This window comes from Centroberyx affinis, unplaced genomic scaffold (assembly GCF_046629955.1).
Source record: "Centroberyx affinis isolate AG114_WGS23_722 - 3 ecotype Tasmania unplaced genomic scaffold, CSIRO-AGI_Caff_v1 ptg000719l_1, whole genome shotgun sequence".
Taxonomy (NCBI): domain Eukaryota; kingdom Metazoa; phylum Chordata; class Actinopteri; order Beryciformes; family Berycidae; genus Centroberyx; species Centroberyx affinis.
The window spans coordinates 160,806-221,753 of record NW_027279336.1 but is presented as its reverse complement, the minus strand read 5'-3'; the positions used below and the strand labels follow the sequence as shown (position 1 = coordinate 221,753).

The 60,948-nt window shown below is 42.0% G+C and overlaps 1 protein-coding gene across 1 annotated transcript; it reads left to right on the top strand.

The window, feature by feature from the left end:
* The first annotated feature begins 22,031 nt into the window (after nucleotides 1-22,031).
* atad1a (ATPase family AAA domain containing 1a) lies at nucleotides 22,032-31,601 on the top strand. The gene is made up of 10 exons (XM_071519661.1): nucleotides 22,032-22,081; nucleotides 23,003-23,208; nucleotides 23,425-23,523; nucleotides 23,667-23,787; nucleotides 24,590-24,790; nucleotides 25,375-25,481; nucleotides 25,630-25,719; nucleotides 26,644-26,694; nucleotides 27,213-27,385; nucleotides 28,516-31,601. The coding sequence occupies exons 2-10, from the start codon at nucleotides 23,035-23,037 to the stop codon at nucleotides 28,643-28,645; spliced, it is 1,146 nt and encodes a 381-aa protein (XP_071375762.1). The 5' UTR covers nucleotides 22,032-22,081; nucleotides 23,003-23,034; the 3' UTR covers nucleotides 28,646-31,601.
* Nucleotides 31,602-60,948: the final 29,347 nt, after the last annotated feature.

The window sequence follows — 60,948 nt, the reverse complement described above, 5'->3', positions numbered from 1 at the left end:
CAACACCACTGTGATAGAGTCTCAACATAAACTGATTATCTGGAGCTTTCACAAAGCAGCACTACTACTCAGAAACAGTTTGCATCCAAGGTGAACACTTTGTAAGATCGAGCACAAAACCTGATCCCTAACCCCGATGGAATGCAATGGAAGAAAGAATTATGCTCTGACAAGTCAGCTTTCAGCCTTTTTTCCTCCACCCAGACAGGTTTACATTTGGAGAAAACCAAAGGAAGCCTTCAGCACACGGTGTTTGTTGCCAACTATTAAACACGGTGCTGGATCTGTACTGGTATGGCAGCCATCGACTGGGAATCATTAGGTTTCATGATTGCTCTACATTGTGTAACGGCCAAGGAGTAAGAGGCCATTTTACAAGACCAAGTGCACCCTAGGGTGCATGCACTGTTCTCTCATAATGTTCCCCTAGGATGATACACACTCCATACACACTGCTAAACAAATTGAAGAGTGGTTTCATGAACACCAGGATGAAGTCAAACCAATTCCATGCTCTCCCCAACCGCCAGATCTAAACATTATTCAATCTTTATAGATAAGTAGATATTCACTCCTTCATCCCTCAGAGGATTGGAGGCTTTTCTTCTTGAAGAAAGGTCCAATATCCACTACATGCTGTTCAGGATGCAGCGTGACAGCAGTACAAGGTGGACCGAAGCTCTTCTGAAGGCAAAGGGTGGCCTGACTCCTTATTAACTACTTGATATTCACATATTGCAAGATGTTTCTGTTTTGTCCATCCCCTGTAGGATCGGATGCAACTATCTCCTGAGCTACTAAAACTGTGTGAATGCCTGAGTGGAAACCTGGCTTGAATGTCAAAAATAAAAGGATGAGTGAGAGTGGGTATTGAGATTATTAAGTCGGCACCTCCCATCACAGATGTTTGCTTGAATTTGGACCTCAACACCTCCAAAGGGCTCAACGGTAAGTTCTGGCACCATGCCACTGAATCTCTACTGTCAGCACTGCGGACACTCACCCACATTAAACTTAAACTATGGCATCTATAGGGGCGGTCACATCTGAATTCACCCAACGATCTCTCTTCACTCATCGTGCTGAAAAAGGATGTGACTTTATGCTTTGTGTAGGTCGGGCATTTCAAACTCCTGGCAGAGGAGACCGCTAGAAGATAGCTGCCATGGCTTCTACAATAAATTACACTTTGTGAACAACCTCACATTAATCTGTATTCATTGTTTAGTAGCTGGTTAAGTAGCTAAGTAGCTATCAATCGACTCCAATTCTATGCTATTTTGTTAGCAAGTTAACATAGCGAAATAGCAGTGAATCGACTCTGATGCTATGCTATGTGGTTAGCAAGCTAACGTTAACTGTACATTACAAACAGGAAAACCGTGAATGTACCATCTATATTATATAATATTATGGATTCCTCCCTGTTGTGTTTCTATTGGCTGGCTGCATGAATTCGCAGGTCAAAGTTAACCAAATTTGCTCTGTTCGAAGGCGAAGGCTGAAATCAATTCACAACCGGAAGCGATTGTTTTTATTAATTCTTCACGTGATTTTCAATTGACATCATATTAAGCGAAATGAATTTCCACGTAGGTTTGTGCTACTGTGACGACGCCTTTAGGCTTAGATTAAGCCCATAAGATTTTACCTCTATGATGTCAAATCTCACCATTAAAGCAGCACTGGGCAACTTCACACACTGTCAGCTCCGAATGGCAGTGAAAGGTAACTGTTTGCCAGATTTGACCTTCAATAGCCAGAAATCATGTAAGTTGACGTCAGTAAACTGCTCACAGCACGCTCATGTTTACCAACCCGGCCGCTCTGTGATGCCTTATACCAAAGATACCAAAGAGACGAGAGAGGAAAAGGTCTAACGCTGGTGAGTCCAGCTTCACCTGCTCACTGCTGTTTAGGAGACAGTTTGGATTTCAGTTTGGATTTTCATACTGTTTGTATTTCAGTCTTAGTTTTGATTTGCTGGCAGTGTGTGTCCCTACCAGACACCAGAATTTCACTTAGGCAAATAGGAAGAATCTACTCAGTTAGTGGGGATGAGACGCTCTCTAGGCCCCCGCCGCGGCCCCACTTTGTGATTTACGCTGACAGGACAGGTGTATTTTTACACAAAATCCCAGTGCGGCTTAAGACCAAAAAAAAAAAAAAAACGCATCTGAAATCTAGTGGTGCCTTGATCTCAGTCTAAATCTCGGCCTAAGCTTATGCCTTCCCCTGTCCCGTTCGCCACAGACCCCTCAATGTTATTTGCCATCCTGTATCGACAGGCCCTAGATTGTTTTCTGTGCTTGATTGATGAGGAGGTGAAACAAGCACAGTCTATCCACTCTCTCTCTCTCTCCATGGTAGCAAGCTCTATCTCTTGCGTGAGATACTCCATAATTTATTAAGGCTGGTCCCGAGATACTGTGCCGTTCCATAAGTCCCCGTGACTTAAATAGCAGCGGTACTGTCCTTGTTGCATACTTGGCTTGAGTGTATTTTCTCCCTCTAGGTGCTGTTCTCCCACTTAAAAAAAAAACGGGATCACAAGTCCCATTTTCGACGTTCTAGTTTGAAGAGCAAGTAACTGAGCCAGCAGTTCTGCGAATGCCCAGTTCTGCTCTCCCGACCCGCTGGCACCCCACCAACAGCGCTGTCCATCAGAAAAACTGTGAAATTCATAAATCAAAAAATATGTTTGTGCGTGTGTAGTAAACACAATGTTTTTGAAACCAATTGTATGCGGGGCGGTAATTAATTATCCCCTGTCAAGATGATATGCACAGCGATGCTATTTTAATTTGGGGTCCTCAGGAACGCTCATTAATCTTTCCAAGATACTGCACAGTGCCCTAGGCCATGACATTTTATGTTTACTCTTTCCTGAATCGCTATATGTTGTTTTCATGCTTTGTCTCTTTTCTTTTTTTCCATTTCCATATAGTTGGGGTTTTTTCTCTCCTCCAGAAAATATTTACAGGCCACACGCTCCCAAGCGTGTTGGAGGACATGAAATGTTGCTCCTCTAATAAGCCTCCCGATGCTCTCATCATGCTCTCTTAAGGCTCGCTCACATATGGTCCGTAACTAGGACGCGTCTATAAACGTGCCGAGACGAGGAAAAAGCTGAATAGACACATCGGGCTGTAAAAAGTCGACGCCAAAGTGCTTTTTGTCTCCCGTTTCGCGCCGGTAAACCGTACCACAGCGTCTCAGTCTGCTCTGCGCTCCGTGACGAGATGGGTTTTGACAGTCCTGCGCAGAGTGTTTGATCCGCGGGCTCCGGGAGACGAAGCGAGGGGGCCCCGGGGTTCGACAGCGACGGCGCCGCGGAGCCCGAGGGACCGGGCGTCAGCCGGCGCTCTCGAGATGCGAGCCGAGCGCTCTCTCCTTCCCGAAAACGTCGGCCCGAACGTTCCCCCAGACCTCGGCGGGCGGGCGAACGCGACGCACAGAGCTATACGCGCCGTCGGGGGGGAAGGAGAGCGTTTCGCCGCGCCTCCCGCGTGGCCCCGGTTCATTCTGACCGTCGGAGACATGGCGGAGGCGCTTCTGTTTCAGTGGAAATGGAGATTCGCGAGGCTCCTTTTGAGTGTAATTTCATTACTGTGTTTGTTGTTTGCCAAGGTCGGCTCGGGAGAATTATTTCCATAAAATCCGAAAATCCACACCACATCCTGCGAGCACAAAATATTTTATTGATGGTGCTCCGAAGGGTGTCTTTTGACTGCAAAAAAAGATAAACCTTTTCAAAAATTCAGAATTCTGATTCATGTCTTGTTATATATTTCAATGATTGGGGTTTTTATACTCAGAGAAATTGTAAAATGTTAATATAAAGAAAAAATCCACCCTGGAATATTCTTACACTTTTAGATATGATCAATCTGTGATGTTCAATGCATTTCAGGAGTTAATTTGTGATGATATAATTTACTCTTTTGGTGTACACACTTTCCCTCAATCTGCCTCGTCTCCTTCTGTTTCATTAAGTGATTTCCTATGATTCCCAGAATGCCTTTCAACAACCCCAGAGAAGGGGCGTGAACTTGTTGCTGTCAATCAACAGTGGGTGTATGGGCATATAAATATATCTTGGTCACCAACTAGTTTGAGAACAGTGGAGCAGGATCGTGGTCTATGATCGTGGCTGCATCCCTTACTCAAACAACATGTCTTGTGGCTGCATTGCATTCTCTCAGTCTATTGGAGAAATTTGTTGTTGTTGAGTCCAAAACGGTGAGTGTAGAAAGAAGCTCTTGCTCTCTGATTCTGAGGGACTGACACCAAAACTTAGGTTGGATGTTTTTTTTCCTGTGGCTAGAAAGTATCATCACAGTATTCTATTTGTTTACTATGTCATTAACTATTCAACATCACTGATATGTCTTTGGCAGATAGAGAGAGTAAAAACAGCAAAAAGCATTCACACTGGAACTGGATGAGGTAAACAGTCAGGTAATGTTGCAAATGTTTCGTTTTCAATACTAGCTCTGATACTTTAAATTAAATTACAGTTTTAATGCAATAACCTTTTGATATCATTGCTGTCCAGTGAAAACCTGAAGAACTAAGAAGAACAGCCTGGTCTTTGCTTTGACCAATCTGACTTTTAGAGTATATCCAGTGGGGTTTGAAATGGTTTCATGAGACCAAGCGTGGCAGGATTTTCTACTCTAACCCATAAAGGAACATGTAATCCTTCAATTTGAGATTGGAGCTGCGAGGTTTTCACTGGACAACAGCGTTATGTTTCTTTGGAAAATGGCAGCGCATTTTATTCTGTGATAGAGTAAATTATTATTTCCATATTCCATTCCATTTACATTGTTTTCCATAGCACTAGACATAATTGCCTATTCGTAACTGGTTTTCTTGATAGAAATGCCCATAGTCGTAGAATCCAGTATTTTAAAGCTTTTGATGCCTTAAAATTTATACTAATGCCAAGAATCAGTAGAGTACCTGTAGGTATTTCTTTTCAGTAGAAGCTCTAGTGAAGAGGGTTGGGGAGCAACATATTCCATACAGTATATAGGGGATTACTGTAATTTTATTAGTCAAATGATTACTGTAATCCATTACAGTAACTGAACAACACAGTATTTAGATTACAGACACTTTTTAAAAAAGGATTACATGTTTGAAGGGAAAAGGACATTTGGATCAGATTGTGGACACAACTATTATTCTGCACATGTTGATATAATTGATGATGATGGTGATGGAAAAACTATAGAAACCACATGCTATACACTGGAATACATGCGCTTTCTATGTTAAAGTTTTATATTGTATATTTTGAAAGCAAAATATCCAAAGGTAAGAAATACATTTACTGAATAGAGAATTCTGCAGGGAATAAAAAAAAGAAATAGAGGAAGAGGCCTTGGCCAGCGATGCAAGGAGAGCAGTCATTAAAGTGCACATCGCAGTGTATTCTCCATCCGCAGCTCGGGATCACAGGTCAAACCTAGTTGGCATGAAACAAGCCATCTCCACTGGCAGAGTGTGAAATTAATTCAGTTATTGGCTAATATCTATAGGGACGAGTACATCAAAGACCTCTAGGTTGGGATTGTCGAAGTGTGAAAATTAGAATTAGCACTTTCTTGGCCAAGATATCCAAAAAGAGACACTGCAGATCTACTTAATGATTGAATACATCTTTTGTCATTTTATCATTGATTATTTCCCAAGGGTTAGGGTTAGGGTTAGGGTTAGAATAGATCATGACATAAATCAGCAAGGCTTGAATAGTCATAGATGATCCCACGCAATACAAATTGATTAGATGCTCCCTCTTCAACAGGGTACACAGCTAGTTTTCACAATAAGTGTTGATTTGTCAGTGATAATTATTGGGATTTGACAAGTGTTGATTGGAGTGCTGTTTGTTTGTCCGCTCATATGCTGAAATGGCTCAGGGGCGGCTGCTCAAAACTATCTAAAGTGTTAAATTAACATTGATGGCTGATGACTTGAATGCCAGTGTAAGTGTTGATTTTTACACTGTCAGTGTTAAAAGGAAATATCCAGCCTAAAACACTTAACACTTAACGAAAACAGCTATTGGTGATGTATCTTGCATTTGATGATGTGACATGATATTCAATATTTCAAGCACAGCTACAATGGAGTTTGATAGCAGAAACTGTTTCAGCAATCTAAAAGACCACCTTCAAAACTTCAGGTTTTGATGTCAGTTCCTTACAATCAAAGAGCAAGGGCTTCTTTCTAGACTCACTATTTTGCACCGATGTTCAACAATCATACAGGGAGAAATTCATTGTAGAAGAGGAGAGATACCAATTTCTCCACTGACAGTAGCCTCAATAGACCACAATGCAATGCAAACACAAGAAAATGTTGTGTTTTGAGTAAGGGGCGCCACTCACATGTTCGAGACTTGAAAAACTCTCTCCTGCTCATACTATGCTCTTGCTATTTCTTCACGCATGTTCTTCAAGCCCATTACTAACTGGAGTAGAAGTAGATGAGGCAGGTTGGGGGAAAGTGGGTACACTAAGAAAGTAAAATACAATACTTTATCACAAATGATCACTTCATTACAAATTGATGCTATACTATACACAAGTGGATTTTTCCTGAAATATAAAAGCCATGAATCAGAATTAAGAATTTTTGAAAAGTTTTTCTTTGTGAAAGGTAAAAAAATTTGTGATCATCAGTCAGTTTTCTGTTCTCTGTCACTGCTACATTATCAAAAGGATGCAGATTTCTCCCTCAAAATCTACTCAGCACTCTAAAGTATGCAGTATGTGGTGATGGATACTTCCTTTAGGGATGTTAAGTCCACTTCTGCCCAGCTGTGTATCTATCTTGGCTGGAACATGTTTGGCTCTAAAAATGTACGGTTGATGGGTAGAGTGCACACCACTCTAAAGGAGAAAGAGTAACATACAGCAGCCTGGAAAATATCTAACGGAGGAGAGGGATGTGTGTGCCATTTTAAGCGAGACTCCCATCTCAGTACTCAAATCCATTAAACCAGGTGCATCGTCTGACTTGGGTGATAGGAGCAACATGGCATACAACTAAGAACAGTGCTTTCTGGCCATGCTTTTATAGAATCAAAGGTTTGCAGCACGCACTTTGGACCACTAACAACTATTAAGGGAGTTGGAGACGAAAATGTAGCACTCCTTAACAAAGTGACGATGTGTTGGGTTTCCAATATATCAGGCCGATATTACCCTTTTATTAAAAATTAAATATGCTCCAGTCAGTGTCGTCCACCTCCAATATGATGGATATGATACAGTTTGATTGATTACATATTTATTGTATAATTGATCAATACTACACTGGTTGTCTATAGGAAGCCCTTGACCTGATTTGATTCCAATGCAACATTTTGACTGGATTCCACACAAGTACATAAGTATTATCCTAAGTTTCAATGGAGAGTGTTAGTGTCCCATGGTCTGAATGCTTTTTCAGAGGTTTTTCCAGCCTGGCAAGTATATAATTCTAAAGGAAACAATGAATACTTGTCTCTCTTTTTTTTTTAGGGTTTTTTGCATGAAAATGGTCAAATTTAAAGATGCTGAATATTGGAGACTTCAATGCCAACATATTGGTATCAGCAGCTGCCTTGAAAAACCCATATCGGTCAAAATGTTGAATTTCCATCTTTGACAGTGTTGACATGCACTGATTAGGGCTGATTCAGCTGAAATGCTGAAAAACATGTGTCTTAACATTAGGAAGGCCAAACTGTGGTCAGTGGAGGTCAACTGTTTTGAATTTTAGAATCAAAATATATCAGCTTTCAAAATGTCCCTTCATGAATTTTCCTAAACCCAATTTCTGTATAAAGCAGTGTTGTAAGATTTTCAAAATACTACAAGGAAATAGCTTGATGGACTTCTCTTAGACTCCCAATATCCATTGGTCTTAGTGTTAAATAAAATGGTGCAAAGTTTCCAATTTGTTAATTTGGGATGTGCTACTCTTGAAGACAACACAACCTTCCTCCCCAACTATTAAGGGACCGTGTGCAGCTTAAGGGGAGATGCAGCCATTTAGGAGAGAGTTATGCTATCGTTTAATTTCAGCCCAGGGGAGAGTTTGGTATTACCCAGCGAAGAACCATTTAGTTCCTTACTTATGGAATTTTAAAATCTCTTATGAATTTAATGACACACTATAGCCCATCAGTGTTTATTGTAATGACTAAAGAGCTTGTTTGCCACAAAGTTGGTGCCTTCATTTAACAAGCGATACAGGGAGTTTTGAAATTCTGCAATGGTCAACATTTTTGCTGAAAATGTATGTAAAAAAGTGTATGATGTCACTCAAGGAAGTAACAAACTTCCTTGAGTGAATTCCTTGAAGAGTCTCCAAAGCATGGCCAATAGCATTCCAGCTGAAAAAAAAGTGGCGGTTTTACTGTGTTGTTGTTACCAAGAATACATGTTTCATTTATTAAATAAGTTTTGGTTAAGCATATCTTTTTAACATTTTACACCAACGGAAATACTGTTAAATAAGACCCATAGGGGTTTAGTTTTGAAGATCTGCTCCAGACAGCTGGGTAGCAAGGCAGCCTACGGCAACTCACGCATCCTTGTAATTCTAATACTGATCCCAAATGGCATCTGTTTGTATGTGAAATTATTCAGCTGGCCTCCTGTTCAATTCATTCATTTTTTTTCACGCATTGTGATCCATTTCCTCTAAATTCTGCTACACAACTTGGAAATCTTTAGTCATGTATCCAAAGTTATGCGCCCTCAGGGACTGAGCAGCTTGTGGGTTTGTGGAAATGAACAAACTGCATTAATTTTGTGTTTATTGTAGCAACAAACTAAGTCATCTTCAATTCTGGCCAAACTGAGAGCATAGAGTAGAATATAATCTCACATCTATGGCAAACACACAACAGAGTATAATCTATAACTCTCTGGTCTCAGTGAACGATTTCTCAAAAGCACTGGGAGGTTCACAAAAAATCAAAACATAAATATGAGAGGATTTGGCCTGAAGGAAGTCAAAATCCCGAGAGAACAAAAATCCTCCAAATACCACTCACAATAAATAATACCAGTCCCTAATCAACAAGAAAATGAAAGAAAGCTGGCAGGGCTCCAAAAAATAGTCCTGATCCAGTTCTCGCTGATTTTAGACTACATACATTATGAAAAGCACTTTTAACTGTGTTGAGCTTTACAGAATATAATGACACTCTTTGTGAATGTGTTTTCTGCAAAGCTCAAGAGGTAGACAAAGATCATCTATCTCTCAAAAGATGAATCGCACAGTAAAAAAAAAAACTGGTCCATCTTCCATTCTGCAAAAGACAGCATCAGTTCTTTTTCTCAGAAACTACACACTGCAAAAATATACATATTTAACTCTGTGGATGTTAACAATACTGTCGTCTTGGGTGTAATTTGGTCCAAATAAACTTAAGACAATTTTAACATAAGATATCTGCAGTAAGATATCTCTTAACTTTTCCATTTATTCCCTCTGGGGCCACACACACTATGAATGCATCCATTCATACTATTTTAAGGTGTTTTGAATAAGAAAAAAAAAAAATAGCACAGAACGCTTTGTCATGTCTTGCCATGTCATGTAATGTAATGTTATGGTAGCGTTTGTATCTTGTTAGCATGAAAGGGCTCGACAGGGTGACAAGGTGACGGCTGTAGCTGTACATCACAGCTCTCTCCAGTGCCCTTCACAGCCCTATAAACTGTAGCTCAGAGGTGGGCACAGTATTTTAATGAGGGATGATATAAAGTGTCACCATCTTTTTACAACCCCGACTTACACTTCATGATCAGCTGAGACTCTGACAGGAAGGACTCGAACCCAGCCAGGCCTTTTAAACCGATATTTAGACCTGAACTTTACAGATCTGCTGGCAGTAATTCTTCTAACTCACAAGTATTTTTTATGAGCATTACTACATTAAAAACCTGCTTGGTTGATGTTAATGTTGCACTGGGCAAAATTTTGCTGTAAAAATGCACCCATCTTATCAGCTTAAATCACAAAGTGGGGCTGCAACAGAGAAGAGCGCCCCATCCCCACTAACTGAGACGCTGTAGATTCACCCTATATTCCCAAATTCAATGCTGGTGTCAGGTATGGACACTTCTCTGCCCACACAAAGTGACAAACTTAAGGAATAGTCAACAAACTGTCTCCTCAACAGCAGTGAGCAGCGCTCCGTTCAGAGAAAGCTCGACTCACCAACATTAGATCTTTTCCTCTCTTTGGTATCTCAACTGCTGTGTGCAGTTTACTGACATTACCTTACAGGATTTGAAGCTATTGAACTTTTAATTTTTCAGTTACCTCTCACTGCCATGAGCCAATGTGCGAAGTTACCTAGTGCAGCTTTTTAGGTTCAACTGTTTATTGGAGAGCAGCACTCCCGGCCAACTGGAGGCACCTAAAGCTCTGCAGTGAAGTAAGTGATGACATTATGAACACAGTCAATCAGTCAGGATGGCAAAGGCTAGGAAAATAAGGCCCGGGTTGAAAATAACCGGAATTATCCTTGAAAGCATCAATGTCATGCAACAGTGCAAACAGAACTCAAATGGAGGTGTTTTACACTTACTCCACCTGAAATCCAGCCCCACTTACTGCATCTACTCCATTTCTACAGGGACAGGAAATGGTGCATGATACAGATGGTGTATCAGTACTAGTTTTCTTTCCTCGAGGAGATCTGACGGCGTCGAACATCCCCATGAAAAAACATCCCGCAGTCTACCCGAGGAGAGAAATCCATACCCGGTGAACACCAGCAGGCCTCGCTAGCTCCGGCAGTCTGCGCGGGGAGGGGGAGGAAACGGTAGGAGGAGGAGGAAGAGGAGGAGGAAGAGCGAGCTCATTTGGGCTGCCAGCCAGAGTCCCACAGGCTACATGAAACACTGATGGACTTGATAGATTGGCGAGAGCGCCAGGGGGCCCGGGCTGAGGCGGAGCGCTGACCGAGCTCCAACGCTGGGAGGAAAAATAAATCTGGCTGACACCGGGCTGAGTGAGACGCGCTCCGCACCGGGCCCCCGTGCAACAACTCCGCCTTATCCGGGGACAATCAAAGGTACGATTGTGCCTGAGAGCGACGCCGTGCCCGCGGGTGGCCGCCGTCACGGTGAGGAATGTCTCCCGAGCGCGGGGAGGGGGGGCATGATACGGCTTCCGAGTTAATTTCCTGCCAAACATAAATAAAGAAATGTGGAGAGACTTTCATTATTTTGGGGGGCTTTGATTGACATGCAAAATGTTTCATCATTTCAAGCCTGCCTCAGGAAAGACTTGATGCATTGAATAGGAAAGACACACTGAAGCGTGGATACCAGATATTTCATTTGCGGTTCACACAGAGACAAGAACTTCCAATTTGAATTTTTTTTTCCATGTATATTCTACATGTAGAATGTAGAATATACATCGTTTTATATATATATATACTGTATATAGACGTAACATGTACCACCAATGTCACAGAAGGTGTCTAGTCTCAACCAAAGGTGAGGGCAGTAGTTTTAATCAGCCAAAGTAAATGTTGTCTCTGGATCCCTGGGGGGCGGGGGGGGCGGGCGGGGGCGGGCGGGTGCAGCCAGCGACAGTGATGTGCCTCCTTCCATTAGCCGATCCCGGTGTGATGGAGACAACGCTAAAGCTCCTGATGGAATCTCTGCCGTGCCACAGATAGGCCCCGTACACTCAGCCATCTCCATCATCTGTCTTCCCAAATGAAATATAATGGAGAAAATGGCCAATGGGTGATGGAGATTGATTCAAAAGAAACATGAGTGGTAATCAATATGGTTCCCTGTGCAGCCGAGCGGCGTAAGGCTCCCCACGCAGCCATTCCACCCACCGGTTGCCCCCGGGCTAAAGTTGGGTGCCATCACGCAGCCTGTGTGTAATTTATGATGAAGGTGTCACTCTCAGAATGATACTCCACGGATGAGAGAGCCCAGCCCATCAGGAAAATAACGGCTTTTTGTCCTCCCCAAGAAAAAAAAAGTTGCTAGCTCCATTCAATCCTGTTTCGCTCCTACAATGATGGATTGATCCAGGGTATCCCATAAAAAGTTAGAATTGAGTGATGAATCTAAAGTGGCTTTGAAGGACAGGAATATAAATGAAATGTTCTAGTGCTTCTGATGCAAACCATAGGTTATCATACAAAACGTACAGTATTTACAGGGAAGGAGACTGGATCAGACTACAATTAATGCCTTTTGTAAGGCCTATGGATTTCACTTGTTTTTTACCAACAGCCTCTACGCCAGATAATACGGGGTAACAATGCACTCACACTTGGATTGTTCTGCTGTTTGCTTAGGTTACTCACGGTTTGATGAGATTGGTTGATGATTTTCTAATGATGGAGTCCAAGCGGAGATTTTATGCCGGGAGTGTGTGTGTGGTAAAAACGATCGATGTATCAAAAATAAAAAGGCAAATCAACCCAAACAGAGCAGGGATCCAAGTTCAAATCAACAAATAAACAAAAAAAATAAATATTCGAAACAAACTCTTTCTATCATGTTTGTTGATCTGTATTCTTGTATGTGTGCGTGCGTGCGGTTGAAAACTTTTTCTCTTTCTGGCATTCTGCCTCCATGCACACCTGATGCTTAATTAAACTATGCTGCTATTCACCTATGCCAACAGTAGGGGCGGCATTAATGTGAAATGGCTCCAACATAAGTAGGGGCAGCATTAATGTAAAATAGCTCCAACAATAGGCAACTCATCACAGTTGAATTATGAATTAATTGATTCAATTCATGTTTTTACCATGCAGGCACTGACACAGAAATATCCAATTATGATATGACTTACCATGCACAATGACTTTACCAGAACTATTCATTTTTCTAATAATTTCAAACGTTAATAGCTCAGTATTGCAGTATTAATAGTAGCCACTACCTATAGTAATAGCATTTTCGGTGCACGTTCTCCTCTCCACAGGTCAAAGAGATGATGGATCCAGTGTGATGATCACACTGTGTCTACAGCCTCAGTGGCACGAACTGCCCAGCCATGAAAGCCTTTCATGTGTGTTGCCAATTCCACATGGAAGGAGACGTGTAGCCCAGCATGGATTTTTCTATAGGTAACCAAGGCAACTAAAACGTTGCTACTCAGCAGCAACAGGTCATAGCTCAAGAGCAGGGTAGTGAGGGGTGAAACTTTCTGTATCCACCCATGTTGCATACAAATACTCTTCTGTTCACGGTCAAAGTCGAGGAAGGAATGTTGATATCTTTGAATCGGGCGTTGCTGTTTTTTCAGAGGAGAGGAGACAACAGGCCGGCAATGACAGCAACCGGTGGGAGCTGTTGGTAGAGGAGAGGTGAGAGGGGGGGGGGGTGGTAAGGCTGAAATTGTACCTTCGCTCTCCGGAATCATTGGCGCGTGACGTATAATGCTGCAGAGAAGAGAGAACCATATGCAAGGAGCGTTCTAGACACGGGGGGAGGATGTCATTTACCAACACGGGCCGAATGGTATACACGCTGACGGTCCTCGCCGACAACGTCTACCCAGCAGGCTCCGCTTCATCTGCACGCCGAATACGTTCTCCTTTATTTATTCATTCATTTCCACGTGGCCAAGCGCTGTCACTTTGATGAATGGGAGCTGGAACTGGCCAATTGTTTTCACTCGACGGGACAAGTCTCGCACGCTTTGAACTTAAACGTCCTTCTTGTCAAGAGGAGCGCCGCCATTCCCCTGCTCTCGCAAGCCCACGCACCCCCCCCCCGCCACCATTCACACACATACAGACCCCCACCCACCCCCACCTGACATCCCCGTGGCTTCTCTTATTAGAATCCACCTGAGGAATCAGGGCTGTTAGCTTCCATTTCGGCTCCATGGCCCAGAATGTCTCATGCCAGGTGGTGATTACGGAGTCAGCTCCAGCTTTTCAGGTGAGCGGTGAGGATGTAACCGCGGTGGATGTGTGGAGGCGGCGTGACGAGGCCTCGGAGCTGTTGCCGCCGTCTCGGTTGCCCTTTGACAGCTGCCAACGAGCCCGCTAGTTAGCCGAAGGTGGTTTGAATCAGTGCAGCCCACTTGGTCTACAAGACAAGTCAGTAACATTTCACTGGAGGTGGTGCTCATTTGGTGTTATGCAGCATCAACATCTCATCATAAACATCTTGTTTGGGCATTATAATTCTTATAGGTATAATATTATAGCATGATATACTAAACACAGTGTGCAAAAAAATAAGGGGGTGAATACTCTATGGGGCAACTGTATAGTTAATGACATAATTAAATTGAATGTAAATTACTGATGTTTGCCTGGTTATCTTTGTCTGATGATTATATAATAATCAAAATCATAATAAGTAAAATGTATCTGTGCTTCTCATGGGCTTATAATCTGCTTGTAATGCACAATCAGGAATAGAAACAATACTAACAGTACAACTAGAAGTAAATTGCTGGTGTTTAAATCTACTTAAGTAAAAGTAAAAAGTACCTTATTTAAAATGTACTCAAGAATAAATGTTACTGGATTTTGACCAAAAAGAGAACATTGTTAATGTGATCTTTGTCATACAACGCTAAAAAGACGAGAGGACAGAGAATTTGACCTAGCTTCCTCCAGTCAGAAAATGTAACAAAATAAAGTACATGAACAGAGTAAAGTCAGATTACTCTTCTGTTTTCGGCTGACTGACTGGTCACTGCTAACATTGCCACATTTAGCCAATTTACGACAGGTCAGTTTTTGCTGCAATGCTTATAGAGAGCCTATCACATTTGTCCTCTGTGATGGGTGTGATTTGAAATGTAACAAAGTAAAATACTTCAGTCAAAACATACTCAAGTAAGTAAGTAAGTAAGTAACATTATAGACTTCCAAAAGTACACAAAAAAGCTGCTCAATTGTTACCACTTATTACAATGCACTTCAAGTAAAGAGGTACCGACATGTGACCAAATTTTTCTGGTTGACCTACGGGTGCTCTCAATGTCAAATTCCTATCTGGACATCACTTTGAAACATGGGACTAGTCATATCAGCCCAGTCTGTTGAAATACATGGGCTGCCTTATTAGAAATCATAGAAATTCCCATAACTAAACATTTAATATGTTTTAATACTATCCTCTCACCTTGACTTCTGGTCAGCTGGTTTTCCAGCCTGATCCTGATTGAATAGTCTGAGATGACTGTTAAAGACAGAGGGTTCATGTGCAGAGCCCCTTGATAACTACAGCTCTATAACTACAACTGACGTCAGGCTATATAGGAGACCTGGAGCCATTCAGATGCATATATTCCAACTGTCAGAGGTGAAATAGGGAGCAGAGATTGAAGCTGAATTGAAATGGAACTGAAGTTGATGAATATCACATTTCATCTCGGCATGAACTTAGCTCATCTCGACCTGTCAATTCGCTTCTGCCTCTCCATTTGACGACCATGGATGACGTTATCACATACTCTGCCATGGCGCTGTATATTATTCATGTGCGGAGAGGAACCGTGCGTGTTCGGGAACTGATGACCTTTGACCCCCGTTAGTGCCTCTGTAAATGGGGCTAATCAACGCCTTAGAAAACACACGGGACAATAAAATGCCAGTAAAGTGGTTTAGTCAACCCGGCACTAATTGTAAAATGAGCCATCAAATGTCAAAAGACATGTTGCATGAGCATTAACCTTTTGATTCACGAGTGATCATCAGACTGAACTGGGGAGTGCCCCGTTTCCACAGTGACACTTGGAGCAGACGCAGGAGGTGATGTGATGAAGCACAAACATGCGGAGCCGAAGATGCCATTTTGAAGGAAGATGAGGTGGGCCAACAGCCTGTGAGTTATGACAAACGATAACAGTTTTTCATGCTACATTTTGCGAAGGGAAGATAGAACTGTTTACAATCCATCCAGAGGCTGACAATGTTCACTTCCACAATCGACGTCTACAAGGTGAAGAATTATTTTTTATTCCAAGATGATATCCACTATTTAAAAACTTGCCCTTACAAAAATGACAACATGGTTATTTAGGTTTAGTTGTTTGATTACATATTTATTGTATAATTGATCAATATTGCACTAGTTGTCTATGGGAAGCAATTGATTCTAATGCAACATTTGATCAGATTCCTCACAAATATGCATGAACATTATTATCATGATCCTGGGTTTCAATGGAGAGTTTTGGTGTCCTATAATGGTCTAAATGCCATTTCAGAGGCTTTTCCACCCTGACAAGATTAATATTATGGGGGAAACAATAAATGGAATTTGGAATTGGATTTTTTTTGGCATGAAAAAGGTCAAATTTAAACATATTGACCATTGGCAGCTTCCATTGATATATACCGGTATTGTCATTTGCCTTCAAAAACATATCACAAATATTCACAAACATACTGGTCAAACCTTTCTTGACAAATTAAAAAAAAAAAAAAAAACTGCCAAAACGTAAAAACATGTTAACATTTTAACTGGATCCTCTATAAGTTAGAGATATCGAATGATGAAAACGATGAAATATTCCTGAACACATCAAATCTGCACAAGCTAACCTGCAGAATATTCACTATCAAATTTCCACCCCGGTGACTCACCAAACAAGTTGATTCCCTTCTCGGGCTAAGAAGTCTGAAGTCTGCCTCATCTATATGCGTGAACGGACGAGACGCCCGGACCGCAGAGCCATTACGGCCCTCTCACCTGTCTCAGGTGATGGAGGGGAAGGAGAAACCCAATGATCACTCTTTGTTTTAACCGGTTGTTTCTGATGTTGTCAGGGTCTCGGTAACCATGGCGACGAGTGAAGGGGAGCCGGGGGGGGGGGGGGGGGGGGGGGGGAACTGTCAGTCTAAAACTACAGTTGTAATCTTCTTTCCCTGGTGATGTCGGTGGGTCGTCTGCCTGCCTGAGTTACCTTGGCAGAATGAACAAAGAGCGCAGGTTGCCTGAGGAAGCCTCAGCACCATGTGAAATCCCTTTGTTGAGCACTATCGTGTCTCGCCCAGACATCGCCTCTTTCATGCATCTCTTGTCGGCTCATCCCTCTTTCTTTTCATCTCCCTATGCCAGATGAGAGTGATAGGCTTTTTTTTTGTCATATAATGGACATAAATCATTTATATATTACGTCCATGAACAGTCAAGCAGTTGAACGGTGCCAAAAAGCACAGCCAGGACCCGGAGAGGCATGCCACTGATAAAGAGAAGAAATGCAATGATTGAATGGAGTACATTGTGATTTTTATGTCTACTGTTACTGTTTCTTTATGCATATGACTGAAGAATCTGATCCAGTGCAGAATGGAGTACAGAACAAACTCATCATGCAGGTAACCATTATACATGCACACACAGCTTGTTTTATAAGATACTTCCAGTCAAATCCTTTATGTGAACTCAAGGGGGCTAGCAGTCCAGTTCCAGCGCTTGGTTTTGCCAGTGTTTTCACAAATAAATCTTTTTGGTTCCTCTGGGTAACAAGCAAATAAATAATCCACTCTCAAATGATTCCTCAGCTTGCTAGGGGTAATATCTCTTCCTGGGAGATTGAAAGGGTAATTAACTGCTGTATGTGACCAACATGCACTCAAGTGTTGAACAGTTTAACTGGCACAGTTATAAAGCCGTTTATAGATAGAACCACTTTCCTGCAGTCTCTCGCATGAAAAAAACTTGCCGTATTCTAACCTGGCTCAGAGGCAGCACAATAAGAAAAAGCCAAAATAGCACAAGCATTACTCATTGACAGGGATTTGTATCTTTTGCTCCAAAACAATCCGTTGCCACCCTGTTTTCTCAAAAGAGAAAGGATTTGGCATGTGAAAGCTCAAAGCGGAGTAGCAGAGCTGAGAGTTTTATTTCAGCCACGGCATGATGGAGGTTGACAGTCATGAGAGCTGAATGTGTTTTTTTGCTCCACCCGCTTGAGAGTGGCTGTTTGGGTGAGGTGCTAGGTGTTGTGGGAATGCGGAGCCCCGGCTGCACTTTGCAGATACACAAGCCTGCGCTTTCATGCCCAGACCCATCAAAATGGCCCTGTCAGCCTGCTATCTCCAGGGACTCGCTGCTGCAGTACAGGGGGATTAAAGCTTTTTATGAAGCATTTTCATGGCCAAAGGTGTCTGCAATAGCAGTCTGTGTGCCATTTTCCACAACAAGGGTGGACTTAACTTTGTTGGATGCTTGAAGCTGGAACTGTGCAGGATGGAATTTTGCATCCAAATTGGACAACTAATTGGCCTACAAAGGAGCGAAAGGCTTTGGAGCTTTCTTCTCAACACTTGTGCACAGCAAAAAAAGAAAAAAGAAAAGCACAGACAATCCCCTTTTTTCTAGCACATTGTTCAAAATCCAGATAATTATCCTCCAGGAGAAGTGTGGTAAACTGGGCCAGAGTGTGGACTGGGGGGTGAAGTGTTACAATGAGAGCTCCATTTCAGTTGAGGTCCTGAAGGATGGCATACAGTATTCCGAGTGTTGTTTACTTCTGCTGCAGGTGCTGCATTCAGGATGATGCAAGAGCTGTGAGTCTCGCAGAAATAAAACATGAAATCAAGAGGAACTGGTGTATTCATAAAATCACAAACAATTAAAAGCTTTAAAGTTATGGAGCTGCACTCCTTGCACTGTGGCTTATTTTGATGTTAGCCATCCACAAATGTGAACTTTTTTTTTTTTTTTTAAGTTATTCATATTTTCTTAATTTTTGCTTGTTGCAGTACAGTTTTCACTCTACACAGAAAACACTTTCCAACCAACTGGCACATGATATATTCACCACATCCTGCGATCAGGAATTTGAATTTGGGACTCTACTTTGGGCCACTGAGATGGGGAATACAAGCCAGAATCCCCAACTGGCCCAGTGGAGCTGCTCAGTGGCTGGCAATAGAAGACTGTGGCTGTAGGCCTACTGATCATCTCCCAGGTGTGAATGTGTCTAACTGCATGAATGTGAAGCAGGGACAGGCTGAAAAAGTATACACTTTCTCAGCAAAAACATTCTCTGGATAAATAGCAGTTAAAAAACAAAAACAAACTTAGATTAGCGGCTGAGAGAAGTTTAACAGCAGGCATTACTATAGATTGACCACCTGTAATAAAAGGGAGCTGACAGACTTTTTCATGCAACAGTAATTTTAATCACTACAGAAGCGTTGTTTGGATGCCTACCACTGGGAGAGGAGTTTCATCAAAATGTCATCATAAAAACTGTAGAACAACAACAAACTGAAAAATAGATGTGAAATGTGTGCAATTTCAGAACTTTCATAATGAATCAGACAAAGTCCAGTGAAATCAGTAAATAAATTATCATCAGAGTAGACAACGACCGCACAGTTAGTCTATTCATTGTGCACATGTTAGTGTTAGAGGGGTAACTTCATCTCTTACTATAACATGCGTCTGTTTTGTCGTCTCATACCTTACTTGGAAGCATTGGGACCATGGGAGAAGCTCACATTTTGAATTATCTATCTGTGACATTGCTGATCAATACAGAAATAATATACATTTTCTGATGAGAAAAGGCAGGTTAACAGGGTCTAACTGTCTTTCCAAATTGCCTACATGCATATTGGATGTTCATCAGACTTCCAAAACGGGAAATAATGCGATTGGTTTAGGCACTGTCACCTTTCACTGGATGAATAAAGGTTAAAAAATAAAAGATGTTATTGCCAACCCCATTGGTTATCATCTGAAAGTTCACTGCATTCTCACTACTTATAGCTGCTCCAGGGCAAAAAAACACCCTAAATATAGCATCTCCTACATTAAGCAGGGATGGGAACGCTGCTTGGTCCAAAGGGCAATGGCACTCATGTCCCTGCACATGCAACAATGGTTAGTATATTAAACTGAGCATAACAATATTTGTTTTCCTTGTGGCTCAGTGGGTAAAGGTGTGTTTTTACAACATCGTGGATGGGTTTCTGGCCTTTGTCGCATGTCATCCCTCCTCTCTTCCTCCCATCACTTTACAGTGTATACTAACTATCTAATGAAGAGGACATGCTTTAAAACAATATAATTTCAAAGAGACACAATAACCACATGTATATTTCAATCTGCACAATTTATTTTCTTCTACTGCTGCTATTTTGTACATCCTCTTAACATATTTTCATTCATACATTTCTGTATATTGCCCAAATTAAATTCTGGTGTCAGTATGGAGACTGGTAGGAAATCTTCTCATTGTCAGTTGTGTGTGTTTACATGACCCTTGTTTCCTATGTTCTTATTTATATTCTATTTTTTCATAGCTGTATCATATTTGCTTCTTCACAACCCAATTTCCCCACGGAGATCATTAACGTTTCACCATATCTTATCTTTCTCTTATTGTACTGTATCAAGATGCATCAGCCGGCATAACACCCCCCATAAAATAATAATATATTATAATATAATATATATAAATAATAACAGTGCAACTCTGCATTTAAGTGCTGAAATCCTGAAGCAGATAGGAGTCTGAATAAAAGCTGTGACAGCAATTTCAAATTTAGCTCACAATCTGTGACAATTAACAATCCCTTTGGCCCATGTGTGATAAATTGCCTGCTGGAGAACCCATTTGTTACAGCCTTATCTATCAGGCCGATGTTAAGAAGACTGAATTATCCATTATCAGACAGCATTGGAAATGAGTGAAAATCAAACACAGATTAGGGCTGGAGATTCCAGCTATCTAACAGGGTGGACTACATTTGCATCTAGCTACCCCAGGACATGCTGGGGTGTTTGGTGTCCAATCACAGAGCCTCATCGACAGATCCACCGTCTGCTCTGACAGATACTGTACTGGCTAATTCTCTAGTCTACAGGATGATAGGTGCCAATTTGGACAATTATTGGATATGACTGAAAGTAGCTCTGGGGTTAAACAGAGCCTAGTTGGATTAGGACATTTTGACACATGAGTATAGACTATCGGTAGCGTTTTGGCTCTCAGGCTGTGTATTGGGACGGGCCTACCTTAGCTTCTGGTCCTGGTCCGACCTCCAACGGTAAGTGCAGTAGACTGGCGTCACGTGGTCCCGACTCAACTGGACAGCTCAAGCCTGGATGATGGCCGAGGTTGTTTGTGGACATTCCGCTGTTCATTTAATTGCCATGAAATAGACGTGGACACTACTCTGAACTAAAACTAAACAAACGGGTACAGGAGGGACTATAGTCTCTTCAAAAGCAAACGACATTCTGTCTAAAACATTACAGCAGGACTCAAAGCCTCAAGACCATCCTGAGCCCCGTTTTCAAGATGGCCGCCAAAATTTAATTTTACTATAAGCCCATCCCACAAAGTCCGATCAGCCAATCAAGATAGCCATTACGAGATGACGAGACCGTGACACAGGGTTAAAAAAAAAAAAAAAAAAAAAAAACACATTTGAAACAGCTTTCAATATATTTTGATACATGCATATCTAGATTTTTTTTTTTAATCAAAAATATGAATGAAGCAGCTTCCTGGTGTCTCAGTTAGCTACTAGATAGATAGATAGATAGATAGATAGATAGATAGATAGATAGATAGATAGATAGATATGAATTAATTTAGGGCCTACAGGTAGGACTCATGCTAGGCTACCTACCAATTTAAATCTTCTACCCTCTTAAAATGATGTGTAATTTCAAACACATCTCTCCATCACCTTTTCAACAAAACGTGGTGAAGAAGGGTGTTGATAATGTTATGCCTATTAATTGTCAAAAAGTAACACCAGACATCCTTCCCTACTGTAATAACACATGCATCTAACGGTAAATCTATTCACCATGAGGCGCATTATTACTGGACGTACCTTATTTACCTTGTAAGATGTGATGTGGTATCTTGGGTGCTTGCTGTAGTAATGCAGATGCTGTCCGTGGTGCTGATCTGTGTGGTTAACCGTGTGCCAGCTCTGCCATCCAGTGGTTTCATGCTGAAAGAGTGGTGGGAACGAAATCAGTCCCGGAACTTTGGTGTTTGTTTCAACTCGAGTTACAATGCCGAGCGCACCTTTCATGATGGAATTTTGGTGAAAGTGCTGTTGATCCCTGTTTAAGTAAGTCAATCGTAATATTACATAAATACGCGACAGTATACTGAGTAGATGTAGTGAATGTTTTAACTATTGGTTTTAAATGGACATTTTCACGACTGGTCAACTGACAGTTACGTCAGAGCTGTTTTGTCCTGCAAGGCGATGCTAGCTAGCTTACAGCGTTGCTGCTAGTCAGCTTTCGGTTTGGCCTCATATGTCACGACAGGTCAAATGTCTAAGATAGCATCCTTACGCTAGCGTTGTTGAGCTGATTAGCCAGCTAACTTCTTGTCGTTTGCTACCTCAGACAGAAGCAGACAATGAGCAAACTGAATGACCAGCACAACCACCGGCGTGTTAGCTGCCGTTCTCTCTTGTATTGGGAGAACGTCACGCCTAACTCTATACCAAAATGCTGGCAAATAAATTCCGCCTCACTCATCTTCCAAGGTACATAACTTATAAACAACGTTAGACTTTTTACTAATCGTCTGGAGCCATTCTTCAATTCGGCATTCGTCTGATCCAACAAGCAGTACTTTATTTCAATGAAACTGCAACTTTTAGAACTGGTTCACACGGTTTGCTAGCACTGTCTACCGCCCTCCACGGTGTATTTTGGTGAAAGGAGATTGTGGGAGTAACAGGCGAACCAATTCTAAGTGGTGAATTCTAGGTGAAATTTCATTTAAATACGCACTGTTTGGTGTGTTGGATGTATGCCGAATTGAAGACTGGATCCTACCAAATCACTAAACGTGTTAAGTCATGTTCTACCAGATATATACCTTCGCCAATAAACAATTCACATTTTTTAAAAGGAGTTCGGCGTGCCGTTTGTCGCAGCCAGTATAGCCAACTTAATGGCCAACTCTGCTCTGCTCCTTGCCAGCTAGCGTTACTTCGGTCTCTCTCATCCCTCTACTCTACCTCTTTATCCAGCCAATGGACTGACACCAGCCAGCTAAGCCAAGATGCTGCTGAAAGACATTCCCCGAGAGGCCCTGATGCGCCCATTGTCCAGGAATGAAGTGGTGGGCATGCTGGTGAGGTTGACCATCTTTGGTGCAGCCACCTACTACAGCATCAAATGGGTTGTGGAAGCGATGGATCCTACCTACAAGCAGAAAAACCAAGCCAAGAAAAAGGTATACAGGGTTTTATCATATGTCTGGTATGGCATCAATAATATGAATCATAGTAGTATTCTTAGTAGTTACATAAGCTGTAGGTTCTCTGCAGTTAGTATGACATAAATGGAATGATTATAGCAGATTTTTGCTTTCACAGTAGGGTTAGTTAGACTTTGGGTTTGTCTTCAGCTGAAGTAAGTGTGTGTGTGTGTGTGTGTGTGATCTCCCCAGGCCGAACAGCTAATGAAGAGGATTGGCGTTGAGGGGGTCAAACTCACAGAGTATGAGATGAACATTGCATCTCACCTTGTTGATCCACGAGCTATGAAGGTAACTGTTGAAATCAGAGTCCATGACATAAAATGTATCAAAAAGGTGGTATGATAATTTTTCACTTTTAGTCTAAAGGCACCTTCCCATACTTGGTTGGAACTTCAACCTTAAGTGTTTAACAGGACACTTCCTTCCTGCAGGTGTCCTGGAGAGATATAGCAGGTCTGGATGAGGTCATCTATGAGCTGCAAGACACAGTCATCCTGCCCTTCCAGAAGAGACACCTTTTGGCCGGATCCAAACTCTTTCAGCCTCCTAAAGGTACCACAGCATGTCATCTTCATACAGTCATAATGGTCAAATCTATATACGCACTTATTTTAAGGTAGTAGCTAACATTAGGGAACAATACAAGATAAACTCAACATAGCAGATTTCACTGATGTGTGAATGGAGTAGATACATACCGTATACATGTCTGGCATTCATTGAAAATATGTCACAAATACCAACAATTTAAGTGAAGTGTATCAAAAACTAGAGCAAAAAAGGTGGAACTCAGTTCTTTTAAGATTGTTGGCTTTGATAAATTATACCAGAACTTGTCATGAGCCTTCTTGGCTCGTGTGTTAGCCACTTTCTTCCTCATTATTGTTGTAAAGCCATCCGATGCATTGTGGTTCCATCTAGGACTGTGTGCCAAAAAACCAGGCATCTGACAAGATTTATACACTTGGCTGCAAGACAGCAGAGAATCACTTAAAGGAGTTCTTCACTTTTCATAGAACTTTTTCACTGTTTGGCACAGAGCGCTCTACAGTGGTTCAGAATGAGTCAACCTCCAAAATTAGCTGCCTTGGGAATCCACTCTCAGCCCTGGCCTTTAAGCTTTTATCCCCTGGTCTTACACTATATAACTTTTTGAAAAGTGTGACTCAGACTCACACCCACAGATTGGGTTAGCTAGGTCATATGTGTACATACACGCATACCACATTCATATACAATAAAGTCAGTTTTATATAATATCAACCCATGGTATGTTTTTTTTTTCTATACCAAAACTAAAGAAATGAAGAAAAGCCACAAAGACTGTAATATCTGTCATATTCTGTCTTCCCAGGTGTTTTATTGTTTGGTCCTCCTGGTTGTGGTAAGACTTTGATCGCCAAGGCAACAGCCAAAGCCTCGGGCTGCCAGTTCATCAACCTGCAGGCCTCCACGCTGACAGACAAGTGGTACGGCGAATCACAGAAGCTGACCGCCGCCGTTTTCTCATTGGCTGTCAAAATCCAGCCCTGTATCATCTTCATCGATGAGATCGGTGAGTGTATCTAACAAGAAGCCTGTCAAGAGCGTTTAGGTTGTTAATGTGAGTCTGTTACTGCTTTCAAGCTAGGGTCGATACAGGCGGATATAGATATTTTGAGATTGAAGCTGCTATGTTTTGACCATTTTCATGCCAGAAATATTAAAAGGATTCCGTGTCTTCCCTCAAAGTTTAGTCTTGCCAGGGTGGGAAAACCTCTTAAACAGCATTTAGATCATCATGGGACACTAAAACTCAATTGAAATCCATACTAATGAAATTCTTGTAGGTGGGTTAGCAGATCCTTAAGGCAGAGTGAGGCAGGTTTCATTGCAGGTTTTACAGACTGACACCCTTGAAGGTATTGAGTAAAATCATATCCTCACCTCCATCATATGCCAGGATGATATGCTATTTAAGAAAACCAATACATTGGTGTACCCCCATTTCAACCCCATATGGTTAACAACCCAAAATGATTTCAGCTTAATGATTTTGGCTTGTGTGTGCAGGTGAGCCTTGCATACATGTCATCTTCTTTGTCTTTTCTCCTTGTGTCTCTTTCGACTGTTTGACTTGCCTCTCTCTCCATGTGTTAGATTCATTCCTGAGGAACCGCTCCAGCCTGGACCACGAGGCCACAGCCATGATGAAGGCCCAGTTCATGAGCCTATGGGACGGCCTAGAAACTTCCACCTCCAGCCAGGTAACATAACACGAGTTCATCATCCCACACAGACCTTTCCTGATACTGTGTATGTTTAACTCGCCTGAAGAAGTCAGTTACGCCTGAGCTACACAGGTTGTTGTATCAGTGCAGTGTATCCACGTTGTTGTGGTTGTTATCACGGTAGGTGATGGTGATGGGAGCTACAAACCGGCCCCAGGATTTGGACCCAGCCATTCTGCGCAGGATGCCCACCACATTTCACGTCGGCCTGCCAGTAAGACGTGCACACATACACCAGCAGAAACAGTTTAGATGCATATCTGTCATGCATGTGCACACATAACATACACATACACCAGAAGCATCACCTCATTTCAGGGTTCCCCTTGGGTATGTATGACATGTTTACTGTCACCTTGTTTCAAATCATTTCATGAGGGGTGCACCCCTATTCAAAATGAAATCAAATTTGAAACTGTGATCGGCTGATCTGCGATCGATGATTGAAATGCTTTCTGCTTCCACCGTACATCATGTAAAAGTGCACAGCCAGTATAAACAGTAGAATTTCAATATAGTACTGTTTAACAGATTGTTCTTTTGGCTTCATGACATTGCTGGCCAAACCACAGGGAAATAAATGATAGTTTTTACCCAAACATAGTTGCTACTTGAAAAGGTTTTCATTGAGCCAGCATTGGCTATGCTGTCTATCCAATGCACTAAACTGTTTAGTAAATTAATAACTCAATGCCAGAAATTAATGTATGTAAGCTGTGAATTTTTATTAACAGTTTATTAACAGGGAATGAATACAATTATCAAACACCCCCAAAACACTCTGTACAGAAAGTGAAATGAAATGACCAAGTCTCGCACAGAGAGACTTGGTCATTTCATTTCACTCCATGCTCCCGGCAATTCTGAAATGAAAAAGGGCACCATTCTCTAATAAGCAATAAAATACCCTGTTCAAATACTGTCAGATGGCAGTAACTGTATTCATTCACTGTCAAATAACTATGGTAGACCCATAATGTGATGGGGCAGTTGAAACAGTGCTCAGATGATCTCTGAACACCTGTCAGAATGTCTAGCAGCTGATGATTGGTGGCTGATTGATCGGTGCATCCCTAAATTTGATATGACATTTTTATACTCCATTTTCCATATAACTGCCTGTTACCTGTCTTTGCAGAACACAAGACAGAGACAGGAGATCCTGAAGCTGATCTTGGCAGGAGAAAATGTAAGACATGTTTTCTCTTTTCATCGCGGACCACAATGGAAATAATTGTTTTCTTGAATGTCTCCTGCTGCAATTCTCAGGGGCCCAAAATGTTTTTGTCATCTGTATCAAATGAAATTCGGTCACCCATGAACAGTTGTATACAGCAGTGAGTGTGCATCCCACACATGAGGCCCTGCTTGCTGTCGTCATGATACCCAGTGTTCACATTTTCAAGTCAGTCTATTTAATTTTAGTCTATTATTCAGCAGGTGCTTGTCATAATGTGGGGAAAAGGTTTTCATATTAGCACTTGAATAGGCATTGATGGCTTTCCTCATTCTTCAGCTGTTCACCAGCTTGCTGAAGGACAAATGTAGAAATTCAAAATTAAATTCAAAATGTCCCAAATATCACTTTAAATGGTAAACTCAAGTCTGTTGACAGCCAAACAAACGGAAGACTACTGACACTGACTGAACAAATCCATTCTATACATAATCGGCTCATGTTTCCATCCTCCTCTCTCCCACGCTCAGCTGAGCAACGCCATTAATCTGAAGGAGATTGCGGAGAAGACGGACGGCTACTCTGGCAGTGACCTCCGGGAGCTTTGCCGCGATGCCGCCATGTACCGAGTGCGGGACTACGTCCGCAAGGAGCAGATGAGGCAGATCGCCCAGCAGCTGCAGGACAGCCAGGAGGAGGAAAAGTACGATTCATACTGAAACACACACACAATATCATATATCCCCTGTGTCCACTGGGCCCCTATTTTTGTAGCTGCTAGTACTAAACGGATTAAGGTTGGACCAATATGAGTTTTTGAAGGCCATTATTGATATTTTTGGATTGATATTTGTGCCCATACTCAATATCTTTTGACCATTTTCATGCCAGAACATTGCAGAAAATTGGAAGCAATGAATTATTAAGTATTTTTGGTAAGGCAGTAAAGCTTCTGAAACTAAAACTCCCCACTGAAACCCTGATAATTATAATAAGTCATATTCATGCATATTTGTGTGAAGTCTGATCAAAATCCCTCATTAGAATTGGGTTAAGAGACAACCAATGTAGTATTCATTAATTATACAATAAATATGTAATCAAACAAACATCATATCCATCATATTAGTGGTGGACGACACTGACAAAATCTACATTTTATATTGTATAAAAGGCCAACCTCAGTCTAACCCTAAAACAGTTGCATATAGGAAGTGCCGGTCATGGCTTCTGCTGTTGCTAAGCGACTGCTGAAACCCCTTTTGAAGCACAGCACTCCTGCTAAAAGAAGAAATATTTTTACCTCCTAGTGTTCAGCGCTGAGCACTAAAATCATTACTAAGCCCTCAGTACTGGCAGTACCATGCAACATGAAAATATGAAGAAATTATGAAATATGACATATATACCCACCAGATTTTTCTTTATTTTTACTATTTTCCACATTTTAAAATAGTACTAAAGACATCAAAACTGTGAAACAACACAAATGGAATTATGCAAAGACCAAAAAAGTGTCAAAACTGTCTTATATTTTAGATTCTTTAAAGTAGCCGCCCTTTGCCTTGATGGAAAGGCAAAGGCTTTGGTAAGAAATTCATACATAGAATCAACTTCACTATTTATATTTGTCTAAGGAACAAACTTCAAGCATTTAAGCATAAGCCTTTAGATCAAAATGGGTGTGTCGAAACTGTATATATGAAATATGAAAGAATATGACTTACAGCACCGTGTGTAAAATAACACCAGTAGAACTTACAGAGACAAAGACATAAATCTGAGAATATAAACAATTTGACAATATACCAAAAATGCCCCCACCTCCTCCAGGCCCATGGATGAGGAGCGCTTGCGGCCGGTCACCCAGCTGGACCTGCTCTTTGGCCTGGACAAGATGAGGGAGTCCAAGCAGGCCACGGCCTCCATGGTGCCCAGCTTGTCGGAGGTCCCCCTGGACTAAACGGCCACCGGGAAGCCATTCCTCCTCCCGGACCTCCACGGTAACTTCCAGCTCGCCCTTCTTCCTCTGCGTTTGAAGCGGAGGCTCCTCCAACATGTCAGCAGTGCCCTTGGACAAACCCACAGCCGGCCATACATTATGCATTTATACAGTCACACACATTCACAACCCGAGAGCTGCCCAGTACATCTGCACTCTCCTCCTGTTGGCCACTGACCAGTTGACAGTTCAGTGCCTTGCTCAAGGGCACCGTGACGGTACTTGGAGAAAACGTTTCTCACTCACTTTCCCCGTCCAGGGATTCAAAGTACTGCAGTTACCCCACTGTATGATTACATACACCCTCCCTCCTCCACTCACACACACACACACACACATGACCCAGGACCAGAGGGGAGGAGTCAGTGCTTCATGTCCGACTCCTCTGTGTCATTGCTTTCATCTCAGAACACTGTAATCCTTTGAGTTTGGCTGCTGCGTTCCCAAATCAAGGATCATGCCTGTAATTTAGCCACTCATGAAGACTGAACTGATCCAACATGTTGTGTGGACATGGGTGTACACCACAAGCACATCCACTCACACAAACTCTTTATTAAATTTTGCTTGTTATCGCTTTAGAGGTTTTGGTCTTCCTCTGTGCTTAAGGCGTCTTGTGTTTGTCCCAGATGGTCGAACAGCAAAGGCCTCAGTTACATTTGTCTTTTCAATGTGATTTTAGTACATTGAAGTTGAATCATTCAAAAACTATATTTCCCCTCCATCTCTTAGTCGTTGTCTCACGCTGAACTAGCTCAGATGAAAAATGGCAGTAAAATTTACTTTCTCCAGGTGGATGTATTCTCAGTACTTTGATTTTATTGAGCAAACGGATGGCAAGAACATTGGATGTCAACACTGTTTGGTCACCGTGATGATTCACACAGAAGCTCACAGGCAAGACCACTGACTTATCCTGATTGTTTTGGGGGGTTTTTTTAAGGGAAGAGAGGATGCAGTCGCCAATTGTGAGGGCGTAACAGAAAACTGCAATAATGTAACAAGTACTGTAATGAATTATTGTTCCCAGGGAGTACAATGTAAGATCATATTACGTAGCACTAAATTAAATGTATGAATAAAGGGTAATATATTACTTTTTTGAGTAACTAGCTCAACACTGGTGTGGACGCAGTGAAGTCACAAAGTGCATATGAGTAGTATTAAGACGTGGAGAGGAAGAGAAGGAAAAAGTCACATGTGAAGCATTGCTGCCATTGCCCAACACCTCAGTTACACTTGTTATTTCAATACGGTTTTGTGATCAGTTCATACAAATCTAATGTTCATCATCTCTTTTCAGTGCTTGTACTGTATGTACATTATGGCAGGATTGTGTCAGTGTTAGGTAGACGACTTATCACAGTGCAAGCTTGAGCACCTCCAAATGGGGCCTTGAAGGTCCAATAGCAACGCAGCCAATATCCAGTTATTGTTCAGAACTGTCAGTTATTGCGTCAAGATATAAGCAGATGAAAAAGCAAACATTCAAGTGTTGAGAGGAAATAGGAACCACGGCTTTTATGACCTGGAACACTGAGTTTTAATGTTCATTTTAGTATGTATGCCTAAGCTAGGGGCAACAATAAAGAATGTTACTCTATAATGTTATCATTTGCCATATCATATCAATTTCTCACCACAAAAAGAATTGTTACTGTTGTATTTGCACTGTCAATCTTCTCAGCTGTGAGAAGCTGTATCATAGGTGTCTAGCTGTATGCATGTCTGTGATTGTGAAAGCAAAATGTGTGTTTTAATGTTGTGACAATAAGGCCAAGACTTGGGATTGCGGTGGGGGGTTGTCAAATGTGTCGGTCATCAGTGCATTTAATGCTGCTTTCTAACACAGTCGAGTGGCTCTGCACTTGTGTCTGAGCAGTTTTTTCCACAAATGAGTTTGTATATAGTGTAAACGTTATTGTGCCATTACCATTACTGGTGAATCCCCTTTGTTTTACTTTGAATGTTTTCATGATAAACCTTTCACATGATGCTCCATGCATCAACCAACTTAAATGGCCAGGGGCGGTCATTGCTGCAACACGTATTGGCTTTCTGTGCCACTTTGGTCTGTCTCTATGGAAACTAAGGCTACATTTTCCGAATCCTATCAAGCAACAGTCTGTGAGATCGGGGCTGTTTTAACACACTTTCTGCCCTTCCTTCTGTATAGAAAGCCTCTTATTATTTGCCATATGGCCACAACATGTTTGTGGATCTGTCACTGGGTCCCGTACAGACCACACTCCCACACAGATTGAGCAAGCCGGGGCGACTTTGTCTGCTTGTAATGACTAATTATCAAGAGTGACCACAAGGTGGCACTGTAGCTCCACGGCACTGTTATTGAGGCAGATGTTATTGGCTCAGATATGGACTTCTCAAATCTAGATCAGTGTTATAGCAGCAGGAACGTGGTTTATGCACATCCAGAATTCTGAACTGTTTAATACAAAAAAGAGACAATGAAATAGAAAATAGATTCCTGCATACTGGATTGTTGCCTCCTTATTGGTTTAGTCAGCAACGGTTAAGTCGTCATTGGTATTCACTAGAATACCTCAGGTGATGGTGAGGTCAAATAAATAAACCAATAATGATGCATCATCGCAGTTTGCAGGTGTCTGTTCTCTTTCATTGAGTCAAATAACAGCCCTGTAAACGCTCTCCTGCAGTGCAGTGACAACATCATCAAGCTCATTCATCAGCTATGTGGCAGAGGTCGTGTAAAGGCTCGGGCACACACACACACACACACACACAGGTGCAGTTGGGTTATTCAATGAGAAGTGTTCAAGTTCTTGGCTGTCACCGCATCTTTCTTCAGCTGTGTCTATGTATTGAATATGGAATGTTGAATATGTAAAGTATATTTATTTGAGGTTACACAGAAGAAAAATAAAGATTTTTTTTTTCTGCCAGCAAAAATTGCATCTCATGCGCATTTCAGCACGTTTTTCAATGTGTGTCTCTGTCATTCTCAATTTAGATTTTTATTTCCTTCATATTAACTGTATAAAACACAGATTAATCTTATCTTCTGTTTAACAATATACTAATTTTACCTATTGCTATATGTACCAGAGTGGTAATTTTACCAATACCAACTTTCTAACCTGAATGAGGCTAATAATATGTTACTTGTGATTTTCTTTTTTTGTGTTCTATATGTGGATCTCAGAAAGAGTAGCTGTGGGAGTCAGCTAGTGGAATGGGAGTGTGAAGTCCCTGGCTGTTGCAGGCAGATCCTGCACCCTTTAGGCATGCATTAATAAGCCACTGTTGGCCACAATCAAACTCTTCCTCTTTCTACTCTGTTGCTATTTGTAGCTCTTGCATTTTGCTGCTATCTGCCAAAAGCTTTGCATCTCCAAAAAAAAAAAAAAAGAAAACTATTTTGAAATTATATCCAGAGTTTTCGCATGGACTTTTGCCCATGTGCTCTAAGGTCATGTAATCTGAATCACCCACTCATAAGAACTATGTTAAAAAAAAACACCTTACAGGAATTACAAGGGTCTCATGTGACAGCAGCAATTTGATAATGGCAATGGCTCCTCCTCTGGTTTAAGCCTCCTGTGGCCACCATCCAAAATCAGACTATATTGCTCACCAGGGCCTAATCTCTGCTGCATTAGTTATCAGTCTGCAGCAAATCCATATCCGACTGCTCTGACCCCGTCCAGCATCTCATTCATCCCCACGGGTTTTATTTCATTATTTTATTTTACTATATTTATTCAGGGAGGGGTTTTATGGAACACACATGCTCTTGTGTATTTTTTGATAGCACCGCCCCGCTGCAGAGCCATTACGATTACGCACATTCACAGGAGGGGACTATCCTGTCTGACCACAGCCTTGTGTCACAGAGCAGCTCCACTGTAATAACTGGGTGAGAAGCGAAGTGGCGTGATGGCAGCTGCAGAGGGAGGAGAGAGAAGCAGTCATTTGTTCCCAAGGATAGGCCCGCTTCTCCAAACATTAGGCTTGACCTTTGTCCATGCTAACTCCATGCAAGGAGAAACATCTCTCTCTTATATACTAATGATGTAATGCTGTAGTGTTTACCCATAGGTCATTCCAAGCTCTGTTCCCATCCATCTCATAGAAGTCCCGAAGAAGACTTTCTCTGAATTCCATATGGGGTTTGATTTGGGATTTCCCCCCTGATGTCAGATGTGTGTGGGGAAAGACGGCGTGCAACCCGGAGTGTGTTTGCTCTGCCTTGAGAGACGCCAGTAAATGCAGATAAATGTTGTTGCCTGCAGCGTGGACAGATGGCAAGGTGATATTTACAACGCCGACTTTAATGAGGCGAGTCTGGAGTGTTTTCCTCCCGACACGCGGTCCTGCCGGGGGGCCGCGTGTCTGATCTTTGACTCGGACTCATTGATTAGTTATGCATAAAGCCATTGATGAGTTATTCATGGAGAGGGAGTCAAGGCGAAAGTCTCCATCCCGGCTCTTTTCAATTAGAGGACTTCTCTCGGTCGATAAACATGATGGAAAAGTCATCCGGCGCGGCGCTTTCGACTTCGACTTGGACCCCCCCCCCCTCCGTACCCCCCACCCCCCCTGCAGCACAGCTGGCTGGAGATGTCAAAGACATCCTGTGGAGAGAGGAGCAGATAGATTCACTTTTGTCTGGCCATGGTCTGTCAGTGCAGCAGCTCTCAGCACTGGTCTGGCGGTCTCAGCCTTTTCTTGTATCAGATTTGAGTGGTGGAGAGAATCTATAATGGCCCTCGCTCCACTCTGTGACAGTCCTCTGAAGGCTTCGGTGCCATCAGACATGATCGACCGAACCCAGAGAAATCAACAGCAGCTGTTATCCCTGCCACTCTCCTCAGCAGGATATCCTGTTGGTTTAACCACCCGTCGAAGCGCAGGGTTTTATGGCTGCAGCAGATAACTCACAAAGCCATATTGCATAACCATATGAACCGCTGAGCAGCTCCGCTGGAGCAAATAGGATTCAAGGAGTCTTAGAAAGTAGTTGTTGAGGGAGGGGAGAGCCTTAATCGTTTTTCCTGAGCAGATTTTCCTAGCTGGGATGTTTTTTTTAGATTGTTGCTTTGTTGGATAGTCACAGTGAAGAGAGACAGGAAAGATATGGGAGAGAGAGAGAGAGAGAGAGAGAAGACATGCAACAAGGGTCCTGGGCCAGATTTGATTCCAGGACATCACGGGTACATGAGCCACCAGGACGCCTCAAGATGGGGTTTTGAACTGGCAACATCTTAGTCACAAACCAACTTGTTTAACTTTTAAGCTCTTGTTATCCTCATGAAAAATCAGCTTTTTTAAATGTATATTTTGATATACATCCTACTGGAGGCTCACAATGCATCTTCTGCTTCAACCATTCTGTATGCCATGGACCCCACATACAATGTCAATGAATGAATACACTACTCATACCGCTCTTTTGAAAGGTTTAACATCTTATATATCAATTTTTAGAAAAAATCATTACTTAGACTTCATCATTCAACAGTGCAAAATACAGGTGATTCCATCTCCAATAGTGCCAGCATTTATTTGCTTGACAAAGGTCTTAAAATCACTCAGAACCTAAATGTTTTTTTTACTTTCATGTCAGAAATAAGTTTGTTAAAGTCTGTTATGTTTTTCGAATGACAGGTACCTGATTTGGGGGTGAAACACAGTATGTATTCATTCATTTACATTCAATTATATGGTAGCATGGCCAGTATACAGTATGGTTGCAGCTGTAGAGAGAGTTTTTTTAGCGTGACCACCATGCACTTTGAAGTTTAGACCATGTAATGCTGTAAAACAACATGAGAGGAGACCATGTAATCATGTAAAAAAACATGAAAATCAAAGCTGGAGTATGAGTGTATGAGAGCAGTTATGTTTCCCACCCACATGTAGAGATCCTGCCTCCACAGGGAGTCTAGGGGTTCAAATCTGGGATGTTGACTACGAGGCAGCCTGTCTCTGCTGGATGTAGAGGTCTTGCCATTGCTGTTTAACTGGTTGCTAATTGCAGCTTTACTTGCTCAGTCTCCTGCACAGCTGGCTCTGCAAGGAACACTGATGATGCGTGTGTTGCCTTTTTTCCTATTGGTTTGAGCGCTGCTATCATGGCCAGGGTCAAGCCACGGTGACGATGAGGAGTCTCATCACTCACCCCTGACTGGAAGTTATAAAGCGGTCACAGCGGAAGGTGCAAACATTGTAAATTACATATACATGGTAAAAATGCCATCACAAATCAACTGCTTTGTGTAATCATTGGAGATTTTATGATCCGTGGGGGTTTGGTTGAAGCTCTACAAAAATGCCTTGTGTTTTTTTAAATGATTTAAATGAAGATGGGTAGACACTTGTACACAGTCATGTAGTGGAAAATAAACTTTGAACTCCAGTTGGTGATCATGATAAGGCCAAAGAACATCCAATATAAATAAAGGCCAATACATTTTTCAATATTTTTCAATATTTTTTCTAGTTAAAAGACCATATCTTCCTGTAATCGTCAGTTGGATGCTACTCACTTTGATGTATATTATGAATTTATATATTAAAGATTCATGTCAGCCTAAAAAAAGTGGGCAAACTGAGTTTGGGTGTACGCTCCATCCCCACTTGTAAATGAAAAGCAGGCTTTTTAACAACTTTCAAATAACACTAAAAAACAACTAAAAAATGGACCTCTACAGTATTTTACTGCAATGTTTACCAGCAATACAAGTGAAACATTCAGAATCAAGTCAAAATAGTAACATTCTCAGTTCAACATGATGAATATCAGTTGAAAGTCAAGTCAAAATATTAAAAAAATTATATTCAGTGAGAGTTATAGGAATTTCAGAAAGTTTTCCTGTCTCTGCCTCAAGCAAACAGTCCACCCCCATTAGTGGGCTGCATGGCTCAGTCCACAATATGGGAATTGTAACTATCTTTCTGTAACTTCCATCAGTTTGCTACTACTTGCATAGATATATAATATGAACTTCATATATTTAAAGGTCCCATATTCTACATTTTCCAGTGTTTTATTTCATGTCTTGAGGTCCATTAAAAGCTGTGTGTGTGGTGTCATGTACCAAAAACACTCAATCCATTTTTACACGTTCATTTTCCAGCATCTCTCTGAGCCTTACCAAGAACATGCTGTTTCTGTTGCTGTGTCTTTAAGGCTCATTAATATTAACGACCCCTCTGTTCTGATTGGCTAACCGTTTCGAGAGTGAAACGTGCAAAACAGGCAGCGACAGGTAGGGAAAACTCTCTGGTAAAATACGATGACAACCGCTCAACCGCTTTGAAAAAAACACTTTGTTAGTCTATTTTTTCTTACAAAAATGATAATGAGCGAACCTTTGTGATGCCACAAAGTTACGGAAGTCCAAACGACTCGTTTAGTTGGCGACCGTGCGTTTTGATACTTTCACCATGTTTAGATAGACCATCCAACTCCTTTATAATCAAAGAGGCAAGGGGAATCCTGTTTTCCACGTGGGACCTTTAAGATTTTTGTTAGCTTTAAAAGGTAAACCTTCAGGCAACACTGAAACTAAAAATGGACGTCTACAGGAATACAGGTGTAAGTTCAAAATCATTTCAAAACAGTAATGCTCTCAGTTGAATATAATGAATGTCAACTGAAAGTAAAGTCAGCAAAGTATTAAAACTTGGTAATCACACTATGTATTGCACCTGAGTCATGGGATCGAATCCTGCGTAGGAAATGCACGTCATCCCCATCTTTCCTCTCTCTTTCAGCTGTGAACTATCAAATAAAGTAAGTCTTTGAAAAAAACAGTGTTCAATACCACATTCTCCTCTGCCTCAAGCAAGAGGTCCAACCTCCTTTGTGGACTGTTTGTGTCATCTCCGAATCTAATGGAACGGGTTCAGTTCTGGGAATTAGACTGTGGCTTTGCACAAGTAAAGCCACTGTTGCTCGAGGTACACCGGGTTACCGATTTGTTTGAATATTTCCATTTTTTTCCCCCGCTTTTGTCATACAAGAGTTACAATGTAACAAGTGCTATTTAGACTATTTTGAGTTTTTACAACCCAGCTTTTTCCATCTGGCTTTTCTTCGGAAGGCCGGGGGTTGCAGGAGAGGCTGCTCCATTAGCGGAAGTAATTGGGAGAGTGCCATGGCCGCGGCGCAGCAGATAAAAGGTGATCAGAAGGTGTGCGGCTGTCGGCGGAGGTGTTAAGAGACGGGTCGGCTGTGGGGTCAAAGGTCGGCTGTTACTGAGCAGCCCTCCTTTTGGGCTGAGAGCTCTCCTAAAAATCAGAGGCACAGCTCGCATTTTGCATGAGCGAGTCGAGTGAGATTGTTCGGGGAGTGGAGGGGGGGGTATTCTGTGTGTGTATGTGTGTGTGTGTGTGTGTGTGTGTGTGTGCGCGCATACACCCAAACAAAAGAGTGTATCTGTGTTTTTTTACAGAGCACAGTTGGGTAACCTTCTCTATCTCCCTCCGAGAATATTTCCTTCCTTCCTTCCGTGCTTCCTTCCTCCCTGCTTCCTCTTTCTGATGCAGAAGAAAAGAAACGTCAGAATGGCACCCGCCGCCTCCGATCAGAATGTCTGGCGGGCTCGGCGCATCTTGGCCGATTCCCGTGCTCCTGAGTCACGGCGAAAAAGGCGGGCGGGGAGCGGCGCTAGCTACGCTAACAAAAAGGGAGGACAAAAGCACAGCACCCACCGAGGAGAGCGGAGATGGGATAATGATCGCTAATTAATCATGCACCGGGGTCACGCGGCTCATCTCTCCGCCGCCGACACTGGAACAGGAGGGGATGACTCACTTCCCGCTGAAGGCTGCAGATAGGAGGCAGCTGAATGCCCTGAGACACGGGCGATCTCAGCGAGGCGCCTTTTATTAGCCCGAGCCGATGATGCAAATGCGTGAGCTGCCGTGAGGGGGAAAGAGGTTAGTTATGCCTGTCCAATTAGAGATGGGTCAGCTAATGTACATGTAGGGCCTATACTTGACGTAGTGTCTCTTCTTCAATTACCTGTTTATCTATCACAGACGTCCTCTGTAAGCAGTAAAGACATCAACCACAAAGCGAAGTAACTCAGTCCCACGTGATCAAGGGTGGAACTAACAAATTACTTTCATTACTGCAATTGAGTATCTTTTTTGTTCACTTGAGTATTTTTTGAAGTCAGTGGTTTTACCTTTACTTAAGTATGTTTGACCGAAGCATTTTCAGTCGCATCCCTTACAGAGGACAAATTTTGTAGGCTGTCCATTAGCATTTTAACAGAAACTGGCTAATTGTAAATTACAACTGCATTAAACCTGCACAAGCATATGGAGTAAATGTTTAGTCAGCTTACAGGAACATTAAATGCTCAAATCCATGATAGTAGCTTAGCTAACATTAGCAAAAAAGCTACCTATCTAGCTGTTAGCCTGGTCGTTGTCTAGTTTGCTAGCCTTGCTAGCTAGTTAGATAGCAAAAGAAACATCATTGTAGATCATGGGGATAGACATTTAAATTTTTGGTAAACATTTAAATTACAGGCAATTAATTATGCATTAATGACTGGAAATAACTAAGTAGGCTAGTATCCAAGTAAAATGGATGTAATAACTACATAGCTTCAGAATAACTGGTTACTGAGTAATACACAAGTAAAACAAAAAGATGTTTTCACCAGTAATTGTATTAGATAAGTGGAACTACTGCACACTTTTGAAAACTAAGAAATGTTCTGGAGACAAAGGATAAACTAGTTGAAAAGGAAGAAAGATTTTGCACTGTCTTCCACAGAGGAGAGGTCATTACAGAAAGTGACTGCACCTGTGCAGATTAGATTTTCATTAGGTTTTCATTTGTTATGTAGAATACAATACATACAACAATACATTAGGCTACATATTTTAGAAGCCATGCCAATGCTAACAATGTACAATATTCACATGTGTATACATAGTTAAACATACTGCATGGCGATTCCTTATGAATCGCCATGCAAATTTGAAGAGTGCTGAAAACTGCAATTCATAGGGGCTGGATACCAGGCTAGGGTTTCTGTTGTTTTCTGTTGTTAACTGTGTAGAGTTAGCATGGAGTATGTTTGTATTCATATGTGAATACTGTGTATTGTCAGTATCGGCATGTCTTTTCTTAAATATATAATGTATTATTGTATGTATTCTACGTTGCAAACAAAAACCTAACGAAAAACATTGTTTCTGCACAGGTGCAGTCACTTGCTGTAATGAATGTCCCTTCCCTCTGTGGAAGAGAACTCTGTCTTGTAGCAATTTTGTCAATAAGTGTGAAATTTGCAATGGAGACAGTGTGCAGAATCTGTCTTCCTTTTTGAAACTAGTTCATCCTTCACCTCCAGCACCTTTCTTTCAAAAATGTTTCAGTTTCAAAAGTGTCTAGCAGTACCACTTATCTAATACAATTACTAGTAAAAGTAAAAAAAAATCTCTTTTTTACTTGTGTATTACTTAATTACCAGTCATTCTAACTGGTTATTACATCTATTTTCCTTGGATATTACTTAGTTATTTCCAGTCATTATTGCGTAATTAATGGCCTGTAATTTAATGAGTCTTTTTTTTTATCACTGATTGAATAAGGACATGAATTTTAGAATCTTATTTTTATAAAGCTCAACATAGTCGATAACATGTCAATATTACATATTGAACTCTTGTTTTTAAATCACTGAATAACTTACTGAATAAATCTTAAATTAGGCACTTTTATTTAAAAAGATTTTACATATTTAAGTTTCATTTTGAATTTCTTAACCTTGAACTTAACATGAGAAAGTTCTCATCTCTAAACAGGTGTCGACTTACCGTGTGCGTGTCACAGAGCTTTGACTTCAATGCACAGTATTGAAATGTATAAACTGGCAGAAAAGCTTTGAGTAATGACAAGAAGTTGGAATCGACCTTCACCCGCTTCAGGCTGGAGTCCAAGCACATTTTTCTCAATGAGGCCCTCAGTCCATGGCATGAGGATAAGCTGCCTGGGGGGAAGCACTGTCACACATCATGCATATCAAAACTGTTTTCCATTCAAAGGTGCAGTTGATTACATTCTCGTGCTGATGTTTAATCGGATGAGAGCTAATGTGCTCAATAAGGGGATTTCTAGAATGACTTCAAGTGGGCCGGCTCGCTGATGAATATTCACACAGGCACTTGAAAGGGATTTCAGAGGAAGGGGCCGTGAACGCAGCTCCAGTTGTTTATGACATCGGTTGTTGAATATGTATTCTCCGTCATTAGCAAATGTTTGCAATTATAGAGCTGTGATGTAAATTGTGGAAAATTTTCATATCATTTTCATTTTTTTTTTTATATATGCATTATTCATACTCACTGTATTATTAGTTGCCAGGTGCACTTCAGGTCATTGCTGGAAATTTGAAGATTGAGTAAATAAAACTTACTTGACTAAGTTAAAAATGATTAAAATTATACAGTAATTATACAATAATTATACAATAATTAACATTATTATTATTATTCATTTATTATTATTATTATTTATTTATTTTATACCTACTTTTGAAACACTCTGTACACTGCATCTTAAACTCAAGGTATATCCTTACTGTATGTTTGCATTAATACTATTTCTATTTTTTCTTGTTTGCAATTGCTATATATTTATTTGAGTGCTATCTGCCATATCTTCTGAAAGAACTAGAATTTTTCTCACTCATTCCCTCAAGCCATTCACATACATCCTCCTCTTAGGTCTGTAGCCTATTAGCCTAATGTTAGGGTCAATCAGTGTTAATTAGTAGAGACAAACATTTTTGATGAATTACACATGAAATTGCCACAATGGACAGACTATCCAACAACAGATTTACAATGTCATGTCTAGGCTTCTTGGACAGTTCAGTCAGGATATGTGAACATGAACAAGTCTCTCCCAAGGCTAGCAGCAGGAGAGGAGAGGTTTTGTGGATGATGTAATCAGGAAACAACTCCTAGAGCTGCTTTGTTGAAAGTAAAAGCCAGCTGTAGCAGTCTTATCACTGTTAAATTCATGTACTATCAAAACAGAGGTTTGTGGTTACTGAAAAATAACTCTGCTTTGCATTGGGGCATTCTTATTTGTATTTGTATTCATATTTGTATTCAGATAAATCCGGAGGTGGGCAGAGTTTAAACTGTGGGTGGGAATTAGACTAGACTATTAGCTCAGAAGCGTTAAAAATACCCCAAATTCTTGTTGTCATTGCTATTGTTGAGATATTAAACCATTAAAGTTATGGTTTTACAGTGACCTCAATAATAATGAAGTATGAAAGCAGCAATCTGGATGTTATGTATGTTTTATGCAAGCATGTGTGCTCCTGTTTCTGATCTAAATTGTGACCTTTTTTTATGGTACGTTTTAGTATTTTTCTTTTTCTGTGCTGTTTTTGTATGTTTTATTGTGTAACCCCTGCTGCCATTTCTTGGCCAGGTCTCCCTTGGAAAAGAGATTTTGAATCTCACTCGGACTTCCTGGTAAAATAAAGGCTAAATAAATAAATGTATCCATAAACATAGGCTTTTCTAAGCACAGCCATAAACCATAGTCATAAACAATTAGAAACAGGGACAAATTCTCCACCCTGAATTGACTGTATGCTATTAAGAACTGCAAGAACACTGAGGGAGACTAAACAGTCAATTATCAACACCTTCATTATGAACTGCCTCATGCTATGAACTGAACACCCTCCCCACCCTCCTGTGCTCCCACTCAGATTTCTCTAAGTTGTGTTTTGTGAAGATCTGTAGTGTGGAGCGATGGCAAGACACAACCCACAACCCAACTTCCCCTCACAAAGTCTATCAGCAGAAGCAAACAGAAAGTCTCTCTCTCTCTCTCTCTCTCTCCCTCCTCTGTGTGTGTAGCAGGCACTTGCAGATTGACCGGAGAAAAGGAACAAACTCTGCTTCTTTCTCTTCTGAGTTCAATGAGAGAAACCATTCGAGTTACATTCACTTGAATGAATATGTTTTCTTTGCGATTATAGGCATACTGAATAACACTGAAAAGATTCAGAAGGGAAAAAAATATTAGGGTCAAACGCATTATTTGTGCTTTGCCGAATATGGTATTCAGATTCAGGAACCTCCCTACTAACTACCCAGTTCTTCTTCAATTTATTCCAAATAAATCGCTGTTGCTGCTGCCAGAAATGTAAAACGCATCACTTCCTGCAGAGGATTCTTCCCAGAAAAGACCGCTCAGCCACCAGGTGTTTAGGACAGAAAATTGGAAAAGCTTTCATTAACTGGCTATAGGTTGGATCATTATTGTGTTATATCTATAGTATTCTGTTACATCACCACATGGCCATCTTGGTAGGAAAATAACAGGTGATTGTAATAAATCAACAGGTGATTATAATCAAATGACAGCCACAGCCAGTGAGCTGTGTGCATTGTAAAGCACACAGTACTTTAAACTCCATGCCCTGAAATGTTTTGAAGACAGAAGACTGTCAGATGTAAACCAGGGTAACATATAGGTGTCCCACAAAATTCTGCATCCCATAAGAATGTTCCCCCCTGGCGCTGCTGCACTTTTTTCCCCAACACCACTGACAAACACACATCAAGACGATTTCTTATGTAAGTAGTCTACATTAGAGTGCATTAACATTTCGATTTTTTTTTATGTTATTAGGTTGCCTAGGCACAAAAAGGTATTTAATAGGTGAGAAATATGCACAGTTGCCTATGTTGTGAAAAGGTCCATGCTTTGCCTCTCCAACGGGAACCTGTCCTTTGAAGTAACTTAATCACTTTGCGGGCGAAAACGTCTTCTCGCCACATTAGAATTAATCATGCTCTTTGCTGAAGTGGCACTTTGTGGAAAGCTGAGCTGAGGGCCGCAAAGCAAATGAAAACCAAAGCTCTCCTCAACGAGATTTGGGCCAAGCAGTCACATTTTGGATTCCCATGTAGGCGACGAGCGGAGAGCACAAGGCACTGACAATTAATTTCCCGTCTGTACTTCAGCGCCTGTGAAATTATAGTATCCTGATCCTTTTAACCCCTTGTATGAGGATTAAGGAAGCAAATCAGTGATATATTTTAGAGATGTTATGGCTGTTGAGCAGCAGAAATGACTGCGGTTTTCCCTACGATTTCATTTCCTGCATTAAGTCTATTTTGGTTTATTTTATTCATTTATGCATTTTGGTCTTGGTATTCAATTTTCCTCCTTGTTGAGTTCCGAGTTTCAGTTTTTCTATATCTTTCCATCACAATCTGTATTATTTCGCTCCTTTGCCCGTGTTTAATTATTTTCATAGCCAGGTGCACATAAATAAACTGATGTGAAAAGTGAAAATCGAGCTGCCATAGATCTCCGAGATGCTTCCCCTGGGGCGGAGTGTCAGGGGAGAGGTACTGATTTAGCCTCTCATTGATCTGTCCCTGTGGGAGCCAGCCGCAACATCCTGACATTGTGCTCAGATCTCGACTCCGGTGACAACAGGTTCAGACGCTCGCACCATGTCGCCCGCTACACCGCTCGGTCTTTTTGTGAGCTACGGTGCAACAGCGGGATCGATAAAGGGAGAGATTGATTGATGAGGCCGCCGTGACCGAAAAAGCGGTCGCAGAAGAATGCTCCAGGACTAGCTGAAGAGAAACCGCCTACAGCCACATCGCTGCAGACTGTTCGGTGGCTCAACCTCGGGGTCAGGATCCCCCCGGGAGGTCGCAAAATATTTTTTCTATTATAGAAATTCGTTATTGTCTATTTTTTTTCTGTTTTTTCTCTAAGTTTTGCTTTTTCTTGTGGAATACTGAATCGTTTTAAGCCTCTATAGGCCTCCTCTGATAAGTAATCACGAGAAAAAATGTGAAAAGGGAAAATCATTCTTTGGTTCAACTGTTCACCATTCCTCACATGCAGCCTGTGATGGGGGTATCGCTTCATTTTAAGGGGTCACAAGCCAAAAAGAACCACTGAGCTAGCCGACCGCCAGCTGTGCCAATGGTATTGCAGTGATATGTAACAAACACAAGTACGTGATTTTCCGGTGATGGTTTTTTGACTGAAAAACTCAGTTTCGCAACTTTCCCACGCTGACAAACGTAGAATTGAGGCGCCCGAGACACAACAGCCAACCTCTCTCTGCTCTCTGTCGTAGAAAAATTAATGACTTCTGGCAACCGGCTTCTCCAGTGGCTCGCAGTGTGGAGGCACAGCCGGGCCTCATGACAACCTTCTGCTCTCAGCCTAATTCGCTATACACACCGCCAAGCAAACACTCGCACATCTCAAGGCGGAAAGGAAATAGCGTTCACTAGAGGTGAATTTCAAACCGAATGCTAAGCAAAGCGTGTCTCCTGGAGGAGGGAGCGCAGGCCTGTCCTCTGCGACTGTGCGGCGAGGGTGGTGTTCAACCTTGTCTGAACCGCTTTCGTGTTGCGGGTGGCGTTTGGGTCCTGGGAGTCTGGTGACTCGCCTTCTCCAAAGCCTGACATTATTTTCACCTCTGTGACTCATTGCCGGCTGCTGCTGCGCTGCTTGACATTCTGATGTGGAACAAACAGCCGGCGGCCCACTGCCTCACCCTCCTCAGAAAAGGCTGTTTGTATCTATATTTCTCTCCCTCCCTCTTTCTTCCTCCCTTTCTTTTTCTTCCGTGTTATTACTTTGATTGGCTTTGTGTGTTAGCTGCCCTGCAGCTCGGCGAGGCTGACAAAGGAGAGCCGCTCAACTCGCATATAGCCTACTGTACACAGCCGGTCCCTAGAGAATCTATAAAGAAGGAGAAGTCAGATAAGAGCCATGTGCCTGACTGCTCAGTGGAGACAAACTCTGAAGCCTACAGCACAGTTTGTATTGTAGCAGATGGGAAGTCCTTACTTTAGTTTTTGAAGTTTCAAACACTAGCTAATGTTTTGGGTGTTGTCACATTAGATTTTGATTGATAAATGTGTCAACTCTTAAACTTATTTTTAAGATGTGACCAGAACAGACTAGACACTGTATTCAAACACTAGTAGGGTGAGGAACTAATGTTAACTTCACTAGAGCTTATTCTGTTGTTAAATAAATATCTGCATGCCCAGTCATCTTTATGCTATCAACTACCGCTAGCTGCTAAAAGATATTGTCAGTGCAATTTCAGAGCATTAACGCTAATTAGCAAACAGCAAGCTAACCATGTGGCTGGCAAAAACAGGCCGGTTACAGATTACCTTTAATTTGTTCAACATTAACCAACAGAATAAGCTTGAATGAAGTTAATGTTATTAAGTTAACTTCACAGCAGTGGTTAAAGTGTGTCTGGTCCGCTCCTGTCACAGCCCAAAAACAAGTTTAGAAGTTATCAGTCAAAATTTACTATGAAAACACCCAACACATTAGCAGTTAAAGCAAATAAATAACAGCTGGAGTCACTGCTAAGGTGTTTTAAACATAGGCTTCAAAAATATATGGACTTTCCATCCGCTACAAATTGTGCTGGAGGCTTTAGAGTTTGTCTCCAATTAACGCTCACACGCATGGCTCTGATGTGCTTGACTTTTCCCTCCTTATAGATTCCTTGTTAGTCCAAAGGAATCAATTGCCTTTCTCTGTCTTCAGACCGCAGGCCACACTGCCATGTTACTGTCCAGTGGATGATTTCAGTTAGCTGATTGCCAGTTGTAGCGCCAATAATGTCACAGCAATAGGCCGGACATATATCAACGCCAGCACATGATTGACTGCCAATGGACAACGTTGGCCAACAGTCGAGCCAGGTTTTCTGCTCCGACAAATGAGGAAACAAAGCGACCATAGCGAACACTGGCTGGCTTTCTCTCATCGTAGGAAAGGAATGGACTTTTGGCGACTGGTTGCTTAAGTTCCTTGCAGCGCAAACAGCACAATCACCCACACACAGAGAGAGAGAGAGAGAGAGAGAAGAGAGAGAGAGAGAGTGTTTCATATGCTACATATGCCAGGCTTCATCTAGTAACTGTTAGCAACTGTTTAAGGCCATAGAGGAGCACTGCAAACATACCCTTTCATTCTCAACTCTCAGTTCTTCGGTGTCGCGGTGAAAATGAATGGCAGCCTGATTACCGCAGCGGTCGGAGATGTGATAATGATATGGCCGCGTCGCAAACAACAGCTGTTAATAATAGAGCACAAAACGGCACAAATACGTGGAGGGGCATTAGCGTCATAACAGGTCGCTCTGCAATAATCCCCCCTAGCCTCTCTGTGAAAGCAGTCAGGCTCCTGTTGTTCTGAAAATAATCAGAATAAAGTGAATCTACGTGGACGGCGAGCCAGCTGGAAGGACTTCAGCACAACTTGGCTGCGGCCCCGTTCTCCGCGCAGCCCGCATTGACCGTAATTACAGCTCCGAGTGTGTGTGTGTGTGTGTGTGTACACACGCGTGCTCGCTCATGAGCACGTGTCCATGCGCGCTCGCTCGTGTGTGTGTGTGTGTGTGTATGTGTGTGTGTCTTTGTGTCAGAGCGGGGCTGGCAGCACAGATAAAGCCCGAGGCGAGGCCCCTCGGAGAGAAGTGTGGGTGTAGGGTCCTGCCACTGCGGAGAAGACCTTTCGAATAAAAGCCACTTCCCGGTGAGGAGTCCAGGTGAGCGCACAATTAAATTCTCATAAAAAGAGACTCGAAATGGAAATGCCTTCCTCTCCTCCCAAGTAGCCTGCCTGTATTTTTTTTTTTTTTCTCCTTTCCTCTCTTTAATGGAGACGGACTGCGTGGGGTGTTGCTTTAAAGCTCCCTTTGTGTTTCCTCTGGCTTTGTTCGGCGCTATTTAGAAAAGCAACGTCACGGCCAAAAATGAGCAAAATCAGACTTTTTAGCCTGGTTGATGTCCAACAACAGAGTGATGTGATAAGTCTTCTTCAGTGAACTGTGTGCCAGCAGTGGTTAGTCATCTACATTGTCTTGCCAGCCCTACCTGCCTCAATTATGTACTTATATTGAGGGGAGGGGGGGTGACATTAATGCTAAAACTAATGCTATAATATATGGATATACTTTTTTCAACTATTTCCTCGATATGATTTTGGAATTTTTCATTTTTCTCAGTCGTTCATAAATGGAGCCTTTGTTATGTGTTGCTCTTCTTCTCATCTTTTTAGTGCCATGGTCGTCAAGAGCCACATTCAGCCAGGAAAAGGGAAGAAGAGACACTTCACTGCTCTACACCTGCGTGCTGTGAAACTTAAAGATGTGGCAGAAGTCAACAACTCTATTTTCTTGAGCAGCATGTAATGAATAACATGAAATTCAACATATATTATTGTGAAAACCTATAAATCTTGACACCTGCACCTTGCAATTTCAATCTCTCATAATTCTCATCGTATGCAAATTAGTTTGTCAGACATTCTTTGTCTATTAGTTGCTGCTATACACTGATATGGTAACACTTTACAATTAATGTATACATTATTTAATAGTTTATAAAGATGACTATTAAATAATGTATAAATTAATGCCTTAGTTAACATGAACACCATTAGTAAATGATTACCAGACACACTAGTTAACTGTTAATTAATTAATGTACCCTTATTGTAAAGTGTTACTGATGTTATGTATCACTATATACAGAGAGCTAAATCTTTTTATAATCATAAGACGGCACATATTCTAGCATTTTGTAATAAAGCACATCGTAATATAAGCAGTGCTTCTATGTAAGTATGTTACATGCCAAGCCGAGCCTAACATTACTGTATTCTCATACAACAGATGCTAATTAATTAATAATTGATCATTAATTAGGTCTATATCTCATTGTCACAAATGCGGTGTGGGACTGTACAGATTTTACTTGTGCTGCTGCTTTTTATGGAGTTGAGTTAATTCCTAGACTGAGAAAATCTTGTGTGTGTGAGTGACCCCCCCCTCCCCACCCCACCCACCCACCCACTCCCCTCAACAACTACCATTGCGGCTGCTCAGTAGCCACCAGTAGTAGCAGCTCCCAGCTATGAATGTGTTTAACTGTAAGAATGCAAAGACGTATACATAGCGGTAAATCTGTAGTAAAACACCAGTATGATTTCCCCTGAGTCTGAGACGTCATTCAATCGGACTTATTCAGCTGTGATTGTAACGCAGCAGTTTACGGCGGCAGGGAAAAGAATCAGTGGGCTGCAATGTGAAATCATCTGTCTTTTTTGCAAGTGGATCATATTGTGAGCTCTTGACCCGCCGAAACAGTTTGGTGAAGTTTTCAGGCTCTGCATCTCCACTGTGGTTCAGTCAAAGCTCTTTTGTTTTCAAGTAACCTCCGACTACTTAAACAAGACCAACTGTAGCATATAAGAGGGTTGATTTGTATGCCCACTCACCCTTACTGCTGTCTTTTTTTTTTTTTTGGATATGATTCATTTTCCCACATGGTCAGCCAGAGCAGGTGATCAGCATGTAGCCATAAATCCTTCTCCTCCCTGCATGCTAACCCTCTGCGCTCTGCCGCAGCACTCCTCCACTCAGTTCTCCTTGAGGATAGCGAGGAGGACGGAGAGGGGGAGGTGGGATGGGGGTGGGGGGGGGGCAGCGGTGTACAAATCAAACACTCATCCGCCTCCGAGACATTTGTTCAGATAGGGTCTCCAGGGTGGGAGTACTTCTGCTAGGATGATTTTTAATCTGCTCTCTCACAGCCCCGCTCAACCATATCTTACAACTGTATTCGGAGGATCCTCCACGGCCGCGTTTATTCATGCACTTTTAATTAATTCATGTATGAGGTGCGGGGCGTGTGTTTTCGGTAGCGTATGGAGTGTGTTTAAGCGTCACCCTCTTGGGGAATAACCAGATGTTGATTGCCTATACGTCTTCTACGCCTCGGCTGATCTACAGCAGATGCAGTGTTGTGCACAGACAAGGGCAGAGGCGTGAGTTTGAGGTGTGGGACGGGAGGGTGAATTCAACTCCCCCCTTTTTTTTTTTTTTTTTTTTTTTGCCAATTTCTTATTCAAGTGAATGCAGTAGATGTGTAATAAATGGGCTGTTTGGTGTGCCGGTGAACCCAGAGGTATTAGATGTTCTGTATTGTGTACTGCCTTAAAAATCATTAAGTATTGTAGTGAAAAACAAAATGTTCTTGTGTGTGTTCATTTCAGGTCTGAAAACACTAAAAGTCAAACTGAAAGCTCTGGCCCTGGAGCTCTGCTGTGTTGTCTTTTATAGTGCCGTGGTGCATTTCAAAGCTACGATATGCAACTTTCCACCTCGAGGCAGGCAGTGTACTGTTAGTCCCGCCCTCCTCCCCCTCAGTTGGTCAAGTTCCCACCCCAACACTTGTCACTCATCTTGATGAGCTGTCATCTAGCCTGAGGCGTCCTAAAGTCTCCACAGGCCGATGCTGAACAATAATTGCATTCAATCTGCAATTACAAAGCAATGCTGATGTTCACTTTTTCACTTCAGGGTCTTGTCTGCTGCACGTTTAGCTTTGCTGTACTTTCATTTCTGACCACACCCACAGCAAATGGTAAAAGCCAATTTAAGGCAAACAGGGAGGTTTAGGCATGAACACACAGGGCCACAAATAGACACGGACTGATAATGTATAGTATGTCCAATTCATTTGTTGTTATTTGAATGAGTAAAAAGTTGCATATTGCAGCTTTAACAGCCATATTTACTCTGTGAGCCAAGCTGACTTGTCCCCGCTTCTACAAATCCAACAATATTTTATACTGAATGAAATAAAAGCTAATCCGTGAGCAGAGTGAGCTCACACCCTTTGACATTCTCCGTCTACAGCGAGCGACCGACATGAATTACAGCCGTTACCTGGAGCACCGAAACGCTGCATCTCCCGGTGATTAGAGAGACGGAATTGGCGACAGGAAACCTATTCCTCTAGTCACTCGTGTCGCCTGGCCCGGGCATCTCAATCATGTTTTGTTATTTTTGCTTCGGGACCGCAGTGGAATATTCATGTGTGACTTGAATATCACCGTGCTCGGAAAATGAATGGGACAATTGGGAGGAGGATTTGCATATCTTGCCGCTCAGACGTTAACCCTTATCAAGTCAGGAAATTACAAGAATTATTTCAAAACAGACGCACGGACCCAAAAGGGCTTCAGTTTGATACTTGATCCTACTTTGCATTTTTCGACACGCGTGCTCTGTCAGCCATTGACGCCATTCGAGCGGCATAAAACCCCAAACCACGCTGTTAGTTTGCTATTATTTTCTGGCCCTGTCATTTAATGGAGGCTTTACTTGCGGTGATTGTGATTACTGCTGCTCTCCTCCTTGAGTAGCGCTGATTATAAGTCGCTTTGCATAAGAGCATTTGCAAAATGACTAAGATGTAAATGTGAATTAACATCGGCGGTGAGGACCCAGACAAGAGGGCCAGAGCTGCTGAGAGATGTTCTCTGGAAACTGAAGACTGAGGACTGAAGTTCAACGTTCAATATCTCTAATATAAAGAGGATACTGTCTGTGAAAGTCTTTAAAATGTGTCATCATTTAAAAAGCATCATAGCTTGCTTTAATTTTGTGTTCTGACTGGTTTCGTAATAGTAGATGTCACTTTTTTTCATGTAGTAGGTATGGAAACTCGCCTGCTCAGTGGTGTGCAGAGAATTACATTAAATCTGTTTTAGTGTGAAGTGTGTGAAATGGCTAGAGTGGACCTCTCACACTTATAGCACCAACACTCAACAAGTGTTTTAGATCTCACACTGAGTGTCAACAATGCCACATAAATGATGGGCTTTTTTTTCCAGCTTTATATATCTAGGGAAGGTTTGTCGAAGCTCTTTTTCAGTATCGGAATTGGGGGTTAAAGGATAATATGTGTTTTATATGCGCTTTCCTTTCTATTATTCCTGCTTTTTCTGCACACAGTCAGCGTAGTTGGAGATATCGGGAATCGTTTTCCTCCCTCCATAAGAAACCATTTGCCGCCATTCAATCTTTTACACTCTTGGTGGTAGATGCGATCTCTTTCCCTGCCCAGACCCTCTCATCTGCCTGGAGATTCTTTATTTGTCCGTCTATTTTTGACTCAGGCGTCCAACAGTATAGCAGCATTTCCATGCACATACCGAATAGCGAACTGCGAGGGGTTTGCGGTACTTTAAAATCTTGCAGCAGCAAAGTGTGAAAATTGAGGGTGTCAAACAGAGAGGTGTTATGTTTCTTCATGCGATTGTGTGATTCATCCTTTTTAGCAATTCAACACTCTCATCCATATCAGTGCAAGGCAGAATGAGCCAGTCGGTAGTTAGGGATCAAAGTTTGTAGCACCTGTTATTAAGCTAATCGCCATTCTGTTCATTGATTTGGCTGATTCACTCTGAAAGATCTGTTACGTTTCAAATATAATAATATACGCAGCAAGAATCTCTAACCAGTAAGCTGCCCTGCTGTCCCATGTAATCCGTGACTCATGTCAGTTTAATGAGCTCATTTGGAGGGTTTTGTTCTGTGTTTGTGGCAATCAAAACGCCGTTTACATCTCCCACGCGCTGTTATGTGAAGTGGATGCGAAATACGTTGCAGGTATTGTCAGCCATGGCGGTGTGAGAGGACAGGACAACCTTATCTCCAGTGCCACTCTCATGTAACAGCGTGGTAGAAGGAGGTTAAACTCACTCGAAACTCACTCCAAATCAATGGGTGTTTATCATGCCACGAAGCACAGGATCCACGGTGTCCATAAGGCTTAAAATATCTACATTTAACATGCTAAAATGTCTGAAAACCAGTTATTAGATGTCCTGTGTTTTCACCATGCAGTGACAGGTTTCCCCCGCAGCGCACATCCACACTTAGATTAATACAGAATACAGTATGAGTCATATCTGCCATAATAAACACAATTAGACTTCATGTCCCTTAGCAATTAATTTCCTGGTGTCCTTTTTCTTCTACGGCCCTTTTATCGTTTCAGAACTTTCTTTAGCTGTGACTAATCAGAAATAGTCGGGTGGTGCCAGTTTTGTTTCTTTTCAGTTTTTATTTTTAATTGGTCTTTAACTCATTTCCAAGTTGGATGAAAAACACCTTTAAAAGTCATGCGTTTGGCTTTCTGAAACCCGCCATTACCCTGAGGACTTCTCTCCATCTGCAGCTCCACTGTGATTCGGCCAACGCAAACGCTAACGCTGATCAACGTAAATGTACTAATATGGGTTCTTTGTGGTTTTAAAAGCTCAGCCGGATCCGTCCATCTCTTCATGACATAACACAGACATGTTCAACCTCTTTAGCGCTGTTGTGTTGCTCCACCAGGAGATGAAGGGCTCTCCAGTCCCAACCGAGCCGCTGCCAGTGTGGGTTTCATTACTGCACTGTAGTCAAGTGTCTCCGGGGGGGAGTTCAAAGCAAAAGAGCGTACATCGAGGCACAGCCGTCTCCGTTCTAATCATACAGTCAATACAGGCATGCATTCTGTTATTTTGTATGTTCAATCTGCCATTTAGTGTTGCGGTACAGCGCTGTATGTGATGTGTGTGTCGTGTGAGAGGGCATTCCTCTTAAACCTTTTCATTTTGGTGGGGGTTGCATTCATTCTATTTTGCATCCCCATTTGACATAAACTAAGCTTTCCCAGTGTTTTGGACAGAAGCAACTCACAACAGACAGTTATGTTATTAATGACTTCCACCTCCACCTTTTCAACTGAACAAAAGACACCGTATGTATGGATTTATACAATCTGTCTAGATACAGCTATGATTGACCAGCTACACCGACTCTTTGGGAGTTTGGCCAGTTGGCCACAAAAATCATCTCTGTGTCTCTGGTAGATAGCTGTACGGTGTGCATGCTAACACTTAAGCATAGGCTAAGGTAGTCTATGTTAAGTAATCGTAGGCGAATAGCATTATCCAACGTTTTAAGATAAACCTTTTCATAATCCACAGTTGGTATTGATTTTTATCATATTGGCCTGTAGATTCATAACTTCTGAAAACAAAATCTCAATCTTCATCATTAGTTATGAATCAACAGCGCAAAAACTTATGGTGCATTCCATTGGAAGTCGGAGGTCGATAGTTCAGAGTTGGAACTACCGACTTCCGGTCGAAATGCGCTCCAGTGCGTCTTCTCAGGAAAACATGGAATCAACAGCATTTATCCATTAACGTTAACGGTAGCTATTAATGCTCTAGTAATACTAGCAAAGACTTCTATCTACTAACGAAACACAAGTCAACTGAATGATGTTACAAATGGAAACTGCAAAGTTACAATACGTTTTCATAACACAAAAACTACATATTAAGTAAAATCAAGTTTTATTAAGTACAAATTGATGCACAGCTGACATGACGTCAGCTGTGTTTATGTTGGAGAACTCGGGTGGAATGAATCTTGCCCGAATTTCCGACTGGGAATTGAACGACCGTTCTGTTGCACTTTTCCGTGTTGGAAGTTGTTTTTCTCTGAGTTCCGAGTGCAATGGAATGCACCATTAAGCTAGCTTCGCTCACTTCCTTTGTAAACAAAACAAGTTATGCTCAAAGTCTTGCAGGAAGAGAGATCTTCTGCCATTGAAAGTGCTTCTTTTTGTTGATTTATATTCCCAAGGCACAGACACAGGCGGTGGCACAAGCTCACTTGGGTGTGACCAACAGATATTTGGCCATTTCATGACCAGAAGCGCTGGTGAAATTGAAAGCCCAGTCACTATGTGTTCCAGGCGTAATGATACGCACTGACAGTTTGATTTGGGAGACAATGATTCACAAAATCACAACATGTGCAGTTACAACTTGTTGTAGGCCTACAATAAAACCTGTTTCCATTATTTTGTCGGTTGCCTGTAGTTTGATTTACTTAAGTGATTAAAAAGGTTACATCATAACATGTGCACAACAATGCCAATATTGCCAATACTGTGAGTAAAGAAATAGTCTGTTTAAGCCGTTTACATGATGCATAAACTGGCAACTAATAATATTGTTGTGGAAGAGACTTTAAAATGGAGCTGTGTGATCTACTTCACCAGTGCGTCCTGGTTTACTTTACAATGACTTAACTTTACGACTTCACAGAACTTTAACTTTACAGTCAATGGCGCCAAGGGGGGGCCACGGCCACCCTGATACAATCGCTGGCCCCCCCTCGCTACTATTCATTTAAATCAATAATGTATATTTTTCATAATAGTTCATGTGAAAGAAAATAACAAATGCATAGCCAGCCAGCCGCTTTTGACCGTCCGTCACTGTGTCACACTCCGACCCCTCCCCCGGCCTGCTGCTGCACAGTGCGCTGCCAGATGACAGTCTGCCTCATGGACAGCAGCAGCTGAGCTTCAGACCTGTCAACTCTCCCATTTCTCCCGGGTTTCTCCTGTATTTTCACCCCCTCTGTAAATCTCCCCTATTTTCCCTTTTTTTATTTTTACAGTTATACAGAGAGAGAGAGAGAGAGAGAGAGCGGTGAGCAAGAGAGAGTGAAAGAACGAGAGAGATAGCGAGAGAGAGAGCGGTGAGTGAGTGAGAGAGAGAGACAGGTGAGTGAGAGAGAGAGAGAGAGAGAGAGAGAGAGAGCGGTGAATGAGCTATGCCTCCACCCCTCCCGGACGGAGCATCAGATGAGCCAATCAGCGCGATCAGACAGCAGTAAATCTTAACAAAAGGGAAAGGAATCCAAAAAACAAAAAGGGACAAAAAATAAAGGCCCGTGAAGCTGAGGCATCAAAATGTGCAAAAAATTACTGACCTTCTCAGTAACAATCAACAACAGTGCCTCTCTCTACATGCCCATCCCTTTACTCCACCTTTTTGTTTATAGTTTGTTATAAGACAACCTTATAGTTTATTAGAATTTGTTGTTACCTGGTGTTGGTTAATTTAAATATTTACTGTTGAAAGTTACCAAATTAAAGTGCTAAAAATGGCAATGGCAATCCCTGACTGATTTCATCTGTATTGATATAGATTATATCGCCTTTTCAAATATAGCCCTTTATCATGATGTATTAAATGTTCAGTGTTGTGGTCTCCTCACAGTGGTGGTCTGCTGGCGACAAACCGTATGCAGTACTAATTATTACTAATACTACTATACTTACTATACTTACTAATACTAATACGATGCACTGATGTGCATATAGTCTATGCACATCAGATAATTAGTAACATTAGCTGTAAAATAAGAAACCAAAGTATATCAGTATGCGATTCCTTAACTCTCATATTGACATAGTTTTCAACTAGCCTATACACTACAACAGCATAATAGAACTCCTGAAATTCAGTTATGGCTTTTGGTTTTGGTGTGCCACCCCAAGATTTTCAGTGGCCTCATTTGGCCACCCCTATGAAAAATTTCTGGGGGCGCCTCTGTTTACAGTTGAGGCAGCTAAATTATAAAACTTATTGAGCACAATTATTTGAAAGCTAACACGAACAATAACAACTCATCAATTATACAGTCCATTTGGGGGAGCAGCATCTAAAATGTTCTGTCACAGTAAAACAGTACATTTTCTTCACACTTCAAGGAATTAGTATGCATTTTTGAAATAAGAAAAAAAGTTATGACCTAATGTAAACAAAAAAACAAATGAGTCAGAGACAGACCACATTAGTATAGAAGAATATGTAGATTAAAAAATGTGGCCACCACTGTGCTTAGGCGTACGGTGAGTCATGGATACAACTTTTGACTCTCATGCTTTGCTGCTGAGAACCAGGACTTTTAGGTCCAGACTGTAGGCTCTGGCAGACAGGTGTATGTAGAAAGTTACATATAACCGGTGACTTGTAAAAGAAGACATTCAAGGTAGCTTCTCCAACAATGCTTATTAAAAGTAATGTTATTGCATAACTCTAATGCTTTAGTAAGTAATGCTTTATCCTCAGCATTGGCAATACCAATCTTTCACCTTCTGTGTCAGTTCACAGCACAATGCAGAGAATCAGCAGTTTAACGCAATCAGTGGGCTTCACTGTTCACCTCACCAAGGCTCACACACACACACACACACAAACCTGTTAACACCAAAGAACAGTATTTTTAACACAACTTCTATTTTATAATAGATGTATCCTAAATGTGGGTGTGCTTGTTAGTATTTGTTTCAGTGAATCTGAAGCAAATCAGTTACATATGAATGAAAACAGCACAATCAAACCATTTGTTAGGGGCAAAGATTTTTTTTTTAATTATTATTTTGCCCTCATGAAGCTGCTACATTCACACTGCAGGTCATAGTGCTGAGTTCTGATGTTTTGCTCAGATGTGATGGTCTGGTGGGAAAAATCTGAACTGAAACTTCAGCAGCAGTGTAAATGGAGTTACTCCTCGGCATGGGGAAAGCAACGATGGAAGGCCTTCCTCAGTCGGGAGAGGAATCGCCTCATCTTTTTAAGAGGTCTGAACTCTGCAAGTTAAGCAAAATGTGAAGTTTAGTAAAATGATCACCCTTCACTCAATAGTAGGAAATATAATATGAATCAGAAATAATACACCTGTACAGATCAAATTTGGACTTGTATCTTACTTTTTTTCTTGACCTCAGTGGGGACAGCGGTCGAAGCCTCATCAGCTGGGACAGTGGGAGTGGAAGCCCCGTCAGCTGGGACAGTGGGAGTGGAAGCCCCGTCAGCTGGGACAGTGGGAGTGGAAGCCCCGTCAGCTGGGTCAGAGGTAGCAGTCATAGTTGTCTTGTCAACTGGGACAGAGGTAGTGGATGCCTTGTCAACCAGGACAGCGGTAGTTGAAGTCTCATCAACCGGGACAAAGGTGATGGAAGCCTTGTCAACCGGGACAGTGGTAGTTGAAGTCTCATCAACCGGGACAGAGGTGATGGAAGCCTTGTCAACCGGGACAGTGGTAGTTGAAGTCTCGTCAACCGGGACAGAGGTGATGGAAGCCTTGTCAACCGGGACAGTGGTAGTTGAAGTCTCGTCAACCGGGACAGAGGTAGTAGTTACCTTGTCAACCGGGACAGTGGTAGAAGAAGTCTCATCAACCGGGACAGAGGTGATGGAAGCCTTGTCAACCGGGACACTAGTGACTGAGTCAGTTGTGGCCGATGTGCTGTCATGACAGAAAGCCTTCATAGCCAGGAAGGAGTCTTTCACACTGCAAGAAGTATGACAATTAATCCATCAATCTATACATCAATCAATCAATCCTATCGTCCTTCCCTCTATCCATCAATCAAGCACCTGTCCAACCATTTGCTTTGTCTGCTAACACACACAACAGACACACACACTTACTGAGAGCTGGTGGCGTAGGAGTCCTCCAGGTGGCTCATGGTGAGGAAGGGATGCTGCAGAGCGTCGCCGGGCGTGGCTCTCCGCTCAGCATCAACCTCCATCATCCATTCCATGAGGCCTGCGAACGCCCACACATCCTTACCCTCAACTGCCTCGTCTGGGTAGAGCTGGATTTAGAAACAAAGTCAGTGACAGTTCAGTCAAATTCACTTCACAGCTCATGGAAACAGAACAAATAAACACTATTAATTAGTGCTATTATCTATCTATCTATTGATGTATCTAATTGGTAATCATAGCAAATGTTACAAGACTTGTCAAGTTCCAAATGAAAGGAAGGAAGGAAATCTTTTTTATACAAGAAAACAGGGACCACCTACGTGTAGCAATTCACCCAGCCGATCAAAGATGTTCGTCCTGTTCTCTGTGGACTCAATGCCCATCTCACAGGTGAACATCTCTGGTGTCTAAAGAAACACAGAATATATATGAGATACTTCTTCACACGTTTTAACAATTTTAATAGGATTGTTGGATCTTCTGGAAAAAACAAAACAAACACCCTGTCCAGACAGAGCCAAAGCAGGAGGGTGTTACAATACCTTCAGCCTCCAGACCCCTCCACGGCCACGTCTGAAGAACCAGCGGGTGTAGAGACCAGCATCCAGCAGGTGCTGGTCTGGGAGTCCCTGTGCCTCTACAATGAATCTGATCTGGAAAGACAATACAACATCACATTAGCCTACATTCTACATCACATCTCCACATGGGTGTGGAGACTTGTCTGTGGTGGAAACCACCTTAGAGTAACTGTAGAGTAAATCAAATGTAGGTATATTATATTACTTACTGCGTCATATTCATTGTTAGACATATACAGGTCATGACCCAGGAACATGTAGGCCATGATGCACCCGAGGGCCCACATGTCAATAGCCTCGGTGGCTCGGAGGCCCAAGAGGACCTCTGGAGCCCTGAGGGTGGAAGACAAGAGCCAAACATAAGAAATGTTACTGAGATTTGAAGACCAAGAATACAACATCTGACATGAACCAAATTCAACATTTTTCCTAGAAGCTACAGAGGAATGACTGAACCTCAGCTATTCATTTACAATATAGGAAACTCTCAGTAGAACATACCTGTACCACAGAGACTGGAAGATCTCTCCAGGCCTCACTGTGGAGGCAGGAGTGGCCAGACCAAAGTCAATGAGTTTGACTCTGAAGGGCTGATCCACACAGTTCACCAGCATGATGTTGTCTGGCTTGAGGTCTGCGTGGATCAGCCCTATTGACTTTAAGCCTGAAAAAGCCTGGGCCAGCTGCTTCAGGACCGGTCTGATTTCAACGAGAGACAGGGGCTGGTTTCTCTCCTCCATGAAGGCCTCGAGGCTCTTGTCCAGCATCTCGAACACTAGACAGGGGTGTCCTCGGTGCAGGAAACACTCGTGCCACTGCACCAAGTGACACTTGTCTGCATCCAAGATGCGGATTGTTTCCAGCATGGCCCGCTGGGGAGAGAAGATGAGAAGTTAGCCAGGTTCATTGGCTAGGTATAAACATTTCATGATACACATTTTAATAGACCAAGCAAAATTTGAAACATGTTATCCAAAACTTTCATGAGCGTTATCATCAAAAAGAATAAAAGCATCTCGAACACTAGACAGGGGTGTCCTCGGTGCAGGAAACACTCGTGCCACTGCACCAAGTGACACTTGTCTGCATCCAAGATGCGGATTGTTTCCAGCATGGCCCGCTGGGGAGAGAAGATGAGAAGTTATCCAGGTTCATTGGCTAGGTATAAACACTTCATGATACCCATTTTTAATAGACCAAGCAAAATTTGAAACATGTTACCCAAAACTTTCATGAGCGTTATCATCAAAAAGAATAAAATGATCTACCTCTTCGTTGAAGTCCTGCAGGGCTTCGGCCCCCCTCCTGAGGACCTTCACAGCCACTGTTGTGGCCGTGTCCGTCTTCAGGCACTGGGCCACTTTGCCGAAACACCCCTCTCCCCTGAACACCTGAACCAGGTAGTCACACGAAGCGCTAGACAGCACTTCACCCTGGACTACCTGGAATTCCTCAGGTGCCGGGAGGAGAGGGGGGGTCTGGAAGTTCCCAGGAGCCAGAGGGGAAGGTGGAGTCAGGAGTGTCTCCCGTGGGAGAACTGGTGAACCCGGGGGGAATATTTGTAAAAAGCAGTCGTTACATTCAGAGTCATGCAGTCACCACAACACATACAAACACACAACTAAACCATTAATTATGGCCTTGAATTTAAATACTTGCTTATCAGTCTAAGACTATATGAAGTAGACACATGTGTCAACTGCAGAAGATACTCTGAGCATTTTAATGAGGAGCATTCCCAAAGAATAATACAAGAGGCAACAAAATACAGTCTTGGTACTTCTGTACACCATCAAACAATTGTAAGAATATTTATATATGGACCTTGATGTATGTGTGTGTGTGTGTGTGTGTGTGTGTGTGCGTCTGTATGTATGTCCATTTGTCCGTATGTGGGTGTGTGTGTTTGTGTATGTGTGTGTTTGTCTCTGTGTGTGTATGAACATGTCTGTGTATGTTTACAGTTCCCCATTTGGCAGATGTTAAGTCTCACTCACCTGTCCTGCTCCGGTCTTCCGAGTCCTGCTGGATTCCATGTGGATTCCACATGGTCCGTGTGTTAACAGTGTTTGTAGCGACGTCCATATGTGAAGTTTCCATGTTTGTTGGTCTTCATGTGTTGGTGGAATAACACGTTTCCAACTCAGTGTCCACTTATCAAGGAGTCTGTTGTTGTGACTTCATAGTGAGATATAGAACCTTAGCAGCTCCATCCTCAAAGGGCCTACAGACTGATTCTTGTCCTCAGTGATGTCATCATCTTGCCCTTCAATATCTAAAGTAATTTCTCTATGGGGAAAATGAATGGGGTTTTCATATAATCATCCCTGTCACAGTCTGATTTTTAAAGTTGGACGTTTTCACCAACATGCATTTATGTCTCCAATGGCACTGGATCCATTGAATTGTGTCACTGTTTTTGAGTGTGTGTGTGTGTGTGTGTGTGTGTGTGTGTGTGTGTGTGTGTGTGTGTGTGTGTGTGTGCGTGCCTGCCTGCGTGCGTGCGTGTGTGTGTGTGTGTGTGTGTGTGTGCGCGCACCCAGAATTATAGAGCATACAACACACATACATAACATATGGCACTCCCACTGTCATTGGATTGGATTGAAATATATTTTTGTTAGCTAAAGTTACTTAGAGGAAGTTCAAACTATGTAAAAGATGTAAAGTAAGTCAGACTCCTGTCTGCCATAGGTAACACTTTTATAGTCACAATATTGTAGTTGTTTGTTGCAGTAGTTTACTACAGAGTCTTAGAGTCCTCGGTCTCAAGTGAGATTCTGATCATTTTATGAAGCAACGATCTGTAATATTTTACTGGCTGGTTGTACAAATTGAACATAATATATCAGCAGGGGTTCAGCAGTGTTATTGATCAGTGCCAGTCACTCCACTGTTACCTCAATGGCTGCAGAGATTTCAAGCTTTCTAAACAAGCAGTCAGGTCCGTTCTCTCTGTTTTGGTGGAAATTCTCCACACACACCCTTGAGTTCAGAACTTCTTTCAGGTTCATGTGCACAACCATGGAAGAACAGTGAAGGCTAAAAATTCCACAATGACAAAGTCTGCTCCAAAACCAGAGTGAACATTGCTGTAGCGTTTCAAAGGTGGAGGAGATACATAATACACACACCTCCCATTCGGATGACATTCGTATCTGTTTAAGATGCATTATTCGTGCATTACGAATAATGTATTCGTATTCGTTTACATCCCTAGCCACTAGTCAATCAGATAAGTATATTATTCATTTCTTTTCACAGGTAAATCAAATAAGTTACTTATTTTATCTTCACATGTTAATCAGGTAAGTATACTGTCTTGGCTCCTTTCACAATTCAAGCTGCATTCATGAGTACAAAATGTTAATTATACTTGTGTGGGAGCCATATTTTGTCCAATTCAGGATTAACATCATATTTAC

What these genes read in the sequence shown, in the direction of transcription:
- atad1a (XM_071519661.1), top strand. Translation starts at nt 23,035, where the DNA reads ATGCTGCTGAAAGACATTCCCCGAGAGGCCCTGATGCGCCCATTGTCC. An exon ending in CATTTCACGTCGGCCTGCCA is followed by an intron (nt 25,720 to 26,643) that starts GTAAGACGTGCA and finishes CTGTCTTTGCAG; the next exon opens with AACACAAGACAGAGACAGGA. An exon ending in GACAGCCAGGAGGAGGAAAA is followed by an intron (nt 27,386 to 28,515) that starts GTACGATTCATA and finishes CACCTCCTCCAG; the next exon opens with GCCCATGGATGAGGAGCGCT.